Source organism: Pinus tabuliformis, chromosome 6 (assembly GCF_031772625.1).
Source record: "Pinus tabuliformis cultivar Carrire ecotype Pingquan chromosome 6, CPIR1, whole genome shotgun sequence".
NCBI lineage: Eukaryota > Viridiplantae > Streptophyta > Pinopsida > Pinales > Pinaceae > Pinus > Pinus tabuliformis.
Genome location: NC_142292.1, coordinates 1,461,337,155 through 1,461,409,243, shown reverse-complemented (window position 1 = coordinate 1,461,409,243; position 72,089 = coordinate 1,461,337,155).

Below are 72,089 nucleotides of genomic sequence, written 5' to 3'. Positions count from 1 at the left end.
AATCATAAAAGTGATAACCAAAATCATTAACACCATATCCAATAAAGGTACATTTCTTTGATTTTTCCTCAAGCTTTGTTCTATTTACTTTATTAATGTGGACAAAGGCTTCACAACCAAAAGTCTTTAAAAAATAGTAGTTTACCTTTTTACCTGTCCATGCTGCATTTGGAATACCACCATCAAAGTAACTTGAAGGCCCTCTGTTTATTAGATAAACAACAGTATCGACAACATCTGCCCTAAATTGTAAAGGAAATCCTGCATGCAATCTCATGCATTTTGCACGCTCCATGATTGTTCCATTCATCCTTTCTGACACACCATTTTGTGGTGGTGTTCCTCAAACTATATTCTCTCTTCGAAATCCATTTTCTGAACAACACCTATCAAACTCTTTGCTGCAATATTCACCTCCATTGTCTGATCTGAGACACTTCAACCTTTTTCCTGTCTCATTTTCAACCAAAGCTTTCCATTTCTTGAAAGTATCAAGTACATCAGATTTATTTTGAATACAATAAATCCAGGTTTTTCCGGTTGCATCATCAATAAGAGTAACATAATAGCGAGAGCCAATGAGAGATGATACCTGAGCAGGTCCCCATACATCTGTATGCACAAGCTCTAATTTTTCGCTCTTCTTTTGTTTCCCAACTTTGAGAAATCTGACTCTCTTCTGTTTTCCAAAAACACAATTTTTACAGAATTCCAAATCAACATGCTTCAAACCTAGCAACAAATTTCTTGAGTGAAGGATCTTCATTCGCTTCTCACTGATGTGCCCAAGCCTATGATGCCACAATGCCATATTTGCTCCTGTAGAGGTTAAAGCATTAAGAGAATTAGAAATTCCATTGCATAAATACAATGTACCAACCTTTTCTCCTTTTGCTATTACCAGGGCTCCTTTAGTGACCTTCCAGGTTTTATCTATGAAAGTAGTTACACAACCTTCACTTCCCAACTACCCTGTTGAAATTAGATTTTTCTTCAGATCTGGAACATGCCTTACCTCCTTCAATAGAAATTGATTTCCATTTTACTGTTTTATGAAAAATGTACCCATTCCAATGATTTGACAAGGTTTATCATCACCCAATTGAACCTATCCAAAATCTCCTTTAACATAATCATGAAAATGTTTCCAATCAGGTGTGGCATGGAATGGGGCCCCTGAATCTACCACCTAGGCATAAATATTATTTTCTAATGAAATAATCAAAGCATCTTGCAACACATCACTTGTTACATCCGCTTCATGATTATTTTCTTACTGCGCATCTCCTTATTTTCCCTTCCAATACTTGCAGTCTTTCTTAAGGTGTCCTTTCTTCCCGCATTTCTAGCACACTATCCCCGATCTGGACTTGGATCTGCCTTTTCTTGACTTACTACAATATCCAGGGCTATTTCCTCTTTCCATTTTTCTTCCCCTAGCATCTACAGTCAAAGCATTACGTGATGTCTCACCGGAGCTTTTTCGTCCCATTTCCTCGCTAAGGATTTCACTCACAATATCATCAAACTTTAAAGTACTAGATCTAGAGATAGAGTTACGAATGGCCATAACTAAACCATTCCAACATTTTGGTAATGAGCACAGAAATAACAGAGCCCTAACTTCTTCATCAAAAGTTACCCCTACAGAACCTAAATGACTGGTAACTATATTAAATTCATTTAAATGAGGAATTTAGACTTCTGTGATCCATAATATTGTAAGATAATCTTCGGCAAAATCACATAGCGAATCTTTTGTCGACGCGTTTCGAACCAACCAGTGTGGTTCATCGTCAGGACAAGTTGAAGAACCAATCCAGCTTAGCGTGATTAAATAGAGCGTGCAGAGATCCCAACAGCTAAATTCCTAACGGCTAATTTGACCTAGAGACCCTGGTCAAACTACTAAAAAATTCAATTAATATTTCTCGAAAAAGCTAAATTTAGGTAAATAAAGGAATCCATTTGGTAAATTTAAAATTAGGTGTATTATTCTTATTATCCCAAATATCAAGAAACGTACATATTTTAATTAAGATGGTTATTATATCCCATAATATATATTAATTAATCCATATTTAATTATTATTCCAACGTAAAGGTAATCAAACCCTATTATTCTAAGAATTTAGTTATACTAGATAGTTGTGTGATAATTATTTAATGGTCTTGGTAAGTTAGATCTATATCATATTTAATATTTTTTAATTAGATTGGTCCATTAAATCAATAAGTTATATAAATTAATAAAAGTCTAATAAATAATCTAAATCTTCTTGATAATTAATAGATCTAAACAAATTGTTAAACTATTATTATTCTTAGAGTTTAGTTATATTCATTTAAATGATCAACAATAGATCCACCTTTCAACATCTTTACATTAAATAAACGCTTCATCAGAAATACCTTATTTGAGGCCAAGGGTTTTTCAAATAGTCTGGCCAATGTCGACATTAAACCCTCTATTTTCGTTTCCTTTGAAATATTAAAGGCTACCAAAGCCACTATGCATAGCTGTATTGTTCCAAGTGCCTTTCTGTCGAGAATATCCCATTCTATGTCTTTCATACTCATCGTCTTCTTTGCCTTTTCGTTTAGTGGTTGGTATAGATTCTCTGGTACAAATAATCTTCCATCTGCATCTTCCACAACTGGTAGTTTTGGCCATTAAAATTTTCAACCCTAAACCTACTATCTTCCGCCATTACTCCCACTCGAACCGTGAACCCTTTTCTCCTGTGAGTTTATCAGCCAAATAGAACTTTGGCTCTGATACCAGTTGTTAGAAAATTATATATTACAGAGCAACGTAACACATAAAATATATTGCAGAAATACAAACACAAAAAACACATAAAACATGAGAGACACAAATATACGTGGTTCACCAAATTTGGGCTATGTACATGGAGAAATAGCTAGTCCTTCCTTTTATATTATCCAGCAAACTGAAGAGATACAACCTACGGTAGATCTGGTGTAATTCCCTCTTCGATCTCACGCAATCTCTTATCTCTTTCTCACTTAGAATACAAATCTACATAGACGCAATACAATTCCCTCATATATAGTGAGGGGTTGCCTTCTAGGGCAAAATACCCTAAATTAAACATAACTTCTACCGTAAAATCTCCACTTAATGAACAGATCATATTGACTACAAAATTACAACATTTTAGAAGGCAATTTTACATCTATTTTTAGCTTCAGGGGTGCTACCCTCGATCCCCCGCCAGGGGAGGGCTAACAAAGGTCACAGCCATCCCCCGCTGGACCACCCCCTGCAACATAAATATTATGGGCGACGTTGCCAGCACATTATGAACTGGGGTCCAATGTGGTGTTACCTCTGAATAAAGAAGATAATCAGGCTCCACACCCAACACTTTACTGCTTGTTGGAAAATTAACTCTTCTTTATCACTCCATCTCTTTCCTCCATCTCCCTTTTGCATGGTTTACAGATAGCATAGATGAGATTTTCTTATAACTTCATCCATGGTTTTCGGATTGTCAAATTCCAGACGTTCTTTTGTAAATAACAAAAAACTTCTATAAATCTCTATGCCTTTGCTTTTCCTTCCCGTATGTTGGGACAATATCGCAACAAGCATGTGAATTTCATTATGAATTCATCCATAGACAATTGTCCTAGTTGAAGGTCATGAAACTCTTTTGCCTTCTATTCATAAAATCTTTCAGTTAAATACTTTTCCTTAAAGTGCTTTTGAAATTTTTCCCAAGTTACATTTTGTTCATTTACTCCACGTACTGTTTCCACCTCCTCCCACCATAAGGCGGATTTTCCTTACAATTGGTAGATATGTAAGTGAGCTTTTAAATTGTGATCATATTCATATGATTGAAAATACTTATTCATATTAATAACTAAAGCTTCAACAACATCCTCCTGTTCACCATCAAAGAGGGGAGGTTTTATCTTTTGAAATTCTCCTTGTAACTCATTTTTTTCCATTTATGCTTTTTATGATCTGATACATTTTCTGATTCTTCCCCTTGATTTTTTTTGGCACCTTTTGTTTCTAAATGTTCATTTCTAAACTCTTGATCACCATTCATGTTCCCACGTTCATGTCTAGGAATTGGTTGTCATTGATTCTTTCTGTTTGACAAACTTTTCATAATATTCTCCTCTTCTTACATCAGCCTCTCTTTGCTTACTTGCAACCTAGCCATCTCATTCTTCAATTCTTGTATAGTTTCTAGAATGGTAGCGTTGGTGTTGTGCAACTCCTCCCCCAATTGTACCCATACTTTAGGATTGGTTTCTGGAAAATATGTTGTTCCTTTTCCTGTCACCGGTCTTAGTGGTGTAAGTCCAGTCCTCCTCATGATGTCTGCTTTTCTCTCTCTCTATGCACATCACAATTGTTGTTATTCATTTATCATCCAAAGGCCTCAGCTTTGCAACCTGGTTCTCATACCACTTGTCACATACCTCGGCTAAAACATTTCAAAGGAGAAAAAAAAGTGAACAAATTTATTTTATGTTTCTTTAAAAACATTATGTTAAAAATTGGATTAGAGCCTTAATCAGTTTACTGTGGGATTAATCACTAAATACGAGAACTTCTTATTGGATAAATATTTGACTAGATGGCAAATAAATGAACTTTATTAAATCATATAATTAACTTTTAATTATTAATATAGTTCAATGTTTTTACTTGTGTCTAGGGTCAACTGTACATATGACACCTATGGTCTAATTACATGAATTAAACACCCCTTAGAGTTGGCAGGACCATGGTTCTGGATGCTTCTGAGAGCACTACATCTTTTAGCCATGTTCGTGGGAAGGGTCCCTCATCCACGACTCTCTACAATGCGAATTCATCGAACGGTGGATGTTGGAACCCTAATTTCCTATGGTACCTCCACTGAAGAAGAGTCTTGACATTTCTCATTTTCACCTGCAAAAATTACTAGCTCCAAGGTTTTGTTTAGGTGTGGTTAAAACTTTCATATGGAATTGTTGACCTTGTAGTCTCTACCTAATACTACCATGACAATCCTAACAACCCATTCTGTTACAAGACTATCAGAGTCATCGTTGCGCTCAAATCCTAGATGAAGACAACTAAACTCGACTGTCAATCTCAGGTAACATCTTCTCTTATCATGATGGTTTGATTTGTTTTGTTAATTAATTTCTTTTGCTAATGATTTGAGTTATTCTAACTTAGGGTCAAACAAAGGGTTTTAACCCTTCTCTTATATGGATTGTCTGGCTTGAAACTGTGTCCCTCTTCTGTCATTCTAGTCACAAAACAATGCAGAGCTACAACTCCATCTAGATACTAGGTAAAGTGGATAGCTTACATCGTATGAGAGCATGGAGGTTTGAATTTTTAGAAATAGAGTTAATGACTTACTCGATTGGTAATTTTCTTCATTTAAATGTTCTTCAGAATTGAATATTTCCTTAAGCTTGAATTCAAAAGTTAGTTTGTTATATTTATAGAGAATTTCCTCCTTTAATGGGTAAATTTATGTGGTCTTTAAGTTATTTACTCTGGAATTGATATGATTGTTCCATATAGTGAAAATTTGTTTTGATACTTAATTTAATGAATAGTTTTGTTTCATTGTCATGTTATGTTGGACATTATATACTACAGAATTTTGGGGTTATCATATATTGAATATCAACAGGGTTTCCTCACAAAGGGTTACCATGGTGTCTGTGACGTGCACTCTTAGTGGCCAAATTTTGACTAGAGTTTTTTCCCTTCGGTTTTGTAATAGCTAAATCTCTACATTAGTTTTCTTGCCCTGCTATATGCTTGCATGCGATATCGAGTGTTTAGCTTTCGATTGTTAGAGCTAATAGAATTGTTTTTAACATAAGTAGTTCTAATTCTACTGTTTATAGTGATTTCCAGTTTTTCTAAAAAGAGACAGTTTTACCTTCCCTTTTCATTGCATTAAGTATTAATGCCATCTATTAACTGTAACTTGATAGTATTGGGATTTTTAAATTGTTTTTATAAATTATATATAATTAATATTTCCCAGGTACTTAGGCCTTCCATCCATAAGGAATTATACAAGTATGAACAAACTCTGAATTTTGGTTTCTAAAACCAGTTGCACAGTTTTATTCAGAAATTTCCCAGTTAATTCCTTTTGCCACAAAATTCTTTTCTTCCTTACCCTTTGTTTTAATTTCTTCTTGACTGTAAGCACCCAGTCGCTAGAATCTTGTTTTCACAAGGATTATATAAAATTAATCAGAATTTAAATATTTCTATTTTGTTTCTACATAAGTGGTTACAAAATTTTGGTTTAGAATTTCCTAGTTTAGCACTTTCTATTAAACTACTTCCTGTTTTGGAGTTTGGGCTAAATTCATGTACCCCTTTTTACTGTAAACAGAACATTCAACCCAATAAATGTATTTAACTTTTCAGATAGAAGTATGTACTTATCTGAAATCTATGCCAAGTTATTGTCGAATTTTAGTGCAGTTCTTGAATATAATTTTGTCTTTCAATACAGTTCTTGAATATAATTTTCCAAGTGCCTCCCAACCATGAGATCAAAAATTCCAGGCTGAGTCTCCCCCCAAGTTACTCCTCACATGCAGGAAATTTATAACTGTCAACTATGATGAACTGTGGCTATCTAATCTTAACCAGACTTAGCCGAGTGTGGCTTGAATGACCTGTCTGACATTTCAATATGGATTCCATGTCCTCCAATTATTTTCTTTCTTAACCTCATGTACACATACCCTCTTGGTCCTTTTCCTTGAGAATAAATCTCCAAGGAAGTAGTTAGGGGTAGGTAACCGCCTAATCTAACTACTTGACATGTGAGAGATATGTAATTGGCATCATTCAATACATTCGCTTCCTGCATAGCTTAATCAAAATATTTAAACATAAATAAATATATAAAATTATTGCTTTTAGACTTCCTAAGTCAATTAACAGTATCAAGCTTTCTTGACTGCGGTAATTTAATATTTACAATTACTGGGGACATCAAAGCTATGCCGAATCATATACACTATAAGAAGGTCCTAGAAATTGGAATCACTTCCAACAAAATGGAGAAATGGCTCTAGTAAAAAGGTGTGAACTAATTATCTTGTTGTTATTTGGCTTACTATAACTTTTTCCACAAGGACATTAGTATAATACATGAATTTTCATGACCCTTTCTACACCGTTGTTGGTAAAAAAGACTTGAGCACCATATCGAGCTAGTAATTTCACAAGTTTATCTCCGGTGCAAAGGGGAAAGAAAATTTAGGAACCAGAATAACTAAAAAATAATGCATAGCATCGGAAGGAAGAAATATGCCTCAAGAATATGGTGGACAAGTAATACATACCTTTTTCTAACAATCTTCCATACCAACCTCAAAGAAGAGGTCTTTATTAGATTGGAAAGCATTTGGAGTGAGTGCAATAATTGGTGTCTTAACTCCCATTGATCTCAGTTATCTTGTAGCCTGCCATAGAAGCTAGCTTTTTCCAATGTAATAATGAATTCAAATGTGAACCCACATTAATAAGTATTTCTATATGTGAGAATCAAGATTATTAAATAAAAAAATCACAAATAGGCAAAATGAAACAATGCTACATATACAATCTATTAAAAATTATTTATCTCATGTCCATCCATGATAGCCAATCTTGTGTCCATTAACAAAAGTTCATAAGTTCTACCGTATTTGAACAGGTCGACCATTACCTTTCCATTTCCATATTGTTCCCAGTGAAGGTCAAGGTTTTGAAGCACCTTCCAAAATTTTATTTGGTTTGCATAATCAACAGGATTCAAATATTGGATCTCATTAAATTTCCATAAGTTCATATATTTAATGGGAGTATTGGTTCTTGGGACCTTTCGAAAACACATCAGATTTATTCCCTGCTCAAGACCAAGGTCTTAACACTAATTTGGCTTGAAAATATCCCTGATAAAATCATCACCATGAGTATTGACGATGATAAAATGAATCAATTTTACCTTTAGGCTTTATATGTCACGGTAGGCATGCCATTGCAAATGTCATCAAATAAATCACATATGTTCATGATATTATCCCAACATTGAAGTTGGGCTCTTAGGCCACTTTGCATCATCCCTAACTTTCCTCCCTTCACTTTCAGGCTAATCAATCAAAATTATTCATCATTTCCAATTGGGATTTTTGAATGGTGATATTAATTCACACTCCCACAATGTAAGAATAAAGGTTTAAACATGTGAAGGAAATTAGACAATTAACATTACATATAATTGTATTAATTCAAGATGGTTACAAAAATACAAAAAAATGTTACATGCATATTAATACCATATTCTAATCAAATAAACAATCCTATTATGAAACCCATACATTGTTAATTGATTTCAGTGAAATACATCACAAAATTCATATCGAATTTGATTCTCTTCCAATGTGTCAAACTTTCTAGTGGAAAATCTGAAACCATCGCCATGAAACCAAATCACAAGAGATCATATACCAAAAGGACTAGTACTCTACTTCAATATAGCATAATTTTAGCAAGACTTAGACAAATAAAAACACTAACCTGACATGCATTCTAAAGCATTCCACAATTCATCCCTTATAAGTAGTGATTAGCTCCAACGTCAAACAATCTCTACCATTGTCATTAAGGGAATATTATGACCATAGATAAGTAGGGTAACAAATTAAATAATGAGCAGTGTTTAAGAAATACCAACACAAGTTTATGGTTATTGTAGACCAAGTGTAAGGCAACAAAATAGTAGAGAAGTTTTGACATGTAATATTTCTCAATACAAGTGTCAATAGTTCTCAATAAAACACATAAAAATGTCATCGCTTGGGATAACAGAGTAATTCATAATACTTGGCTGAAATATATCATTCAAGATATATTTCTAATATGTTATCTTTGACCATGAGAATAGTGACTTGAAGTATGATTATTGTGCGAAGAAAACACTAACTTGTTTCATGCATCAAAAAAATTCAAAAGAAGAAAGATGCACCAGCATTAAAGAACATGTTCCACATAGATTTTTTATCATGAGAAATCAAACTTATGCTACCTGTACAAAATAATGAAGACATGCCAATATATAATGGTGAAACTAGTTCCCAATCAATATATCAACAATGATCAAAAAGGAAAATATCAGAGTTTAAAGCAGACATATTATGTGTATACTATAAAGGGTTGTGTCTAGTGGTAAACACTATAGTTATCTAAGGAATGAAATTAGATGAAATAAACAACAATAGAATTAGTACATATATAGTGCTTTTAAGAGAGACGATATATGTCAATATCAACACATGTTCACTATGTTACCATCATATATCATTGGCACAAAAGATTACCTAAACAGTGGTATAATATACATCAAATGGTAATGATTGATGGATGCAATTATAGTACACAACATTAAAAGGTTGTGTTTTTTAATAACATCATTTCTATCACCATCTCTTATATGATATGAAGGGTATTTGATGTAAGAACAAAGCAGGAAGATGGGAGAGAGAGTTTTTGTATTGAGAAAACTCTGACTCTTTTTGTACAACTCTAATACATTCTCATAATATTAAGTTTGGGAGGAGATTGATTAATTAAGACTCATGGATCTTTAGCTTAGTATGACTAATACAACATTGACTTCTTCTCATGAGCACACGAATAGAAACTGTTTGAAATGGACCATAGACTAAATCCACTACATTTCACCATCAAATTCCAACAAATTTTAAAATCAATTCAATTCAATCAAATACTATACCTAAAGTCATGAGCTTTTGTGACTTGGTACATCTTTGGATGAATTTCTATACGATTGAAATTATCTAGGATTCAATGCAATAAGCTTTCTTTCAAGATTGTTGAAATAATTTGTTTTAAGTACAGTCAAGGTTTTTCTTGAGCATGAGGAGTTGTTATGTGATCTAATGAAACAATATCTACTACTTCATTGTTAGAGAGAACATCCCATACCTATTGTACAAAATAAGATGGAAAAGATAAACATCAGAAGGTAGTTGAAATAAAATTCAATGGTTGTCAAGGACATGTATATGATGTGAATAGTATAAAGTTTGTATGGAAAAATCCAATGGTTGTAAGGCACACATGTGAATGCCAAAATTTAGTCCACTATCTGTGGCAACAGGGATGCAGTCAAAATCACATAGAAGAGGCGATACCCTCCTTGGAATAGACATTTTTGAGTTAAATACACATTTGCTTGTTGGATTTATGGGTCTTAAAGTTACTAAGAACCATTTTGGTTTGATTGTAATTTGCAATGCAACAAAAGCTTTGTTGGTTTTTTGCATGAATAAGTTCGATTTTGATTAGAGATAGTGGTTATATTTCTGTGTCCATTATTGCATGTGTTTCTTGCTTGGAGTGAAATTGTATTGTGACAAGATTTTGTAGAGGAATATCCCTCTTTAATTAGGCATCTTGGTCAAACCTCGCAACCTAATATAGAATTCCATATTTCATCTAAAATATCTATGTATGATAAATTGGAGATGTGGGCAATCAAAAAGATGATAAATCACCTAAAAATCACCTCCAAAGGGAACGCCATGAAGGGTAATAAGTTTTTCAATAATCCAACCATTTCCATTATCAATCTTTGGCCTTTGTTGGATACTTGTGATCTTGAAACCAACTTAGAAATGTTTCTATTGAACTTGCACAAATTTGTCTTTGCTATACTTTTGGTTTCTAAATTTCCCATGTTGTGGTTCCATAGTTCATACAACCAAATTTTTCCATTATCTCCTTATTTGAGTTACCCACACCATAACTTCATTAGTGACTCAACTTATCATTAGGAATTGAAAAACCAATTTTCTTGGGAGCGTTTTTTAGCAACAAGTAATTATTGAAATTAGTAAGAGCTAATTCCAATAGGTTGTTGAGTTGCATTGTTTATTATATTAGTTTTCTACCATGCTCTAACCAAATTAAGCCATCGACACACAAATTTGTCCAAAACAACATAAATATCATAACAATAACTTGGCATGAATGTAGAACAAGGAAATACCTTAGGAATTGAGATACTTACACTAAAAGGTAATTTTTTTAAATAGACCTTTGTCATGATGACTTCCTTGACACTAAAAAAGTATCTGGAAATTTTGATTTTGAGATCATCTAAATCTGTTGGTTCTCCATCCTCTATTATTTGCAACTTCTACTCAATGATCAACGCCCTATTTCTCCATAGTGCCATGATTGTCCCATTTGAAATAAAAATCATAGTTCCTCAGGGATGAGACAAGAAATATATTTCAATTTTTTCTCAAAATACCAATTAGTTTGTCTCAAATCCATGCACATCCACCCTTTCTTTTTAGTTTTCTTTATTGGAATTCATGTAAATCCATCCTCTTTTATTGATTATATATTACTTATTTCATTTTTACAATTGACAGAGGAAAATATATGGTTGTTAAGATGGGAAAAGAACTCAATATGTCCCTACATGCAACATTGTAGGAAACAAAGGACTCAAATGGAACGTGAGCCTTCCTTTGAGATCTGTGAACTTTGCACCATGTTTACCATCAAGAATTTTGCCTTTGCAAAGGAAGATGGTCAGATATGGACTACCATTGATGTTAGGGAAGGAGGAAACTCCATTATTTCCTCTATATCTTCCCACAACAAAAAAAAATGGTTTTATGTCCAAAGATATTTGCATAGAGATCTAACATCCTCGCAAATAAGAATAGGTTACCCTAGAAAAGATAAATTCACTTGAGACCTCTATGTTTTAGTCTATTGCTTGCAACAAATCATGTAAACATATTTAAGGAAGGCATAGATAATTGAAAAGGCATTTTTCGTTCCAAGTAGCATGAAAAATCATTAAGGATAACTTTGTCAATTAGAAGAAGTGAAAATAGCTTATGGAATGTTGAATATGTTTGAGATGAGTGTCGAGAAATTTGCATACAATTCTTTCTCATTCTCATTGTGCCCAAACAACTAGAGTGATTCGGTGAGCGATACCATTATAAATGGAAAAGATAGATATCAATTTCAGATTTTAATGTGAAATAAGGAATACCTTTTTACTAACTTCCTTTTCCAACTTATTTATGTATTCAGTAACCACATTATGACCCTTTATATTTTTCAAAAAGATCCTAAGGTGCAACTTTGATCGATAAGCTTGTGCCATTATTCCCTGAAGTGTAATCCACAAATCAGTTAGTTCGTGCGAAATCTTTTAACTAAGTGTATTAGAGATTCTAGTAATCACTCATCATTCGCTTCAAAATGTTGGTTAAGTTGTATGGTATATATCACTTGGCATTTTAGTAATTCAATGAGACTGTGCAAAGGCACCTCTGTAGTGAAACCATTTGAAATGACTCACATCAATAATGCCAGAACACCAAAACAAGAATGGGTCACACTGATTAACGTGTGTGAAAATAAAGTTATAACTGTGAGATATGTCTAAGGGAATTTCGCTAAGTAAAGACGAGGCTCATAACATCTAGCCAAACACATTAATCACTTGGAATTTAGGTTTTTTAATATTTATGAATATCAAGCTGCCATCCAAAGGTATATATAAGGAAGTCTTTATGGACAGTCAACCAGACCACATCATTTTTACCATCACCCCAATAACAACCACGAGCCAACTTATATACTTGACCTGTACTCACCACTTTGAATTCACACAATGTATACTTATGGCTAGTTCATTAACAATTCAATCATTCAATGATGGAGTAGAACATAAAACAAAGACCCATAAATTACCCCACAGAAATGGTAACAACCACCTTTCTTTATCTATCATTTCAACATATACCACAATAATTATGCATCTACTGCCACATGAAGCACATATTTTCTCTCTAAACCAAGAGATCCTCTTTTATTCACCATTATTTTCACCACCTTCCCACACACTATCAACAATAGCTAGATAAATACCACCTATCACATTCTCAATAGTTTAAAGAGGGAAATAGAAGCAATGCATGGCTCATACATCACCTCAGACATCAGTCAATAAATGGACACATTAAATATACTACTTGAAATTCTATGGGAAACACAAGGGAAAGGAATCATGGTTAGTAGAGAATAAACATCAAAACACAATAGCCGCTACCCTGCAGTATGTTGTGCTTGACAAATGTTAATTTTTTTCTTTCAACAATTGGAAGAAGAAGCAATAACTAGGGACAAAAGTATTCTTCTAATTGAAATTGTTGGAACAAAGAAGATACTTGCGACAGTCTGATGAGAACACCTTACCCACCAGAGTTAAGCGATCTCCTCAAAAGCTATCTAACCACTAATTATATTCAACCTATAAAACCAAGAACAACTCTCGCACATTGAGAAAACATTTAAATTTTTACATTCATTTACGGCCACTCTAATATCTTCCCCATACTGGGTTATAGAGCACCTCAGCACAAAAAAGGAAAAAAATCAACAAAGAACCCCCACTATGCCAACAACTTCTACAATCACAAGAATAAATATATGGTTTGGCTTCATCCTAGTTCTATTCTCACAAAATTGGGTGTAATTATTTACACCTAGTTTTATATTGGTCATTCTAGTTCTCGTCTCATAAAATTGGGTGTAATTATTTACACTTAGTTCTATATTGGCATATCAAAATTGGGTGTAATTATTTACACCTAGTTCTATCTTGGCATATCTTGCCTTGTTCAGTTGGTTTTCCACTCATTGTGGATGCACATAAGAAGCATAAGGATATGATGGAAATTAAAAAAGTATTAAGGCACAAAAGTTTTATTCTACCCTAGCAATACCTATTCATTTTGGGTAACCACAAAAGTAAATAAAAATTAATGTGTTACTCAACCTACTTCTCTAATGAAATTGTTGGTTGATCAAAGGCATAAGATGAAATTCTTAAGGTTGTGTGCAATATGCTTAAAGGTCGAGCTCAACCTACATAAAGATACTTTCTCAACATTGAACAACAAAACATCTACAAATTTCACTCATGACAAAGTTCAAGAAGAATCTATGCACCAACTCAAGGATCCAATAGATATCAAGAAGCACCACTCTCCCTCACTTTTATGGAAGTCACATGAGGCATCCAACCACAGTAATTTCATAAAACGAAGTTATCATTGCTTTCAATTAGAAGAAAAATTGTGAATCCAGCTAGGAAGAAAATGTTGAATATTCTGTATGCAATTTGTTATAAAATTTACTATATAGTTACAAAGAGCTACCGTTTAAAAATAAGAAAATAAATAACCCTATGCCATGCTATAGTTCAATGAAAAAAACACAAAAACAATGAAACATTCCATGATCACATGCATTTAATCATTGCTCTTGGATAAATTACTATATACATGAGGCACAAGATGAGAATACCAGACCGAGGTTGTACAAGAGGGGCAAAGTCAAAGAAAAAGATTTAACCCACCACTGCTGTGATTTTCATTCTCATTAGAAGAGAACTCTGTAAACCGCAGGTTCTTTAGCATTGCTAATGATCTAAATGAGGCAACAGGAGGTCAAAAATAACATTTATACCATATCAATTAATAAAATAGTTGAATATGTCATGTACCACATGTTGCTGTAATCGTGAAATCTAGTAGAGCATCTTTCTCCATGAGAAATGGCCTTATGGAATCTTTTGTTGTGGGACGTTCTCTTTACATTTTTTTAATTAGAATCAAGATCAGATCGAGGTCATTATTGATATCCAATGTAAGTTAATATTGCTGATGGTAATTACCACTCATGAACCTTTCATTTTTAAGAGATCGAATTAGACAATATGTATACCTGCCAAATTGGACATAACTTTTTTCCAGTATCCGCCAAATTTACCACCCATGTCCTCAAAAGCAGCACAACCCAGATCAAAAGTGTGTTTTTGCAGGCTTTTGTCTATAATCACCACACTCACCCCTGCTTTTTGAACAAACCAGTATGTGAGAATTTCAACTCCTTTGTCAAGTAGACACAACTTATGAGCAAATTTTAATAATGTATTGGAGACTCCCAACGTCTATTAATTGTTTGAACTTTGCAGTAAAAACTATCCCTCCTAGAAAACGACGCATCATTTTACGGTTTTGAGCACGTCGGAACTGACTGCAGTTACGTTTCATTGGAAAACTAATTGTTGCACAAGGATGGGATGTACGCACGAACCTACTACAGGTAAAAAGCTAAAGGTCAACGGTGACGCAGCAGCGATAGCCGAGGGTGACAGGCAGAACACGGCTGCTCAGCGATCGGTGTATGACGTCGAGGCTCTGTATGCGGGGAATTTCTATTTCTGATCTTATTGCAAAATAAATGTAAATAAATGACCCGGATCCGATATAATACCATATAACACATTACGTGGTGATGAGAGAAAAAAACGTGCGATGCGTTATATGGTGTTATATCGGACCCATGTCAGAGACATATAATATTATATAGGACCCATGTCAGAGACATATAATATTATATCAGACCCATGTCAAAGACATTTATTTTGCAATAAAATCAAAAATAGGAATAGCCCTGCTAAACCATTCTACACACAAACGCTCGCCCTGTGTGATTAGTCAGTCCTACCATCACCGAGAGCGCCCATGGTTAGTTCAGTAGACGTGCAACTAACCAACGTCAAAATCGGTACACATTTTCAAGATTATAACAGACAGCTGGATCACTACATCTACGTATTTATAGTATAGTTACCAAATTTAAATACGAATATAATTTGATTCGATACTAAAAAATTTAGACTATGTAAAATTCAAGATTGGAAAAATTCGAGAATATACATTTTATAAAACATACATGATTTTGTTTCAAAATTTTTAAAATTAAAATGAATCTTTCGATACCTTGTTTATTTATTTCCAATATTAATTTTTTCTATCCATGATAAAAAAATAAAACAAAATATATAAAATTTATTGGTATTGTAAATGAAGAAAACATGTAATTCATATTTAAATTAAATATAAATAACAAAATTTCAAACTTGAAATTCAATATAAAAAATGACATATTAGATACTAAAATAAACTTTAACCTATACCAAAAAAATTATATCTGAGTCACTATTTTTAGGATCCAAATTTATTTTAATAATAAATATGGAGATTAATCTTCACGGTAAATCACAAAAATGGACCCCTTCCCTTTTAATTTAAATTCCAAACTAAAAATTATTTAAATATTTTAAAATTTGTAACAATATTTCAAAATTCTTACAAATTTTAAATAAGTAACTTACCCTTCTCTTAACTTTTAATACTAAACAAACTAATTTTTATAACTACACATTATTAAACATGAAATTTCTAATTTCTATAACCATTTTTAATATATAAATTGCTATGCTTCATAATTTTTAATACTAAACAAACTAATTTTTATAACTACACATTATTAAACATGAAATTTCTAATTTCTATAACCATTTTTAATATATAAATTACTATTCTTCATAATTTTTAATATAAATTTTTTAATTTATTAATAAACCAAAACTTGTAAAGCCATTCGCGAATGCCCCGTGGGATTGATGTTTTCCTGTTATTTTACCGTAGCTGCTTACGTCAGACATTGTTCCGGAGCGTCGTGAGTCCGTGACGTTTGCTAATCCTCATGCAGTTGTTTATAACGCGATTTTTTGAAAGTTTTTACGGTCGGTTTTTCCGGTCGAAATCCGACAGGAATTTATTGGAATCGCAAGTTTGATATCTAGTTTTTGCACAATGAAAGCATCCCAGGGGTTTTCCAGGGTGCTCAATCCAAATATGCAGTTAAAAAACCATTTTAACTGCAACAAATCAAGATTTAGCCTCAATTTCTTCTGCAATTTCTTCCGCCGAATTCCGTCACCCGAATCTCCAAAAAATCACATTATAGACAATTCCAATCCTCATTGCTCCTAATCGCAATGGCACTTACAAAAATTTAAGGCAGAGAACCATGCGCGCTCTCACCATAAATGGATTCCATAAACCAAACATTTCGTACCGTATTAAAAATAACGTATTATCACCGGAACCTAACTGTATAAAGAATTTTCGAATTTTTCGGACCAGTGCGGCCAAACTTGGTAAATATGATTTACAGTCAAAGGTTGGAATTTCGAAACTGATTTACCTGTGAAGTTTGTTAGTTTCCATATTTCCTCATTTATTTTCACAATTAAAAAAAATTACAATGGTTTTATAAAAATATTATCTAAATCATCTTTTAGCAACAATTTACACCCATGCTTCGAGATGCTGATGACATAGGTCTTCCACGGGACCTGCTCCCACTTTGGACCAATCTTATTTCCTCTCTCCAGCTGGGAGGAGTCCTGCGCTCTACAAATGATGATCATCTAATCTGGTCCCTCCCCTACTCTTCCTCTCATGCAATTGTAAAAGATATATATTTCGACCTCATTTCGAATTCAATCAAATCGAACAGACAGCGCTTTCCAGTCTTCTGGTGGAAGCTTGGATGTCCCCTCAAAGTGACCTTATTCTCCTGGCTGGTGCTTTTCAACAAAAAATTGTCTTGGGATTCCTTGAGGAGGCGATCATGGCACGGTCCCAGTAGATGTGTTCTCTGCAAAATGGAGGAGGAGACAAACTTCCACCTTTTCTTCAAATGCTCTGTCTCACAACAAATCTGGTATGAACTTGCACAGTTTTTTTCTTTTCAGCATCTTAACTTCATCTCTGTTGATGCAGCGTTTGCCTGGTGGGGACGACAAAACACTCTTCGGCCTATTCTTCCCATCACCTTATGGTCTCTTTGGAAGTGGAGGAACCTAAAATTTTTTGAGGATTCTTCTATCTCTGCCAAATATGTTCTCTCTTCCATCTCTGCTCTTTATCTTCCAATCAGCTGAATGATGCAATGGTTTTTGTCCTTTCTGATTTTGGGATTTGATCATATGAACATACAGCATGATGGTAATCTGTTTTACATGATGTGCTATGTTGCTTATCGGTAGTATTCATGAGTTTCCAATCTCATACAGAACTATCTGAATATCTTGTATATATATCCTCAATATAATATCATGATTTTCTTTCTGAGAACAATTTACACATCAAATTCCATCTTTATTTCCATCTTTATTTACGGGGGTGAAAAAATGCATTATACTTTGGTGGTAGTACTGTTGCTGACGAACAACACGATCGGCCGACGTGTTCCATGAGTACTACTGATATGGATGACTGTCTGTACGACTAAATGGATCAGCACATTTACGTATTTACATTACCGAAAGAATGCATTATTGTTCGGTGGACATGTTGCTGACAAACAGGATCTGGCGACGGGTTCCATGAGTACTACTAATGTGGATGGCTGTATGTACACTACAGTCATATCAGTAAATATGGAGGACGTGTTGCTGACAAACAACAGGATGTGACGTGTTTCATGAGTATCATTGATATGGATGACGGTATGTATAGTTATATTACTAGTTTAATTATTATGTTTTTTTGTTTTGAAAGTGGTTATATTTTGAAAAAATTTGGCAGAGATTTCTGTAAATCTAAGTAAAAATTATTAAACTTTATAATTTCAGGTGCTTTAGAAGTTTATTATGGTGCTGAATCCATTTTCACTAGAAAAATACATTCAAACACTGTATCTACAAGATTTTTTGAATTTTTTTGCGTGGAATCCTGCCACTTTTAATTGTCCAAGCAATTCCTGTCTCCATATACAACGCCATAATTACATTAGTAAAATGTTTATGATCTGCATCATAACATTTAATTTTATTAAGTAAATGTCAAAAAATATGAAGTAAAAGAGATTACAAGAATATCACATCATCTTTTATTTTTTATTTTAAGATATAAATTTAAATTATAAGAAAGATAAATATGTAATATATAATATAGATCCATTTTATGTTAGATCTAAGACTTTTGTGATCCATAATGTAGAAGTAAGTCTCTGGGATTAATCACATTGTTAAGATTTGGTGGACATTTCAAAACCAACTAATGTGGTTCATCTTCAAGACAAGGTGGGAAATCCATCGGTGAGAAGGAATAAATAGTAAAGATGCAACATTGCCTAGAGTTAGCCGTTAAAAATTAGTTATTGGTGAATTAATTAATAGGTAAAGAAAATAATTATTTTAGAATTAGGAGTTATTAAAATATTCTATATTTTGTTCAAAATAGCTGTTAAAAAATAATTAAATATAAAATATTGTATTTGAGTATTATGGATTTATATAAAGTAATTATTTAAAAATAATTTATATCATCTACATAATTATTTAAAAATAATTTATATCATCTTATTGGTTAGAGGTTGACTTAATTATAAATTTAGTAACGATAGAGAAGGATAAAACTCGTTAGGAGGATAGTTACCAAATTAATTCACCATATAATAATTCAACGATTCAATTAATATATCGATTAATCGAGCAAATATTCGGTTCGGTTTACAAGATAAGTAGCTAATCGTCTGCATGAAGAAAGCCGGCTTCGGACTCGTTGATATCCACATGAAATGAGCAGATGTCCTCTAAACCCAAAATAAATGGCGGCGGGGTCGCAAGTGCAGAAACTTCCTAATTCTTCTGTTTTTCAATTTTGTTGTTGCCTTCTATGGTTTCGAAAGTTAAAGCAATAACGAATGAATTGAGCTGTGAAGTCAGCAAATCATGTGTAAACATTATACGATAGGAAATTTTATATAAGTTTTTACTATTTAATTTTTATGTATTAATGGCTAAATGAATTTATTTATCTTTTAAATTTAGGGAATGATTTAACATTAAATTTTTAAGTTTTGAAAATAATATAAATTTTGGAAGAAAGAGTAAAGTGTAGTTTTTTTGGTGAATTGTTATTTCAAAATTTTTTGTATTGGTTAAAATGTATAAAATATATTGAAATTTAAAAAATAATGGAAAAAAATAAACAAAAACTCTTATTGAGATAAAAAAAAACTATATTTTTCTATATTTTAAACTATATTTTTCTAAATATTTATAGTATAATTATTTTCGATTTGGAAATATTTTATTTGAATTTTTATCACCATGTTTAATTTTTCATTGTTTAAATTGCATTATTGAATGCATAAATAAATACAACTCCTTGAAAATATCTCTTAAATTTGCAATTCCAACGCATCTTTAAGAACAAACATGGTAGAATAGTAAAACTACTTAAAATGTGTTAACATAAGAAATTATTTTTTACAATTACTTTTATATATGTACAAACCATATATATATATATATATATATAAATAATTTAGATTCAAACATTTTTATTCATATGAATCTAATTTTAATTATTAATAATATTTTTTTAATACCACATATCAATGTTATATTAATAATTGAATGAATTACCTATCTTAAATAATTGGAAATTTTTTATTCTTAATTATTTCTTCTCTTTCAATGTTAAAATAATTTATTATTATGAAATATATATCTTTTAGTATATAAAAATATTCAATAATATATTGGAAAAGAGAGATACGTATATTTTTACTACATCTTCTTTATAACAGATTATAATATCAACACCAAACCCTATGACAATAGTGATAATATGATCACTTATATTATCAAAAATTTTATTAAAACTTACCACATATGTGTATTCATTCTTTTTCATTATAGTTGACATTGTTTTTTATTTAAATCATATTTTATTTTTCTTTTAAAAAAGAGATGTGTTAACTCAAGGTTGAGCATGGAAGGAATTATGCACCTCCTTCATATTGAGTTGTGGAGTGCCTCTCTCCACGCAATTATATATTGTCACATACCTCTAAAGGCAACTCAACAATTTAATTTAGAGATCAGTAATTAAATGCTAAGAAGTTAAAAAATATATATTTAATGTTTTACATTACATACCATAGGATGCGACCCTGATTTTTCTTTATAGTACATGAATTAATATACATTAAGCTTATTTCTCTTCACTGAAGAACTTATACATTAAAGTTGTCATATTGTCTAAGGTCAGTCTTTTGATTGAGTCATCAAAAATTAGGTCTCATAGTTCAATTAAACATAAGATATGGTTAGGATTATGGCGCGTGTATCAATAATTTGTGTTTAATGTGCCTTTGCATTATTGACGAGCTGGTCCCCAAACACTCTAGATTGTTTATTTGGATCGTCCACTTGGCAATTTCGACCCCGAGATTTGCCACCAAATCGATGACTCATCAGATATGTGATCAATTGATGGTGACAGTTGAATAAAGATGTTAGATAGAAACTAACCTATCGTCCTCTCGCTACCAGGACTCATTTGCATGCCTATCTGGCCGGTTTCTTGCTCGTTGCTACCAGTGAGGGTTTAATGCCCATGAAAATGTCACATTTGACATCTCTACCCTAGAATTCCATGGACCGAGATCCAATAGGCATGGCATAATTTTCCTTAGAGTTATCTGGTAAGTTATTCGTGACCATTTCACCAAAGATTTCTTCGTTTTGCTTCTTTTTATTTTTATCTTATTTTCTTATTTGGTTCCAAACCCTTAGCCAAGGTTGTTACTATTGTAGGTGCATTTTATTCTTGGCCTCGTCTCCAAAGGGTTACACAAATACCCACAACCCTTGTACATGTACATGCTCTCCACATGATCGTTCAAGTTTTCGCCATTGCCATTTCATTTTTGTAAATAGACTGCTCATTTATGGAATTTTGTCCTCAGACTCATGTATCCTAGTGGAGTTTCCTCTAGAGCGAGTTATATCACCAAGTGGGTTTTGTTATCTATCTTGTGTTTGCCTTTTGATTACTTCATCATTTGTATATAGGGTTGACACATTGACTTACCATTGGATGTATTTTCTCCCACTGTGATGCAGGTAAGTCTCTTCAAGGTTCTATACATGTTTATCCTTGCGAGGCTTTGGATATCTAGATAGTGACCGACACCTTTCTCATTTGCGCCAGGTGTGGTTTATTTCATGGTTCCTAATTTAAGGAGAGAACCTGAACTGGCATTAGGATAGCATTATGTTATCTGTTATTTATTTTCGAAAGTTCCAATATGAATTAAAGGGGAAAGAGAATTTTGTCAGGCCTTGGTTGTTGACTCATTTATGTATGCTAGAAGGGTCACTTGTTAGGGTGTGAACCCATGAGCAGTTGTTTTTCCTATTATAATAGGTCCTCTTTGTTAGGTGATCCAAAAATACAATTTATCATAGGCTATAAAATTAAAATAAAATAATTATTAATTTAAGATGTTAAATTAATAATTATTATTATAGAATGTTTAATCATTTAGAATTAGTATATTGTTGTAACTAGATATGACTCTCCAAATGTGTCGTATCTTAGGCTCTATTTTAGGAGATTTGTTAGCTAGTTGGTTTGAATAACACTTATTGTAAATGGACACTTGTTATTTAATAAGTGATCCATCATTAGAGGTAGTTAGGACATGGAGCTTATAAATAGCTCATTGCAAGAGTGTTTGGATGTTCGGGTGTAAACTCTTGCAAAATCAATTATGTAATTATTTTTTCTGATTAATAACATTACGTGTCTGAAGACACTTCTGCCATTATTGTGGTATCAGAGCTCTAGTAATGCTGTAGTTGATTTAAGAAGGAGATTCCAGCACTACAAGTTTTTGGAAAACTCCGTTGAAGTGATCAGCAAAAAATTGGTATGAAATTTGCAATTTTTTTTTATTGATTTTAGATCTACAAATTCTAAAATCATTTTTTAAAGTAGCATATGCAAATTTGTGTGACTTTTTCAAATTGTTTGAGTGAATAAAAACAACAAAAAGGGATAGCATTGTATATTTTAATTGTTTTTAAAGTCCTTTCAAAACATTCAAATCGATTCTGCAAATCAATCCTGCATTTTCATGAGAGTGGTTTACATCGATTCTGCCATTCCAATTAGTTTCTAATCTTTCTATATCATAATATTTGGCCACTGTTTCCAAATCTCCGAGTTCATTTTGGCATTCTGGCATTGATTTATGCTCAAATCCCCTGCGTTGAGCATTCTGGCATCAATTTATGCTCAAATCCTCTGTGTTGAGCATTCTGGCATCGATTTATACATGGTTTATAAGTGGTCTAGCATCGATTCAACGTTTTGTGGTCTGGCATTTGAACCAACGTCCTCCAGCAATAAGAATCAGCGTTCAAACATTGATTCAAACATTTTACATTCCAAACAACGTTTTAAAATATCAAAACCAACATTAAATGTGTTTGACAGAAGTGGATTCTGCAAAAACCAGCATTAAATGTGTTTGACAGAAATTTTCTGAAGTGGATTCTGGCATCGATTCTGCAAAACCAGCGTTAAATGTGTTTGACAACATTTGAAAGTAGCTTTAAAATCAGTGTTTGACAATGACGTTCATTCCAACGTGTTGGAACAACATTTAATATGCTTCAATCCAGTGTTTTTTCATGTGGCGGACCAGCGTTCAATTGAGTTTAAGAACATCGTTTTCTAAAATATAGATTCAACAATGCCAGTGCTGAAACCAACGTTGCAATCTGCAATTGAAATCGCTGAAACCAGGTTTTTGCAATATATCATTGAAGCAAATTGTTCACATTATAATTATCTTTTTTTTAATTGTGATTTGTAAATGAAATCATATTTGGAGAGATAAGGAAGTTCTTTGTTGCAGAGAGGAATTTGGAGAAATAAGTAGAATTTTTTTTTGTAATATTTTCTAATTGGAATAATAAGGGTATTTTTTTTTTTAGTAATAAGGAGTTTTTTATTTTGTAAATTTATTTATGGAGTGACAGTGTGACTCAAAGTAATTTTACTTTGAGGGGGGGTAACTTTCTTTTACCAGTTTTTGCAAGAGCCTCATTGTAAAAGTCAAATTTTGAAATTTACCTTGTAATTTTTGAGAAATTGACTAGAGCCAAGTGCAAAGCTCAGTGATTTTTCTCCTGCTTCAAACGACTATACGAGGATCAAGGCCAAGCCCCAATAGATTGTGTTTTTGCATGGTGTGTTTGTTAAATATCTTGTCATTTATGTTCTGATTCTTGGTGCAAAGCTTCAACGCTACAATGTCTAAGTTGATTAATTTGTTTTCTGATTCCGACAAACTTGAAGGCACAAAATCTTATAAAACAAGGCACTGTCTCATCGAAAGCACTCTCATTTACAATGAATTATGGTAGGGTATGTGTGATGGAGATATTAAGCCGAATAAACCCACAGACATAACTGCTCTAGCAAAATGGGAAGCTAAGAATGCCAAAGCCTTAGCTCTTATTAAATATTCTATGAATGATGAAATGTATGTCCATATAGAAAATGCTACAGATGCATGGTTTTCTTTGAAAAATTTTAAAGACCTCTTTGATACTCAGCTTCAATCAAAGAAAGTTGATCTATAATTAAAATTGTTACAACAAAAATTGACTGAAGGAGGTGATGTTCTTGAATATATCTCAAGACTTAAGAATATTAGGCAGGAAATCATTAATGCTGGTTTTCCAGCAATAGATGATAGTTTTATGGTAACAATTGTAATTGCTAGACTTCCTTCTTCCTACATGCATTTTTTGGAGACTTTACAATTAACTAGGAAATTAGAGAAACTAAAGTTTGATGAGCTCTGTGAAATGTTGACCCAACATGATAAAACTTTTGGGAAGAAGAAGAAAGTTGGTGAAGATGTTTTTCTCACAGAATCCGGCACTAGTAAAACATTAGTAGACAGTTCTCGAGGCAGAGGTAGAGGCAATCAGAATCAAGTAGCACAAAGTCGAGGTCAAAGCCAAAGCATAGGAAACAACTTTAACAGAGGCAACAATTCAGGAAGGAATAATTTTCAAGGTAGAGGAAACAACCAAGGAAGAGGCAATTTTCAAGGACAAGGAAATAATAATCAAGGTAGAGGACAATCTCAACATAGAAGTCAAAGCAGAGGCAGAGGATAATCTTCAGGAAGAGGAAGAGACTTAAGTCAAATTCTGTGTCGAAGATGTAATAAAGTTGGCCATTATGCTGAAGATTGTCGAACATCTCTTAATAAAATTCCCAAGTTTCAGCAGCACTCAGTGCAATTTGAAAATGATCAAGATGGTGATAACTCAGAATATGTTTTTACTTCCTCGCCAGCATCACAACTTTCATCCCATCTTAGAAGTGACTATGAAGATGCCTGGATCTTGGATTTAGGGGTAACTCAAAACATGACTTGTCGACGTGATTTTTTTTTTGAATTTTCAAGATTGCCAACTTAATTCCATTTTTCTTGCTGATGATACAAAACATACTCCTTATGAAAAAGGAGCAGTTAAAGTTTTTCTCCCAGGCATTGGAGAAAAAATGATTTCCAATGTATAGTATGTACCAAGTTTTAAGAAAAATATTGCTCTCTTTAGTCACGATTCAACAAGAAAGACATCAGGTGATTATGGAAGATGGTTTAGTCAAGATTAATTCAATCAAACAGAGTTTGAAAACTATCATGACAAGGTACGAAGATGGAAAACTGTTAAGGATGAAAGAAACAGTTATTCCAAGGCATTCTGATTTTGCACGGGCAGTGAGTACAGGTATTTCACCTGTAAGACTATGGCATGTAAGATATGGACATTTAAATTTTGAGAGTCTTTCTCAATTACAGAAACAAGGAATCGTTAAAGAACTTCCCACTTTCAAAAAGGAAAATGCAAAATGTGAAGCTTGCATTTATGGAAAACAAAGTCGAGAAAGTTTTCCAACAAGTTCATGGCGTGCAAACAGGCGGCTACAACTAGTTCACAGTGATGTTTATGGTCCACTACAAAATTCATTTGGTGGTTGCAAAATTACTATTTGTTGATGATTTCAGTAGAATGACTTGGGTTTACTTTTTGAAGAACAAGTCAGAAGCATTTGAGAAGTTTAAAATTTTTCGCCAACTTGTTGAAAATGAAGTCAAAGAAAAGATAGGTGCTCTCAGGACGGATAATGGGGGAGAATTCACTTCAAATGAATTCAAAACTTATTGTAGTGAAAATGGCATAAGATGACATCTTACTAATGTTTACACTCCACAACAAAATGGAGTAGTCGAAAGAATGAATCGCACCTTGTTAGGAATGGTAGGATCCATGTTAACTTTCAAGAGGTTAAGTCCAACATATTGGCCAGAAGCAATACATACAGTTGTCTACTTAAGAAACAGATCTCCAACTGCTTCTTTAGATGGAATCACATCTTATGAAGCTTGGTTTGGTTTCAAACCTCGAGTTAAACATCTTAGAGTTTTTGGATCAGTAAGTTATGCCTTAGTTCCGAAAGAAAAATGAACTAAGCTTGACTCAAGAAGTTTAAAATGCACAATGATTGGCTATTCTGATGAGAAGAAAGGGTATCATCTTTTGACAAATGGAAAAGTCATTGTGAGCAGGGATGTCATTTTTGATGAAACTAAGAGTAAGAGTGCTAAAGAAATTGAAAATCTTGTTCACAAGTTAGAAACTAAGGGAAGTAAAAGAAATGGAAAAATGCAAAGTCAACCAACTTCACCAAATTGGTATGAACTTGATTTTCCTTCCTCTAAAGATGAGTCATCTAGTATATCTACACCAACAACATCATCTGGGTCTTCTAGTAGTGCATCCACATCACCAAGCAGCAGCAGTTCTTCTGACAACAATTCTCCACATTCTTCACCTGAACGAAGAACATCAGTTTATATTAATCCTCTTTAGAATGATGGAGATTTTATAGAAGCGCAAACAAGTGAGCACCTACTATCGAAATGGGCAGTTCAACTTCTGAAGGATGTAAAGCTTGATGAGCAAAATAAAACATGCACCAGAAGGGCACATAGAAGTGAAGGCAATTTTGCCTTGATAGCAAATGATTTTACTGAACCTTCCACATACAAAAAAGCAGTAAAACATAAAGAATGGCAACATGCTATGGTTGAAGAATATCAAGCAGTAATTGATAACAACACTTGGAAACTTGTTGATTGTCCATCAAATGTTAAACCCATAGGATGAAAATGGGTTTTTAGAATGAAGTATAATCAAAAGGGAGAACTTGAAAAGTATAAAGCACGACTTGTCGCAAAAGGTTTTGCGCAGCAGGAAGGCATTGATTATGAGGAAACTTTTGCTCCTACAGCTAAATGGAACACAATCTGATTAACACTTGCATTGACCACTTAGAAAGGATGAAAAGTTCATCAAATGGATTTGAAAAGTGCTTTTCTCAATGGGGATTTACAAGAGGAAGTGTATATGACCCAATCGCCAGGTTTTGAAATTGAAGGACAAGAACATAAATTCTACAAATTGATCAAGGCTTTATATGGATTAAAACAAGCTCCCCGAGCTTGGTATGCAAAGGTGGATGAATACCTTAAGAAAGTTGGTTTTCAACAAAGTGAAACTGATGATACTTTGTATATGCGACAACAGGGAAAATATCTGGTAATTCTTGTTATGTATGTAGATGATTTGATCATTACTCGTAGCCATGATGATCATATTGCATAGGTGAAAAAGGAGTTACATGCAGGTTTTAAGATGACAGCTTTGGGATTACTTCACTACTATCTTGGAGTTGAAGTCTTCCAACGTCCACATCATATTTTCATTTCTCAGAGTAAGTATGCAATAGAGGTTCTTCAATGATTTGGCATGCAGGATTGCGAGCCCATTCTCACCCCCACGTAGCAAAACTTGAAACTTTTAAAATTTGAAGGGGGGGAAGAGGTGGACAATACAACTTACAGACAGTCAATTGGCAGCTTGATTTATTTGACAAATACTCGTCCTGATCTATCTTATGCAGTCAGTATTCTTTCAAGTTTTATGCAGGAACCACGAGACAACTACTGGAATGCAACTAAAAGAGTTCTTCGATATATCCAAGGAACAAAAGATTTTGGTCTTCTTTACACAAAGACTAAAATTTTTGTATTTGGTGGATATTCCGATGCCGACTTTGTTGGGAGTATTGATGATCGAGAATCAACATCAGGTTATTTAATGAACATGGGGTCAGCAGCAGTATCTTGGAGTTGTAAGAAAAAAGCTACAGTGGCCACTTCTTTAGTAGAAGTAGAGTGCATTTCAGCATGGGAAGCAGCATGTGAAATTGTTTGGTTGCACCAAATTTTGCAGGACTTGGGCATTTCTCAGGCAGAAGCTACATCATTATTTATTGATAGCCAGTCAGCCATCAAACTTGCCAAGAACCCAGTTTTTCATTCAAAGACAAAGCATGTGGACACCAAGTATCATCATATCGGATCTCTCATTGCCAAAGATGTCCTCAAGCCAGTTTATTATCCTTCCAAATATCAGGTCTCCGACATTTTCACGAAACGGCTTGGTAGAATAAAATTTACTAACTTTAGGGATGAATTTGGTATCTGTTGTAATGTATCTTTGGATCACAGGGGGGAATGTTAAGTGATCAAAAAATACAATTTACCATAGGTTATAAAATTAAAATAAAATAATTATTAATTTAAGATATTAAATTAATAATTATTATTCTAGAATGTTTAATCATTTAGAATTAGTATATTGTTGTAACTAGATATGACTCTCCAAATGTGTCGTATCTTAGGCTCTATTTTAGCAGATTTGTTATCTAGTTGGTTTGAAGAGCATTTATTGTAAATGGAAACTTGTTATTTAATAAGTGATCCATAATTAGAGGTAGTTATGACATGGAGCTTATAAATAGCTCATCGCAAGAGTGTCTGGATGTTCGGGTGTAAACTCTTGCAAAATCAATTATGTAATTATTTTTTCTGATTAATAAAATTACGTGTTTGAGGACACTTCTGCCATTACTCTTATGATACTTAAAATTTTCATTCTGTCAAAAGAGGCTTTGTGTATCACCGCAAAAAACTAGCATAAGTATATTGGAACTCTTGTGTTATCTTCGAAAGAGTTGTAATAGTTATTCATATTATAAGTCATGGCTTCATCTTTTGTTCTTGTGTCATGTATTTTATGTAAACATCTTGGTACTCACATGTCTACTTATTTTTCTTTGAATTAGTTTAAACTTGTTGGAATGTGAATTCGATTTGACATGTATAATATCTTATCGATTTTAATAATTTCTTTGTCACAATATATCTGATTCTCAATTAGCTTGTTAAAAGGTCTGCTCGGCTTGTAGTTTTACTATTTATGAACAATCTTTGTCTCTTAAGAGTTGCACACACAAGGTTACATCCTTTCTTTTAATCATGACTTGAACTCCACAATTTTTTGTTTCTTATGCTTTGGAACTTATAGCAGTTTATGTCCTCAACTCTTAGTGACTTAGAGACTATTTTTAGATTTCCAACTCCTGGGCTTGACCTGGTTCCTAACCCAATCCCCTTCCAGTAGTCTATTAATTTTTTTTTAGAAATAGGTTAAACAACGCAACATTGTTGTACTGACAATGTGTTCCCATCTTATTTTCTGTTTCTATATTGACTCTTTGGTTTCACCATCAAGGGATGGTACATTTTACCAATTTGTTTCTTTTCTAGCAACTAGTCTAGTAGAAGCAACCCATCTCCTATCAGGGCAACCTCTCAATTTATGAATCTCAATGTACCTTATCCGTTATGATTCCACTGTGTTGGATGTTCATAACAAGTTCACTTTCTTTCTTAAATTTCTACTCTGATGGTCACAAATAAAAATATTCTACACATGAAAAAAAATATATATATATCTATTGTTTAACAACATCACATAAACATTTCTAATATTTAACAAACATAACATAAATATTTGTACGTTTTAATAACTGGTTAACTTGCTAGTTTCCACAAAGCCCTTTTATTCACCGTGATATGAACATTTTGTTTTAAACAATACCATATTATCATTCTATAATATAAATAACAAATATAAAATCATTTGTTTGACACTTATATGAATCTCTACTTTTCCCGACAGGCCACGAACCACTGGGAAAGGAACGCTTCACCCAACCTTAAGATCAATCTTTAATACTGCATCTCCCCCCAGCGCTTGTTTCACACCTAGAGTAGTTTCCAAGACAATAAATGGTATAGTAATGTTCTTCCGAGAGGTTGTCTAGTCACAACCAGACTTAGCCACATTTAAAAGTCAGAGCATCCAAGCTGCAGACAGAGTCCACCGGCCAATTAGCTCTAAAGTCTATTACTGCTTACGTATTTTTGACTTTCTCTCTGCTTTTCTCCTTTTCTCTCCACTCTCCTCTCGCCTCAGGTTCCCAATACCCTCTCGCCCTTTTTTTGGAACTTTTTTATTTCCATTGGAGGAGCTTGGGAAGGTAACTATCTCACCCATAACTTTCCAACTACCTAGGTGTGAGATTTATCTAGCATTTCTTCCCAATCATGGTCCACACACAAAAATTATGCAAATAAAACAAAATAAAAATATATGTAACCATATATACCTACTTATAGTTTAGCCTTGTCATCCCATAATTAAAATGATATTCATTTAACTGTATCAAATTAGTATTTGTGAGGTTACCATGGGATATTACATCTTCCCCCCTTGAGTGAACCATCGTCTTGGTGTTTCCAAATCTTTAAAATAGGTCGGGTTAAGATTCTTTCATGAATTTTTGATAAATCACTTCTGCAACATTACCTCTTTTTGATCTAGGATACGTATGGGTTCGAACAAAAACTCTCCATCTGGTTTGACATATACCCACAACCATTAAATCATTGTTATTCTTTGTTGCTAACGTTTTTATAACACACGCACACACACACACACACATGCATATATATACATATATATATATATATATATATATATATATATATATATATATATATATATATATATATATATATATATATATATATATATATATATATGCATTTATAAATTATTTATCTGTATATCTTTCTAATCATTGATATGTATAGGATCATAAATAATTTTTTCTACAATGAAGCATGAAATACATTATGAACCGATATGTGGCTAGGGAAGGCTAGCTGGTAAGCCACATGCCTAATTCAGGATAAGATGTGGAAAGGACCTAATAATGGGGGGCAAGCTTGACACAACCTCCCAATGAAAAGTACTCTTCTTAGGTTTTACCCTTACATACACGTGGTCTCATACTTGAAATTCTTGAGAGCTTCACTTTTTATCATCATACGTTTTCTGTCTATCTTGGGCATCTTTCAAATTCACCCTTATTTTTTTCACTTCTTCTTCCATTTCCTTCAACATATCAGGTCCTAGAATTAATTTGTCCTCTAGCCCAATCGAATAATAGGTGTTTTACACCTACGTCCATACAACACTTCAAATGGACTCATTTTTAGGGAGGTATGGTAGCTATTATTGTAGGAAAACTCCACCAAGTGGATATAATCTTCCCACTTAGTCAATTGTTGCATCATGTACATTCTTAACATGTCTTTGAGTACTTGATTCACCCGCTCAGTCTACCCATCTGTTTGAGGTGATACATAGTACTAAAGTGTATTTGATTACCTAGTCCTTGAAACAAAGCTTTCCAAAATGTAGATGTAAACTTGGAATGTCTATTAGAGAATACCACTTTTGGTATTTTGTGCAACCTGAAAATCTCTTTCATAAATATATTAGCATTTGAATTGTTTTATAAGTATATTTCTCTAGAATAAAATGTGCATACTTACTCAATTTTTCCACTACTGACATTATTGAATCATTCTGTTTCTTGGTCCTAGGTTGGCCAGTAATGAAATCAAACATGATAATCTCCCATTTGAATTTATGAATAGGTAATAGGTGAAGTAATTGGACTGGATGTTGGTGTTGATTCTTCACCTATTGATGTTCAAAACATTTAGCCATACATTCAGTCGCTTCTTTCTTCATGCCTAGCTAGAGATATTTCTTTCTAAAAGCAGTGATCAATTTATGATAGCTCAGATGGATAATTGTTTACGAGAGCAAAGCCATTGATACCATACAAACTGATTTGGTTCCAAATATACAGTTGCCATATGTACCTTTTGTGCGTTTTGCACATTATTGAGATCGAAGAATTGCTCCATCTGTAATAACCATGTAGCGGGATCCTTGCCATCAAACTTCCTCATATTGATTTTTGGAATATGGTGATTCTTCGATCCAACATTAGCGTCTATGGTATCATGATTAACATTTCTTTTGTTCTCATCATGAGTTTCCTTTACTACCTGTTCACCATTAGTGACCCTTTCTTGTAGCAACTTCTTCAATTCTTCCATATCTGTCTTCAAATCTATCTTCAAATCTGCCATGTCTCTCTTCAAATCTGTCTTCGAATCATCCATCTTAGCTTCCATTCCCTTTATCTTAGATTCCACGCCACTTATCTTAGCTTCTGTTAGCTTTTGTGAGCGTGACATTTGTTGCACTTGTTCTTGTAATTTTGATATATCATGTAGCATTTCTTCTTCTTCTTCATGAGTCATGCTAGAGCTTTCAAGTTCCTTACTAGGTGTTTGCATTTTCTTTCCTCGGGGCATCACTTACCGATAATAATGCTTTACTATGCCCTTTGAGTTCCGTTAAACCAAGCTTACACAAAAATTTAAAAAAAAACTACACATCTTTTTTCACTTTATAGAAGTCTGATATTGAATCTGATGTATCTCTGTAATTTCGGATGATCTAGTTCTGAAATTGCTAGCTGTAGTAGCCTTTTGCGTCCTCTTTCCAATTCCACAAGTCTGAGCCAAATTGGATTCTCCAAGGAAGAGTTATGTGAAATCTTCCACAGTGACTTGCTTTTAGACTGGTTCAGTAGAGCGAACTTGTACGACGTGCCACAAGTCACGGTTTTAACCTTTGAATCTGAAACACACATACAAGAAACTACAGTCCGTCCTCTTTCTGTGCCTTTTTACGAAATTTCAATCCGATCCTCAGAGAGAAAGTTAAGACGCTTTTCCCCAGGTCACCTGTTTTGAATGTAATTCAGGAGTCTGCAAAAAGACCAACTTCCTCAGATCATATCTCTGAAAATATCATGCGAAAATATCTGAAATTCAGACCCAAGGTTCAGCGAAAATTCTTCTCAAATGGGTATTTTTTTCAACTTCTGAAACATCACAGAAAAAAATGTTATAGCGAAAATGCCACGATGACCTGTTTGGAGCAGCGAAACCCTAGAATCCAAAGCTCTGATACCAAATGTTATGAAACCAGCTCAAGAAAAGATAGAAAAGATAGATCAACGCCTTATACTTCAGCCTCTTCGAGGGGGAAACCTCCTTTACATTACATAAATGAACAATTCTTGGATGATACAAATGACAGAACCTCCTTTCTATATATAGGAGTCTAAGGAGTCACAATATAATCCAGCCGACCTAACAATAATAATATAAAGCCACAAAAATAACAAAAGAGGGATTCTATGGGGCACAGAAATAACAATATGGGGGTAATAGGGGCACAACAATATAAATAAGGGGTATAACTACAATAGTAATGGGGTAATAACTAGTATTATAGGGACCCAACAGGTTGCATAAGGAATTTTATGACATTCATTTAAGATTAACTGTTTGATACGTATTATATTGGGCACATACATTCTACTTTGATAAATCAATGAGTTTTCTGAATTTACCTCATATCCAAGTTGTCGTTCACTACTATTTGGATCTTTTTCTTGTTGCCACAAGAGCTGATATTCATGATACTTTTTAGCAGTTTGTTTAATTTTTTCTTCTAAAACAATTTCCACTTCACTAAAAAAAATATCATAAATACAATTCACTTTTTTTCTCAAGGCATTGGCCACACAATTCTCCCTACCTTTCAAATATTTAATCTCAAATTCAAACTCACTTAGAAAAGCAACTAAATGTGCATGTCGGGTAGTATTCTTAAAATAATTACTTAAACTGTTTTGATCTGTCATCAACATGAATATTTTTCCAAGAAAATAATGTTTCCACATTTTTAAGGCGTGGATTACAGTTGTTAATTTTAAATAATAAGGAAAATATTTTTGTTCATGTTCTTTTAGTTTCCAATAATCATAGGCTATAAATTTTCCCTCCTTCATTAATACTCCCCTTATGCCCTCCTTAGATGCATATGTACAAATGGAAAATTCCTTATCTAGGTCAGTGATTCTTAAAATAGGGGCGGTGGTAAGTTAGTGTTTTAATTTGTCAAAGTTTTTTTGACACTCAATTGTCCACTTGAAATTTATTCCCTTATTTTGCAGAGAGGTAATGGGATAGGCCACTTTCAAAAATCCTTTGATAAACTGCCTATAATATCCACTCAAACCCATAAATGTCCTTATGTTAGCCACATTCTTAGGCACATGCCATTCCATTATAGTTTTTATCCTCTTTGGGTCTACAACTATCCCATCTTTAGTAATAACATCCCTTATGTATTGAATTTGTTCTTTGAAAAAATCACGTTCGCTGTATTTTGGATATAGTTGATGCTCTCTCAAGGTCTGCAAAATAATTTGTAGATTCCTTTTGTGATCTTCCATATTTCTTGAGTGGACAAGTATATCATCTATAAAGATCAATACAAATTTGTATAGGTGTTGGTGGAATATGCTTTTCATGAGACACATGAACAACGTTGGATCATTGGTTAATCTAAAGTGGAAAACCACAAATTCATAATGCTCATAGCGAGTTCTAAAGGTTGTCTTATATACATCCTTCTCCTTTATTCTTATTTGATGATAACCTGATCATAGGTCAATCTTAGAAAATATAGTCGCCCCCTTTACTTGATTGAATAAATCGTCAATGTGGGGTGGGGGTATTTATTTTTTACCATTAACTTGGTTAATTTTCTATAGTCAATACACAATCTTAAGGTTCCATTCTTTGTCGTGATGAGACAGGCTTGAAAGAATGTATTTCTTCTCCAGTAATACTTGCAGTTGCATTTTAAGTTCAGTTAGTTCTGGAACACTCATGTGATACAATGATCTAGATACGAGAGAAGTTATGGGAACAATTTCAATGGTAAAATCTATGTCTCTTTTAGGAGGTAGTACAACAAAGTCCTCCAGAAAAACATCAACAATGTCTTGTAGAATGGGTAGATTCCCTAAGGTGGCAGTATTCTCTTTAGAATTTGTATACCCCACTTGCACTACATAAAATTGGCACCCATTTCTAATACATTTCGCTAGTTGTGATGTTGTAATTTGTTTTAGCTACAAAATTGTTTTCACCCCCTACACCTCTTGTCTCATACCTTCCTCATTCAAATAACTAATTTTTTTATCCTTAAAATTTATAAGAGACCAATGTTTTTCCAACCAATCCATGTAGATTAAAATGTTGTATGATCCTAGGGGTATAAAATTTAAATTTGTAGTTATTAGTTGGTTTGCCAACAGTATTGCACAACTATTTATTTTAGTTGTCACCATTATTTTAGCTCCCATGGCTAGTTGTACCAACCATGGGTTTTAAATTTGACTGATTGCAAATGACACTTTTCCACTATCTTGGGGTTGATATAACTTAGGCTAGCCCCTAGATCAATTAAAATAGACACAACATGGTTAAATATTTTACCTTCAAACTCTATCATGGTTGGTTGATATTTTTCCTGATGGTCTTCCAATGCCACATTAATTATAGGCGGAATTCTTGCTACATCCCCCACTATAGATGCTTCTTGAATTTGGGCCACCAGTTTTGTTCCTTTTTAGTAGGGGAAATTTTTGACATAATGCAATCCCCTGCATCCCTAACATTGCAATCGCGGTCTAGCTGTTGCTTCGATTTCAGATTTATTAGACCTCTTAGTGGACTTTAATACATTTTGTGGCTTGGATTTTTTCTGGATCTTTCTTGAATTTTTGTTTCGTGGATTTTTATAGGAAACTTTAAAACTTGAGGATTTAAACCCTTTATAATTTTGCACTTATTTATTCCCTTTCTTTTCCATCCACTTTTTACTGTTGTCTCATTTTTGTTTCATATGTTGATAGCATATCAGAGGCTTTCTAATAACTTCATCCATGGTTTTGGGTTTGTCAATTTCTAATCATTCCTTCATGAATGCAGGAAAGTTGTCGATAACCTATTGGACACTCATCTTTTCTTCAGATATACATAGAACATATCTCAGTAGTGAGGATAATTTCATTATCAATTCATCTATAGTAAATTGCCCCAATCTAAGATCATGAAATTCCTTTACCTTTTCATCATAAAATCATTTAGTTAGATATTTAATTTTAAAATGTCTTTGAAAATTTTCCTAGGTTACTTATTGTTCGTCAATTTTCTGTATTGTCTTCACCTCTCCCCACTATAAGGTGGATTTGCCTTGTAGTTTGTAAATTTCCAACCGAGCCTTCAAGTTGTTGTTGTATTCTTAAATATGGAAATAATTGTTGGCTTCAATGGCTTCTTCTTTCTCACCATCAAACGTTGGAGGTTTAATTTTCTTTTGAGTCCTTTATGTCTAAAAACATTATTAGATTCCTGCTCATTATTTCTTAATCTCCTTCAAACTCTAAATTATCATCTCTTTGTCTATGTGTCCTAGCCCTGTTTCGATGGGCTTGCAATAAGGTGTCTGTGGTTTTGTCTATCAGAATATTTCTTCATACTCCTCTCCCATTCTTGCATTAGTCTTTCATTATCATCTCTCAACCCTTCCATCTCACTTTTTAATTGTTGAACTATTTTGAACAGTGCAACATTGATTTTTCAAGATTCCTTTCCTAGTTGGAACAACATCTTTGGGTTAGATTCTACAATTAGCACTGGGCCAGCTCCAACTGTTGGCCTTACTAGTTGTGTATGCCCAACTCTCCTCATGTTCTTCCTCTTCCACTGTCTATTAACACAAATAAATTTTGTTATTCCCTTATCACCCAAAGAGGCCACAATGTTGGAACTTGGCTCTAATACCACTCATCATGTACCTCTAAATGAAACTCAACAATTTAATTTAGATATCATTAATTAAATATCAATAAGTGAAAATAATTATTTATTTTATGTTTGAGATTACATACCATAGGATGGGATCCTAGTTTTTTTCTTAGAATACATGAATTAATATATATTAAACTTATTTATCTTCATTGAAGAACTTATACATTAACGTATCATACTATCTGAAGGTCAAAATTTTAATTGATTAATCAACCATTATGTCTCATACTTCAACTAAACATAATATATGGTTACGATTATGGTGCGCGTATCAATAATTTGTGTTTAATGTGCCATGGTATTGCTATCGAGTCGGTCCTCGAACACTCTAGATTGTTTATCCGGACCGTCCAGTTGGAAATTTCCACCTCGATATTTGCCACTAGATTAATGACTTGTTGGATCTATGATCAATTGATGGTGACAATCGGCCAAAGAAGTTAGAAAGCAATTAACATACCCTCCTCTTGCTTCCAACACTCATTTGCATGCCTAACTGGCTGGTTTCTTACTCATTGCTACTAGTGAGGGTTTCATGCCCAGCAAAATGTCATATTCGATAGCTCTACCCTGGTATTCCACGGACTGAGATCCCGAGGGCATGGAATAATTTTCCTCATAGTTATCTCGTAGGTTATTTGTGGCCATTTCACTAAGGGTTCATTTTTCTTATTTCTTTTTTTCTGTTATTTTTCTATTTGGTTCCAAACACTCAACCAAGGTTGTTATTCTTGCAGGTGCATTTTATTCTCGGCCTCGTCTCCAAAGGGTTACACGAATACCTAGAACCCTTCTATAGGTATCCCCTCTCCACATGGTCATTCAGGTTTTTTCCCTTGCCATTTCATTTTTCTAAGTAAATTGTTCATTTATGGAAATTTTGTCCCTAGACTCATGTATCTTAGTGGGGTTTCCTCCTGAGCGAGTTATATTCACCAGATGGGTTTTGTTATTTATCCTGTGTTTGTCTTTTGATTACTTCATCTTTTGTATGTAGGGTTGGAACTTTAACTTACCGTTGGATGTATTTTCTCCCATTATATTGCAGTTAAGTCTCTTCAAGGTTCTATAGTTATCCATCCTTGCTCGAATTTGGATATCTAGATAGTGACCAATGCCCTTCTCATTTGTGCTAGGTGTGGTTTACTTTTTGGTTCCTAATTTAAGGAGAGAAATTTACGGCCTCAATTTTTTTTTTTAAGAAAAATATAAGACAAGGTTAGGATAATATTTTGTTATCTATAGACTTGGTTATGTGTGTTAGAAGGTTGACTTATTAGGGTGTTATCCCATGAGTAGTTGTCTTTCCTATTATAATAGGCATTGGCTTGATAGGCTTGGACACAGGTTTGGAGTTAACTGCGCTAACGAGAAAAACCTATACTATCGGCCCTTTTGGAAACAAACCATGTAGCGCAGGTTGTAGTCTCACCCAAGGCAGTATTGGGGGATGCTAGAACTAGGTTTCTGCATCCAGAGGGCTATGTGATGTGTTTCTACAAAACTTGGGGCTTTATCTTGACATTCATGAACATTGACCCTTGAAACTCAGAACTTACACTTCCACAATATTTTTCCTACCAAAATTTGTACAAGAAACTGCACAGCTCTCTCTGATATGGAGCTAATGATATAGCCTCGTGACTTCTTCACCAACTAGAAGTTGCACTTCATCTGATCCGTGATATTATTTTCCTGTGACTTCCCCACAAAAGCGTCTATGGGGTTCGCGCCCTGATAATTTAGTGCGGTCATTGTGTGGACCAGCATATCATCAATTCGAATGGGCCCTCCCAGCCAGAGGCACCCATCATAAACCAGCACCAACAATTCACGCACACAGATGATCTTAATTATGTTGCAGCTAAATTTTTGGATATATAAAATTTTGAGCAACCCTGTGCACTCAATTCCGGCCACCCACTTCATTGGTTCAAGCATTGTGACTCCTGCTTCCTCGTAGTAGAATGATTTCAAGAATTTGTTGCATTCTAAATGTAGAAACTTTGCATGATCACCCAAATCCCAGTCCTCCATCCTCAGAAATGGTACCAAGGCCAACAAGTCACCCTCAATAGGTACTTCCTCCCACAGAAATGGTGTGGATACCTTATGCTTCAATGAGTCTGGGTCCTTAGTCGCTTTGCCAGTTGATTTCCTAAGGGGTATATATGGCGGTAGTTGAGTAATTGGCACTGTTTCCTGTGCATGTATATCTTCCACCCCCCTATTAAGCTCTTATTCATTTGGATCCAGGGGTTTCGTGGGCTACCTTTTCTTATCCATACGACCCTTCTCTATAATCTTAGTTGGGTTTTTGCGTGATGATTTCTGAAGTGGGGCTTGTTGTGGTTTAATTTGCTTCTTCTCTCCTGTCGCAAACGCAGTAGGTTTTGGTCTCAACGACCTAGGCATTGTGGTAAGCATTGGTGGTATTGCATCCATTGTGTCAATTCTCTACCAAAAGAGTTTCTTCTACCACTCATACAATCTACCTCAAACCCAAGCCCCTTCTGCGAAAACTCCCTCTCAATCTCTTGCTAATCACATTGAGACATGTAGTAATCGTCTCTCCCTAAACTTAGGCACAAAATCACAAGGCAATCTCTCTTAAATGAGTGTTTTCGAATGTGGAGTAGGATGATGTATTTATAGCCCTTTTTGAATTCAAATCCATTGATTCCCCCTAGATCTCCCTTATTAATTCTTCTTTGGCGGTAGATTTCCAAAGATATTCTCCTCAAATACTTTCCCCCCACTCCCTTTAACAAAAAGATACCCATACAATCATCTAAGGTGCTTTCAATGGTCACTTTCTGGCCAAGCTACGTGAGACACACCTTGCTTGCACAACTCCTTCCTCGCAACCCCCATTTACACCTACCTCCTAGCCGTCATGCAACCCCATCTCTTTGCCAAACTTTCCTCCTTAAAGCGTAGTTTATACTCTCACACTTCCTTGCAACTTACTAAAGTACTAAGGTTGTCTTGCATCCTTATAGTAATTGCGTAGGGGTGGGATCACCCCTATATAACTTCAATTGACTTCCACTGATTCGTCCTGGAAATAGCTCCCCATTCAAATTCAGGAGCTAAACTACACCCCAATCTGTAATATCCTTGATGATATATGGTCCTAGCCAATGCATCTGAAACTTTGAAGGGAACCTAGTCAACTTGCTATCATACATCAACACTAAATCACCATTTTTAAAGGTACGCTGCTTAATGTGGCAATCATACCACGCTTTTTCGCGAGCCTTCTGCACTTAGTGATGAAAGCCGACCAAGAATCAATCTTCTTCTAACTCAAGGATCTATGCAAGGTGTTCATCTATTATATCCTAATCTTCCATCTCTATGACCATAAAAATCCTCAAAATAGGCATTATGTATTTCATTGGCATGACCACTTCTTTGCCATAAACTGGTCGAAATGGTGTCTGTCCAGTCAACTTTTTACATGTAGTTCTATATGCCCAAAGAACAATCAGTATGCACACATCCCAATCATTCCTATTCACATTGCAGATCTTCATCAAGGCATTCTCGAGGATCTTATTGAAGGCTTCAACTATTCCATTGACCTGCGGATGGTACAACGTGATTTTCTAATGATACATTTGGAATTCTTCCATCAAAGTAGAAATTGTTTCATTCAGGAAATACGAACACCTGTCGTTCATCAAACTCTTAGGACAACAAAACCTAGACAAAATGTACTCAAATATAAACTTCGCAACTGTAGCTACGCTGCAATTCTTCACGGGTTGCGCCTCAACCCTATTGGTCAAGTATTCTATCACCATGATGATGTATCATGCTCCTGTCTTCCTTCCTGGTGGTTGAATAGGTCCCACAAAATATATTTCCCATTTATCAAATGCATGTAATGAGACTTGTGGGTTTAGAGGCAATTCATCCCTTCGCAACTACTTCCCGATCCTCTGACAGACATCGCATGCCCTACAACAATCCTTGGAATCTTTGTGCACAGTTGGCCACCACAACCCAACTCGTAGGATCCTCTCCATAGTCACCCTTCCAGCATTATGTCCTCCAACAACTCCTCCTTGTGCTTTAACAAGGATACTTTGTCTTTCATAATCGATACATACCTGCACAGAACTTCATATGATCCCATTTTATACAAGTGCATGACCATTACAAAGAAATCCACAGCTTTGACTGCCAATTCTTTCCTTTGTTGCGTCGTATATCCTTCAGGAGCTACACCCATAGACCAGAATTCGATTATATCTGCAAAATGTTCGTCTGTGATGAATAGAGAAAAGATCCACGCATCAGGGAATCCTTCATCAAGACTCATAGGTTATTCACCATTTTCAAATCATGAAAGGTGATCGGGTCCACCATTTAATCTTCCAGGCTTCACAATTACTTCAAAGTCGTACCCTTGAAATAGTAATAGGCACCTGCAAATTTTCCCTCCCAACAAAGGCTTGTTGACCAGGTATTTCAAAGTTGAATGGTTTGTATACATTTTGAAGTGCGTACCCAAAAGATAATGCCTAAAATTTTGGAGTGCATATACCATCACCAACCCTTTGCGCTCTATGGTTGAATAATTCTTCTCTGTGTTAGGCAGCTTTCTGCTCGCAAATGCAATCAAATGGTCGATATTACCTGTGACTGATTGGGTTAAAACTGCTCGTAATGCTATGCAGAACACATCCACATGTACATGAAATTATTTCTTCGAATTGGGGAATAATAGAATAGGTTTCGTAACCATATTTTCCTTCAAAACATCTAAGCTTTTCTAGAATCATCATCCCAGCAAAATGTCACATATTTATTCAATAGTTTGTCCATGGGCGTAGTGATCTAAGCGTATTCCTGAATAAACTTTCTATAGTATCCCATGTGGCACAATGTTGTGCGCAACTGTTTTACATTCCTCGGGGGCTCCAAATTGATAATCACTACAATTTTGGTAGGGTCCACCATCAACCATTGCTTACAAACAATGTGGCCCAAAGGTATTCCATATGGTATGCAAAATATAGACTTCTTCAGATTTAGGGAGATATGATACTTCCTACAAGTATCCAACATTATGCGAAGACTTCAAACATGATTCTTAACTAACTTGAACACCATCCAATCATCAAAGTAGACCTCCAAAAACTTGTGAATAAATTCCTTAAAGGATGAAACTACCACCCTAGAAAAGACCGTTGGGGCATTCTTAATTCGAAAGGGAATAACTGTGTAATGAAAAGAGCCCCATTCTATGGCGAAGGTAGTCTTACTTCAACCATTTGGCTCGATCTTGATCTGCAGATATCCTAAAAATCCATCTGTAAAAGAGTAGGCTTCTTGAACACCAAAATTCTCCAATATTTCATCTGTGCATGACGTAGGAAATGGATCATGTACACAAGCATCATTCAACTTCCTGCAATCTACAAAGATCCTTATTTCGCCCTTTGTCTTCTTCTCCTGAACAACCATAGAACTAACCCAGTCTGGTTCGTCTACAGGCTTAACAATTCCTATTGCAGACATCTTATCTAGCTCATGAATACTGTATTCATGTCAAATTCCCAATCAATTCCAAGCAACACCATGTAGGGATTAATATCATCCACTATTTCGAGTACCTCAAAATTAGCTATAGCCCGTGCCCCTTCAATGTCTACAGTTACTCCATCTAAGCGTCCCATAGGAATAATATTTTGTTGGTTCACCATTCACAGCTGAATTGGGGACCATTGTAGTGCCGACTTTCCCATTCTCTCCCAGGCCTATTTAGGCAAAAAATTCGCATAAGATCCAAAATCTAGGATCACCTAGTCCATTTCAAATTCTCCAATTTGTGCAGTCAATCTCATCTCCCAACCAGTCATTTTCTTACTTTTGTCCACTTTGTTCACTGTGCGTTGTTTAGGCAATGAATTATCCTTTCCATTGCAGTTATCTATTAACTCTTGTAGTCCCTCCACTGCTTTCTAGTCCCTTAAAAAATTCATGCAGATCTATAAGAAGGAAGTCAGTACTTAAGGATCTATTTCCTGTGCAGTAATGACCTATTTAGGCTTCTCCATTCGTGCAATCTAATTCTTTGATGTGGAAGCTCCTAAATCCACAAAGCTCTTCTTCACATCCAGAAATGTTTCGTTTTCATTATTCAAATCAAATTTAGTGTCCTTGTCAACAACCCTATGCACCCATGTATTCTCTTCTAGTTGTTTCCCTATGGCTTTATCTTCCCTGGTAGCTATATCGTTTTGTGTAACTATATTAACATTGGGGCCATCCTCATGTGGTTCTGACCTCATCATCTAGATGTTTGGAGTGGGTTGCTGGTTCTCCCTCCCTTGCATATTTGTGATGAGTATAGGGCAATCCTCTATCACATGGTAAAACTATAAGCAATACTGACAAGAGGGGTGTGTCGGGTTTCGGAAATCTCGCGCATAGTGGTCTGGTTCCCCATAATTTTAACAAATAACCTATCTATGACCTCTTCCATCTCCTTCCCCTAGTCCTCTTCCTCATCCCTGGAATCCTTTGCTCGCTGCAGTTGCACCTTGATCCTGCTGTGGACGAGTCTCAAGCTGTACTATATATTTTGATGTTTGGTCCATCATTAACTCATAGCTTTGGCAATTGCACTCATGTTGCCCTACATACAGAAATTGCAGAATAGTTATTGGGGAGTCTGTACAAACTTATGCAAAAAATGACAATTGTCGGTTGAGTGTTTTCCTGTTGTTTGGTAGATAACGCACGATGGCACTACACCGTTACCTGATCCAACAGAATTTTCTGGCTTTAGCAGAATAGGACCTCCCACAATTAGATAGTTTTTTTATACTAGGCAATGATCGTTGTCATGACTATTTCCTTTTCACTTTAAGCACCACACTTTAGAACAGGTCTCATTTTGGACCTCTTTCCCCTTTTTGAGATCCTCCAACTTCATATGCAGGCTAGCCAACTACGACTGAATAGCGAAGGTGGAGGTGGAGGTGGAGGCGTAGGTGTGTGGTGTGGAGGTGATGACAAAGGTGGAGTGGATGGATGTGGTATTCCCGCAGTGCCTTGCTCTACTAACTTTGACGCACCTTTGGGCTGCTTAGGACTATTACTTTCTTCTTCACTATCAGATGCTCCCAATAGAGGAATGTAATCAGCAATTGTATCTAGATCTTTTTTGAACTATTTCCCACTTTCGGTAGCTCCTGTCAAGTCTCTCATGAAACATTAAATTAGTGGCATAACACGTTTCTCATACAATAGTATTTTAATATAGGTTTTCAGAGAATTCAGATACTTACCTGTTGGTACTTTAAAAAATCACCATTTAACTTTGTTGTAACTGGCAGATGTATCAATCATGAACTCAATAATAAATATGACCAAAATACTATCGATTCAATAACCAACAACCTTCGCAACCTTGTTTTCTGATCCTTACAAGTGCTTCATTAACTCTGGAGTCCACAAAATAGGGTTATACAACTTCAAGGTAGGTTAACCATCTCCTAATTTAGACAACAACTCATATAATTCACATGGAAAAGAGTAGAAGAAAACTTTGTGTTCCTCTATATAAAAATATATCTACAACCACTCTTCTTTTGACATGCACAAATTTCTGTTTTCTTGAGCTGCAAACTCGTGCATCTTTTGATCTATCCACTTTTCAATCTCCTTTTTAGTCGGTATCCACTAATGCCACATCACACATTCCTCAAATAGATCCTAGTCTAGACAACATAACAATTTGTTGGCTTAAGGGGCTTGGACCCAGTTTTGGTGTTAGCTGTGCTAACTAATAAAACCCTACACTATCGGCCCTTTTTGCAAAAACCCACATAGTGCAGGTTGCAGTCTCACCCGAGGCAGTGTTGGGAAATGCTAGAACCGAGTTTATGCATCGAGAGGACTATGTGATGGGTTTATTAAAAAATTAGAGCTTTATCTTGACCTTCGCAAACCCTAACCCTTGAAACCCGAAGCTTATAGTAAATGACAATAAATAGAATTATGTTCTTCGAGGATTGTGCTAAACATGCATAAGATCATATAAATAAACATATCTATGTCTTCGCGAGTCTATTAAGTACTTTTCCTGATTAAATGCATTCAACAAATAAAAATATGATAAATTCATAGATAAACCAATAATATGCAGATAGATATATAGTTCTTCAAAATAAGCCTTTATTATGCTTCAGATATTCAATTACAACTCTTCCCAACCCCGTGCACACAACTACAGTGGCCCAGACACTCAGTTGCAGACTTATGAAGGTCTCTGCACACACAGCTGCAGGAGCCTTCCCCTTCGCGCCAGTAAAGAATAGGTAAAATCAAACTCAACTCATGTACTTCTATTAATTAGCTATCTTATGGCTCTTCTATGAACTCCTTTTATATTCTTATTCATTACAATACCATGGTCCGCGCACCATGGGCAGGTCACAAAACAACTTGAATCTAACAAAATAAGGAGCTTTGACCTTCCTAAAGCCCTTTTGACTCTTATCGACCTGTGCTATTCATTCTCCGCTCCTCAAAATGTTGAGACTTTACAATACATTTAACAAAATTTAACAAAATTTGACCCATGGGACCCCCTGCCAACAATAGGTCTTGTTATGATACTTAAAATTTCGGTTATGTCAAAAGAGGCTCTGCGTATCATTGTAGGAAACTAGCATAAGTATATTGGAACTGTTGTGTTATTTTTAAAAGAGTTGTAATAGCTATTCAGATTATAAGTCACGACTTCAACTTTTGTGATCGTGTCATGTATTTTTTGTAAACATGTCAGTACTCACATGTGTGTTTATTTTTCTTTAAAATAGTTTAGAGTTGTTGGAATGTGAATTTGGTTCAACATGTATAATATATCATCGATTTTAATACTTTCTTTATCGCAGTATATTTGATTCTTATTGAGCCTAGTAAAAGGTATGCTTGGCTTATAAGTTTACTATTTACAAACAATATTTGTCTCTTAAGAGTTGCATACACAGAGTTACCGTACTCTTTTTTAATTAGGACTTTAACTCTCATGTTCTTTGTTTCTTACGATTCTCAACTTACAAAACTTTATATCCTTGTCTCTGGGAAGCTTAGGGACTATTTCTGGGTTATCATCTCCATGGCTTGACTTTGATCCTAACCCAATCACCTTCCAACAGTCTATTAAGTTTTTTTTAAGAAATGGGTTACACAACTCAAGACTGAATGGGTTAGGCCCCTATACTACTAGTGTAACCCTTTATTGTTATTAGTACAACCCCCTTATTATATTGATGTGCCCATGTAGTGCCCATATTGTTACTATTGTGCCCCACAGAAGCCCACTATTGTCATTATTGTGTCCTTACATTATTATTGTTATGTCAGCTCTGATTATATTATGACCCCTTAGACTCCTATATATAGAAAAGAGGTCTTTTCATGTGTATCATCAAAGAATCATTCATTAGTGTAATGTAAAGGAGGTTGACCCCTCGAAGAGGCTAAATTCTAAGGTGTTGATCTATCTTTTATATCTTTTTGTGATCTGGTTTCATAACATTTGGTATCAGAGCTTTGGATTCTAGGGTTTAACTACTCCAAATAGGTCATCGTGGCTTTTTCGCTATAGCTTTTTTCTGTGATGTTTTAGAAGCTAAATAAAAAAATCCATTTGAGATGAGATCTCACTAAAGCTCAGAACCGAATTTCAGAGCTTTTCACACCATATTTGCAGAGATACGATATGAGGAAGTTGGCCTTTTTGCGGACTCCTGAATTACATTCCAAACAGATGACCTGGGGAAATCATCATAAATTTCTCTTTGAGCATCAGATTGAAATTTTGTAAGAAGGTACAGAAAGAGGACGAACTGTAGTTTCTTGTATATATTTTTGAGAGCCAAAGGTTGAAATAGTGACACGTGGAACTTCATACAAATTCGCTCTTATGGAAAGGTCTATAATCAGGTCATCTTGGGAGATTGTGCATAACTCTTCCTTGGAGAATCCAATTTGGATAAGACTGGTGGAATTGGAAAGAGGACACAGAGGGATAGTATAGGTCATAATTTCAAAACCGGAAGAAATGAAATTATAGAGTTATAGTCATCTCAATATCGAGCTCCTAAAATCAAGAAAAGGCAATATGAGGAAGTTTGATGGCAAGGATTCGGTAAATTGGATACGTTAGGTGGAGCAATATTTTGATCTACATGGTGTACCACTGTTATAAAAGGTATGTATTACATCTTTATGTTTAGAACCAGATCAATTTTTATGGTATAAAGGGCTTTGTTCTTGTAAAAAACTTGTTACGTGGTCAATTTTCACGGAGGAAATGATAGCACATTATGAGGATACAAAGAGAAACACCTTCTTTAGAGAAACACCACAACAATTGGAAAGAGTAAAAGGGCTTTGTTACATAGTGGAAAGTAAAATAATGGCAACAAGGAAGTCTACCCCTCACAACTATAAATATGGAAGTGGTGTTTCTCCTAGCCTTCCACAACCTACAAGGGTTACACCACAACAATTGGAAGAAAAAAGAGAAAAAGCGCTTTGTTACAATTGTGATAGAAAATGCACTAAAGGTCATAAGTGTGCTGAGAAGAAACTATTTTACATAGAGTATGAAGACGAGGAAGAAAATGATCAAGAAACATCAAAAGAAGAGGATATACACCAGGACCCAACCCCGGAGAAAGAAGAAATGAATTTGACCATATTTTGTAAAGCATTAGCAATAATTACCACTCCTAAAACTCTCAAGATAGAAGGACATATCAAGAAGAAAAAGGTTCAAGAAGTGAACGATCACATCAAGAAAGAAGAAACGAATCCAAACATATCATGTAATGCATTGGCCGGAGTTACCACTCCACAAACTATCAAGATAGAAGGACATATCCAGAAGGAAAATGTTAAAGAAGTGAAAGATCACTTTGAGAAACAAGCAATGAATCCGACCATATCTTGTAAAACATTGGAAGAAATTACCACTCCTCAAACTCTCAAGATAGAAGGATATATCAAGAAGAAAAAGGTTTAAGCAGTGGAAGATCACATCAACCATCAACAACAAGTTCTCCAACTTTTAAAGGATAACGCCACTTTGGTGCAAAATCGAATGAAACAATAGATAGGCCAACATCGTAGTGAAAAAATTTATGGTGTAGGTGATTGGGTATTTTTACTGCTACATCTCAAGCAAGCTATTTATAAGAAGGAAATGTTGGCAATACTACACACACTTAAGAAATGGCGACCTTACCGAATGGGAAGACACTTCAAGGTAAAAATGGATCATGATAGTCTTAAATACTTTTTAGAAAAAAATTTATCTTTAGAAGAATAGAAAAAATGGGTCACAAATATGTTGGGTTATGACTTGGACATCATCTATAGAAAAGGGAAGAAATGTTTTGTTGCAGACGCACTCTCAAGAAAGGATGAGGCTATGGAAGCATTGTTTTGTGCCATTTCTATTATCCAATCAGATTGGATAACCGAGACAAGGGATGAATGGAATAAGGATAAAGAAGTGTGGCCACTCATTCAAAAATTACAGAATATCCCAATTCAAACAATATTGCCAGAACTTGAAGAGGAAGTAAAAATCATATTGGAACCTGGAGCAGTCACAGAAACAAGAACCAGACAGCTACGAAATCGATCAATTTTAGAGTATCTCATCAAGTGGAAGAACTTACCCGCTGAAGATTCCACATGTGAGGACAAGAATTTTATACAGAAGCATCAAGAACTACTCAAGCGTTGAGGACAACACTTTTTGAAGGAGAGGGGCTTGTTAGGCCCCTGTGCTACTAGTGTAACCCCTGATTGTTATTAGTACAACCTCCTTATTATATTTATGTACCCATGTAGTGCCCATATTTTTACTATTGTGCCCCATAGAAGCCCACTATTGTTATTATTGTGCCCTTACATTATTATTGTTATGTTGGCTCTGATTATATTATGACCCCTTAGACTCCTATATATAGAAAGGAGGTATTTTCATGTGTATCATCAAAGAATCATTCATTTGTGTAATGTAAAGGAGGTTGCCCCCTCGAACAGGCCGGATTCTAAGGTGTTGATCTATCTTTTCTATCTTTTTGTGAGCTGGCTTCATAACAGAGTTGTTGGAATGTGAATTTGGTTCAACATGTATAATATATCATCGATTTTAATACTTTCTTTATCGCAGTATATTTGATTCTTGTTGAGCCTATTAAAAGGTATGCTTGGCTTATAATTTTAATATTTACGAACAATCTTTGTCGCTTAAGAGTTGCATACACAGAGTTATCGTACTCTCTTTTAATTAGGACTTTAACTCTCATGTTCTTTGTTTCTTACGCTTTTCAACTTACAAAATTTTATATCCTCATCTTTGGGTAGCTTAGGGACTATTTCTGGGTTATCATCTCCATGGCTTGACCTTGATCCTAACCCAATCCCCTTCCAACAGTATATTCAGTTTTTTTTAAGAAATGGGTTACACAACTCAAGCCTGGTATAGAACAACTTATTCCCATCTCATTGTCTATTTCTCTATTGACTCTTTGGTTTGTTCCTCCAGGAATGGGGTTATTTACGAAGCTGCCACTTTTCTAGCAACCGAGATGGGAGAACTAAACCATACATTGTCAGGTCACCCTCTTAGTTTATGAATATCAAGGTACCCTACCCATTCTAATTCCACTGTGTTGGATGTTCAGAGCTAGTTCACTTTATTTCTGAAATTTCTACCCTAATGGTCAGAAATCAAAATATTCTAGTGTTAAATAAACATAAATATATCTCTTGTTTAACAGGAGAACATAATATTTTACTTTTTAAAAAATATAACAAAAATATTTCTACTGTTCAAAAACAAGTTAACTTTCTAGTTTCCACAAAACCCTTTTATTCAATGTGACAGGAACATTTTCTTTTAATCAATATCATATTACGATTATGTAATATAAACAAAAAATATGATATCAATGTTTGACACTTATCTAAATCTCCACTTATCCCGACAGACCACGAACCACTAGGAAAGCAACGATCCACCCAAACTTGAGATCACTCTCTAATACTGTACACCCCCCCCGAGCTTGATTCACACCTAGAGTAGTTTCAAGGTGAATAGACAGTACATGAATGTTCTTCCCATAGGATATCTGATCAAAACTAGACTTAGAAACAATAAAAGTCTGAGCATCCAAGCTCCAGACATAGTCCATTGGCCAACCAGCTCTGGAGTCTATTACTTCTCAAGTATTTTTTACATTCTCTCTACTTTCCTCCTATTTCCACACTCTCCTCTTGCCTCAGGTTTCCAATACTCTCTCTCTCCTTCTTTTGGAGGTTTTTATTTCTTGTGAAGGAGCTTGGGTAGGTAACTACATTATCCATAACTATCCAAATACCTGGGTGTGAGATTTCTCTAGCATTGCTTCCCAATCATGGTCCACGCACTAACATTATACAAATGTAATACAAATCCAAATATATGTAACAACATATGTCTACTTAGTTTAGCCTTCTCAGCCCACAATTAAAACAATATTCTTTTAACTACAATAAATTAGTATTTACGAGGCTGCCAAGAAATCTATATATATATATATATATATATATATATATATATATATATATATATATATATATATATATATAATGGTAGTTTCATAATTGTATTATGTAAATGTGAAGAGGCAAATATGGATTCAAAGATGGAAAGTAATTAATATTTGAACCTTGTTTAATTAATGTAAAGCAGATGAAAAGAATATGCAAAAATCTTTCATTTTATGACGAGGTTTTAAAAAATATTAATTTTCCAACATTAATTAAAAAATGCTATAAAAATAATGAATTAACAAATTTTTATCATATATATATATATATATATATATATATATATATATATATATATATATATATATATATATATATATACTCATCATGAGTTAAAAAGATAATTGTTTTCTTTTTATTCCTATTTTTGTTATGTATGGTTTGTTTTTTTATGATTCATATTTTTTTGGGTATGTTTTGTTTTTTAAATTGTTTTTTTTCTTCTATTTACTATCCATATATAAATATTTATAATTTGAAATAAACTAATAATTAAATATCAACCACTATATCTTAAAATGAAATGTAATTTTTTATAAATTTGAAATTAAAATTTTGATTCACTTAGATAAATATTTGTAATTTAGATATTTAAAATTTAAAATTAACTAATAATTAAATATTAAAACTATATCTTAAAATGAAATGTATTTTTATAAATTTGAAATTAAAATTATGATTGCACCAAAGGGATCAAAACCCCAAGGGCATCAAGGAGAATGGAAGCCCTGACCTCCCAATTGTAGGGTGATTTAACATAGGGACCTCAACCAATTAAATTAAGCTTCAAAGCTAAAATTAAAATTATTTATATAATAATAATATGAAGAATTTTTTTTCTTATTTTTTTTTTTATAAAATATTGTTATTTTAAATTATTCGCTTTTATTTTTAAATGTCCTTTTTTCCTTTAATTATCAATAATATTAAAAAAAGATTTTATAGTAATTTTTTGAATGTTATTTTTTGTTTTTTTTTTAATATAGATGTTATCATTTTCTAATAATATTGATAACAATAATGTGTCCTTGCATTTATTAAGAAGGTAGGAAGGGGTGATGGAGTCATTCCATAATCATCTAATGTATTCAATAAGGGAGGATAAGGGAGATGTGGTTACCACCCCTCATAACCTCACAACACAATGGATACATGGTAAATAATGAAGGCACATCCAGTGAGGTGCATGATGGGTATTTAGTCTCAACCATCCATTAGCATGTGTTAATACCTACTTTGGATCATCCTCATTTCAAGATTATTCTAAATTGGTTTCCGCTTTGGTGTATAATGGTGCTCTCCCTCTTTATGACCCCAAATTCCTCCACCTTTCGCTTTATGGACACCCTATCTCTGCTCCCAAAAATTCTCACTCGAATTGGTTTCCTTCCCTTTTAGTCTACAGGTTGTTAGGTTTTGTTGGTAGTGATTTTTCTATCAGTCTCCCATAGCTTGGTTTTCTCTCTTCCATATCTCTAGTCTTTCTCTAATCCTAAACATTTCTACCTATTAAACATATAATTCCTTTCTTTGTCCCTTTCTTTTATTTTGATCCTTATCATGACCCACCATTGCCTCTTCCATATCTCTAAGCCTCAATACTTACTAAACATCTAATCCCTTCCTTTGTCCCTTTCCTTTCTTTAGATCCTTATCATGATTCATCATAGGGATCAAAGCAAGTTTCACATTATGGGACTCATGACTCAGCATAGGGGTTAAAGCAACTTTGACATTATGGGACATGATTCTACAAGAGGCTTGAGAGAGTATTCGAGGTCCTAGTTATCAATGGGGCTTTACCATGAAAAAAACACATTGGAACATTAGCTATGGGGAGTAAAGAAGAAATTACGCATGAAATAGAGCATTTCCTATATTCTGAAGTAATGGTTTCTATTGCAGATTGGGTGCTTGATACTTAGCATACATGTAGTTGTTTGGAAAAAAATAGTTACATACTATTAATCTCTATTGACAACTACAATCTTCATTTGGGAATGTGTCATTTGACAAAAATAATCGAAAAAAATAATGTCATAGGGGAGGTATGTCTAATGTTGTGTAGGGACTAGTACTTCTAATAGTACTAGTCCCCAAAAGCCACCAGAAATTGAGAGATGTGCAAGTACCTTTTAAACAAAAATATATAACATTAAGTGCAAATAGATTTTAATTTATGTCCAAAATTTCTGAAAATATAGATTGGGCCTACAACTATCCCTAAATAGTATTTTAAATACCAAGAATATAAAAAATCGTGTACAAACTATAAAACAAATAAAACTATAAATCCTTCCAAAATGGTCTATTCCAGAAGTACAAAGTGCCCATCACTTCAACCTCACTGAACTCAAATGAAACTATGTATCCCAAATCCGCATTCATACCTGCACATTAAAATAGTTGATTTATATCAACCATAATTGTTGTGTTATTCAACAATTCAACCCACTATGTTCAATAAATGACACCCAGCCCAGTTAATTCAATCAATTACACCCAACCAATTAAATTCCCCATTAAAACAGATCATATCAAAGCACATGGATCCACCATAATAAATTCTCACCCATTGGATTGCATCCAAATTAATGCAGATCACACATTTAAAATTAATTGACTGCAATCCATGTCAATCCTTGCTACCAATCAAATTCAAATGAAAAAAAATATAAAAGAAGTTCAACCCTTGCTGAAGTTGCATTTGTAACATTCAAACTATTCATCAAAACATACCATCACATAACATTTCGTAGTACATTCAAGCTATTTATTTCAGTTTTTGTACAATTTATTTCCCATCTAGACTATATCATAATTTATTTAAATGATGGAACTTAAACAATTTTTCCAATATTTTTATTATGTAAACTAGAGACTATAGTGTAACAAATGTTTTATGCATTTCAACATTATAATCAACGCTTTTCTTTTTCTTCAAAACATAAAAGGATATCTTAATAATACCAAGAACCAACTCAACCACTGCAACAACTATGTCGATTATTGCACCTTAGCTTATACTATTTGTATTTGAATTTTCTAAAAATAACCACACAAACTTGTTATTTTTATTTTAAATGTTATCAGATCATTTTGATTGACTACAGATAAAAGCCAAGAGTATGCAATTTAGGTATCATTTTCATACGAGGAGGGGTATGAAACTCCAATGAGAATATAGTCCCTTAATTATTTAAGATGATTATAGATTTGATTACTGAGGTTGGAACTAAGGTTCCAAATATGTGTGTATTCAAAGCACATTAGATCATATTTAGAAAGTACTGAACCGATGTATAGAGATAATTAGCATTGTCAAAAATCAAGGCAACACAAGTACATTATGGCCATGGAGAGGTTCAACTAAAAACTTTGTTGCATCCTATGGAATCTCTACTTATTTCTTATATCGTAAAATAAGGGGGCTCAAAACTACAATTGGCCCTAATAATGTAGTTTCCATTAATGGGTACAATAATTGACCAAAGAAAATGTGATGTTATCCTTTGTATAGGGTGTCCAAAATTTTCTTCTTGTATAAAGCTTGAAAAAGACACCTCAAAAAAGACGTTTTTTACAAAACATGAGAAGAAATAAAGTTAATAAAGGGCATTCCTACTTATTGTTTTCTTCAACACCTAAACTAATAGAAATTCTAATTTTGGAGGTGGTTAATTGAGTGCTCCTAGACAAATTTGAAACCTGTCGATGCAAAACAAAAAACATACCCTCTTGATTTTTCAATCTGTCTCTTTTGCTACATCAAAGTTTCCATTACACTTGCAAACCCATTCCTATGATTTTCCTCCTGACCATGATAAAATGTCCTATTATTTGAAAAAAAAACCTCATCCTAATTCAATTAATTCCAATCTCTAAATAAAACTACCAAGAGTCCGCCAATTCAAGTCATCCTCTAGATTATCCTTAGTGAACCACACTTACAATGCCAATTTGAAACTAGAGAACACAAGGGAACAATTGGAAAATTGATAGAGCTAGTCACCTTTTAACCTAGCTGTAATACATCTGACCTGCAAATATATGATAAAGAAAATATACCCATAAATAACAAGAGATAAATAGATAAACTCTAGATCTTTATTAATATCAAAACCCTTAAGGTAGAGAAACACCATACAATCACTCCTTAAGGACGAAGAACACTCCACAACCCATATGTTTATCCATACAATATTCCTTGACATCTCTCCATGGGGAGTCTCTAGCCTCTATATAGGCCTCATATATACAATACATGAGCCATTACCATGATTCCCTCAACACCATATATCTAATACAATGGGCTTATTACATTATTGCTAACTACTTGTGGTCCTTTACATGATGTGGGTTAACCACTTTATTTATTAACTATAGCCCATTCCATTATTACATTATTCCCTTAGGTACCTCCCTCTGTACGCCATACTATCCCCCCTAGGAATACTACATTCCACCCCCCTTAAACTTGTTTCATCCCCGAAACATAAGAAGAACACAAATAATAAGATCTAATCAGAAGAGTAGTCCACTGGTACCATGCATGTGCATCTTGCCATCCAAGAGAAAGATGAACCCTCGATCTAACTGGTGCCTCACTTGCTTGAGATGGACGTTGATCCTGACGGTTCCTCTGTGTTGATGTGTTGTCATTGCATCTGCGTATCTCTCTATCCATTATGTTGGGGTTGTTGTCCTTGTTACAAGTTTGCTTCCATCTTATTGGTTGTTTTCTTGCTCGGTGATGTGGGTGGTGATATGTTGAAGCTTTAACTGATGGAATATTTTTAATGAATTCCTCTATTATTTGTGCCTGAGTGGTGTTTGGTGATTTTTCTGGTACCTGGTTTGATGTTTTTGTTTGGCTTTCAACCATCGTAGGCTCATGATCTAATGTGTCAGTCTTGTTGAAGCTTTGTGCTTCTGCCTCCATAGTCTCTGCCCAGGTCTTAATGGAAATATCCTGCAATATAATTTTCTTCTTTTTATACTAGATCTTCATGAATTTCTTCTGCACATTAATATTGACACTACCCACAGATTCCATCCAAGGATATCCCGAAACAACATCCATATTATCCATATCTAAAGTATAAAAATCACACTGCAACACATACTTATCCATAGAAAGTTTCAGATCTTTATAAATTTGAACATCCTCATTATCAACCTATGACTTTCCAATATGTTTTAATGAAACTTGTAATTTATTTGCCACATTAACATTGACAAAATTTTACTTGCAACTATGATTTATAGACACAATGATCTTCTCCTTCTGAATACATCCATGAACCTGTAATAAGGAGATACTAGCAGAAAATAACCCCTTACATCTCTCATTATCCTATTTTCTAGCATGAGACAATTTGTCTATAAGGACTTTTTCAAACTCTTCATCAGGAAGGTTTAAATGCTTCTGGTAACCAAGTATTCAGAGAAAATATAAAAATATAGAAATATACTCAGAAATAACAAGATCTAAATAGATAAACTCCAGATCTTTATTAATATCAAAACCCTTAAGGTAGGGAAACACAATAAAATCACTCCTTAAGGATGGAAAAAACTCCACAAGCAATATGCTCATCCATACAATATTCCTTGACATCTCTCCATGGGGAGTCTCTAGCCTCTATATAGGCCTCATACATACAATATCATGGGTCATTACCATGGTTCCCTCAATACCATATATCTAATACAATGGGATTATTACATTATTTCTAACCACTTGTGGTCCTTTGCATGATGTGGTTTAGCCACTTTATTTATTAACTATGGCCCATCCGAGTATTAGATTATTCCCTTGGGTACCTCCCTCTGTATACCATACTATCCCCCCTAGGTATAATACACTAGAAAAGTTGTGAAAAACTCAAAAAATTCATTGAACATGGATTGGGGAGAGATGCTACCAGGATTACCACCTCTGACGATACAAATAAATTAATTGAGCGTGTTTATAGCTTGGGGTTACAATAAAAATAAATTGGTAGAGTTGTTCTGCATAAAGGTTGAATTGTGCAATGGCATAGAGGTTGTAATTCCTTTTGAATTATAGCCTTACATATTAAATTCAATGGGCCACTTGGGTTGGTCATATCATGGCATCTGTAACGTTGGATTGGGAATTAACAAAATTTATTAAGCAACCAGGGAGAAGGATCCCTTGATATAAAACAAATTCCTCTACATGATTATTATTTGCCTTATCTTGTCCCCATTCAAAACAAACATTTTCAAAATGATCCTCCTACACCTACCATTGACCTATTTTTCCTTTTGAGGCCCCATCTAAAAACATAAAAATTTTCTATGAGGGAGTTGTTAACCTTGGAACTTCTCCTCTACCACCTCTAGGTGAATTTTCTAATTCTAACACTATTTAGGTTTTAAGTTGATGATTCTAGGACAAGAGGCATGTAGAAAATTGTAGGCCCAACAAGGTTCCAGTTTTAGGAATCACATCATTTTAATGCCGAACCCAACATAGATTTATGTTTTTTTTTTAAGCATGAAACACAACCATTCCCACAATAGGAGAAGTGCTAACCATTATAAATAAATTGATCGAGTTTTGTTTTTGTAAAGTCAGTGTTCATGGACATGAGACTCAACATTTTTAAAGGTAATTAGAAGATTGATAAAACCTTTACTAGGGAAAACCTTGAGCTTCCTTCATGCTTAGAACTTCTATTGAGATTTTAAATTCCTTCAGCAAGGAAATCCTACAGCTTCCTTCATGCCTGGAGACTTTTATCTATAGGAATAACAATATTGGAAAACTAAGAACCATTCCCATAGTACGAGAACCACTAACCATTAAGAAGAAATTGATTGATTGATTTTTGTGTTGGTAAAGTTAGCATTCATGGACATGAGGCTGAACAATTTAAGTCATAAAACAATTTATAAAAAAAAAGAGACCAGATAAGCATCTTAACCAGAAAATGAACTAGATGTCACTTTCTTTATTTGAAGTTCCTCCAACATCTTCATCATTTATTTATAACATGTAAAAGACTTTATCCAGACATTTATTCATATAATTGAATATATATAACCAATTGTAGGCCAATTTCAACACACTGGCTGGAATTTTCCAACTGAAAATACATGCATGGTATTTTAAGTGGAAAAACAAGTTACGAAAAAAAAAACTACTGATATAATTGAATACATATAACAAATTCCTTTTGTAGATTCTATTTTTCAAGGATACTGTCGAAAAGGCATATGTATGAAAAATTGTTAAGTTGTTTCTTTATTGTGAATTGTTAATTGCCTTTAGGAATGTAGAATTACTACTAGTATGTAGGTCAATTATTGTTAACTAAATGCATGCAATAAATATGCATATATTTTCATTTATGGCAAGAGTTACTTATGTTTACCGTACAAGGATAAGGGGCAGGTGAGTGACCAGGGGTCCCTAGTTGCGATGCCCTTCATCAAATGAGGAAGGGACAGGTAATGTGAATGTCAAAAATGCTCCTAGCAATGTTGTTGAGGATGGCCATATGCCATAGGTTGATCGCCATCAACCATAGCTCAAGGGGAAAGTTCAACTAATAATATAAGCGCTATAAGAGGTTTGGAAAAATAAGACATGTTAGCTACAATTAATGACATAGATTTTAATGGATATTCAATTAAGAAATCTACAAAAAAACATGGTATTCCTCCCTCATCAATACATTATTGGCTAAATGGGCTCACTCATACTAAACATAGAGGGCCTCTTATGTGAAAATTCCACAACTGAAATCCTATTGCAACAACCATAATTTATTCTTCTAATTGTTAATTAATTTTAAGAATCTATTTGATGTAGAAAATATGAATAAATCACACTACATCCTTCATAAATAAAATACTATAGAAATAATATCATTGGAAACTAAGAAAATACTAGCACACACACAAAATAAAAATGACATTGTTATTTTTACACAAATATCTCCGGAAAAACTGAACTTGGGAAAATCGGTGCAGCAGATAATGGTTTTATTATTATGCAACGGTGAGAAAATCCGAGTACAATAATTTGGATGTTGAATCCATGGGGGATTCACTTAATGAACCTATGACATATCACATACGTCCGTGGCATACTAAATATAACCCATAATTTGACTAAATATTAGAAAATACCTCTAAAATGGAATTATTTAACCCCCTGCCAATACAAACCTAATACACCATCCCAATTTAAAAACCCCTAATTTCACTAGATATTGTAGGTATCCATTTTTTCATTAACATTTTTTTATACCCGTTTATATTTTTTCATTAATTTTGAGCTCCATTTTTTCATATCTACAAATATAAAAACCCTTTACCACCTATATATCCCCAAATATATTGTGTCATTTTTTACTCAATATATATACCCGAATATGAACTCACGTGGTATGGTATTTCTCCCCTAGTGAAGACCCTGTGGCCGAATCTAGTAATTCTAGAGAGGAAAATACTAGAAAATTTCTAATGAGGAATTTTCCTCACCCCACAGGAAAATTCGAGCTCTCACTGCAACTCCAAGTGAGCCATCTAAACTAACTTTGCACTGGCCTGTGCCACCATAGAATAGTATCTTCCATGCTTAGCCTGAATCAGCTACTCCTTTAGCTGTCCTTTCTACCACTAGCTGAGAAATTGTTTCTTCATACTTCTATGATCCTTTCCCGACCTCTGGAACTGAAACTCGATTTCTCTAAAGCTAAATAGAACTTTCCTCTAGAGGCTTCTCTGCAACCCCTACGTATTCCACACTATGGTACGTATGCCTCTTCAAAAATGCACTCACTAATTCTGGAAATCTTCCTCCAGCCTCACTATCCCTGCCCATTGCTCTCTACGTCGATTATTGCCTCTCCGACAACCGATCCTATTCTATGTAAATTGATTTGCCAAGGAAATCAAACTTCTGGTGTATTCTTCAAGTGTCCATCAACTTATTCTTATAATCCTCTATTCGAACACCAAAAACCAAGATTAAAACTTAATCAAAGGATATGATCGTACTCAAAGTTGTCTTATGTGAGTTTCTAGAGAATTATCACCTTGAATTAATTAATTCTGATTAATTAACCAGTTTTCCTAAGTTTAGACTTAGGAAATAGAATAAAAAAATAGTTAATAATCTAATTTAGTCATCTCTAGGTGGAATTTCCAGAAATAATTTCTTAGCTTAGGAGATCCCATGTATTCTACTCTCTCTACCAAATTTTGTGTCTAGAACACATCCGATGCTATAGAAACTAAAACTCCCTCTTAGCAAGGATTGTGTTCTCTCTAGTGATGCACGTCCTACCACAACACCCTATCTTTGTATCACCTCCTATCACGTTGTTGATGTATGGTCATAATTCCCACCAAGCACTATGAAACTCTGATGTTTTATCTATGTTGCTGCTCACACTACCATACTGCTTCCAACTCAACATCTGTACTACAACTCCCTCTCATTTGTTATTGTTGCAACTGTAACTAATACCACCGATAAACATCCAAAATATTGAATCAACTGTGTTCAATATGATGCATATGTCTCTCGAGTCTCTAAATGCTACTATTATATGCTCTATCACTGAATAATATGTGTTTTTTCTGACCCTACTACTCAAGCAGCCTGCTCTGCTGCTAGCATTGCACCGCACTCCTCAACGTCTCACTGCTACTAGTATGCAATTGTCACTCTGGAATCTGACTACATCTCTAACACTGATCCATCCTTCGAATGAATATTGTGGACCCTCGTAGCAAGGTAATGATCCATGAGGTTGACTCGTCAAGGACCCTACCTAATCCATGTATCTCTTTAAGGCTACAACTTCCAGTCACCCCATCTTACTCCCAGAGGTATGGCTTCCATCATCGTGAAGTCTTCCCCCAACCTAGAAGAAAACTTGCCAATATCAGGTGGTGCTTCTTGTTGATCCTACTTCTCTAACATGTCTTTACTTCTAAGAGGACACTACAAGTTTTAGTTACTGAGCTCACCACATATGAAGCACTTGACCTTTGACAGGACCTTTTTCTTCCTTATTTGTTCCCCTTGCCCCTGAATGGGACCCTTTGATGCGAGGGCCACATTATCCTCGTCCTTCACCACCTTAAATCCTCTATTACTGCTGCCACTAATGTAGTTGTTTAATAGAGCTCACATCAACTCTTCTTACTGCAAGCTAGCCCACATCCTATCCCATCCCGATAGAATGTCCCTGCCTAATATACTTTGGACAAAGACTTTCAAATCCTCCAAGACATTGTTTAGTGTAAACCTTACTAGCTCTAAAGGTCAAGGTGTTGCCCCAACAACTACAAGATCATCTTAGGCCTCCCGAATCCTAGTGAGAAAGGGATATATTCCTTCCCCCTTATGCATCCTGATGCTTCTCATCTTTTCTTCTAGGAACATATTTCGTTGCTCGGAAGTACCTTGGTATAGTGTGGAGAGAGCATACCGCATCTCTTTTTTCATTCCCTTAGTCATTATATGTGAGACTATATGGTCCCTAACTCCATCTAGTACCAACCACTTTGCCTTCACCATTTCGTTTCTATATTATTTAGCTGACTCGCATCCCGTGGAACTTCCACCACATTATCTATGTAGGATTTCAAGCCATATTCATCTAGAAGGAAGGACATCCTAGCCTTCCAAATGACTTATTTGGAAGATCCATCCAACCTATCCAGATATCTAAGCCCCATTGTGGCCATCTCTGATAAAGTAAAAAACTCCCTATTTCCCTTTTCTTGGCTACTACTCTGCTATATGCACTCCCTTATGGAGTGAGAAAATATTCACTCGACTACTACCAATCTACATGGAAAAATTGAACTTTTGAGACTCGAAATTCTCTGAGAGAAATTTTCACTCTACTGTGTGTGTTTTTCTCTTCCATTCGATGCTAATTTTTCAACTGCAAAACCCTTTGTGTCCAACCAAAAATATGCTCAGCGAAAATATGAGTTGTTGTTTCTCCCTTTGATTTATGGAATCACAATCTCAGGCAATTTTACTTTTCTACAACCCTACAATTGAAAAATGAATTCCTGCCCGAGCAATTTGGCTTGCCTATCCAATCACTACGCTACCTCTATGAATTTTGGCATGTTGCTCTCTCTAAGGAGCGAAATTCTCTCCTCCACTTCTGAGCTTCCTATTTGATCACTCATGCTCTGATACCATTTCAAAATTCCACACCTAAAATCATCTTGCAACAACTAGAAATTATTCTTCTAATTGTTAATTAATTTTAATAATTTATTTGCTACAACAAATACCGAATAAATCACATTGCAATCTTCACAATTAAAATACTACATAAATAATATCACTGCAAACTGAGAAAATAATAGCACACAAAAGATAAAAATGACAACATTATTTTTGGACAAATGTCCCCGGAAAAACCCCACTTTGGAAAACCGGTGCAACAACTAAGGGTTTTATTACTACGCAACAGTAAGAAAATATGAGTACAATAATTTGGATACTGAATCCATTAATCCTACAAAGAAAAATACTAGCAAAATTCTAGTAAGGAATTTCCCTCAGCCCACAGGAAATTCTAGGCTCTAATTGAAGCTCCAAGTGAGCCATCCAAATTTCCTCTGCGTTGACCTTTGTCACCCTAGCACAGTAGTTTCCATGCTTAGTTGGAATCAACTTCCCTTCTTGTCGTCCTATCTGTCACTGGCTGAGAAATTTTTTCTTCGGCCTTCTGGGATCCTTTCCCGGCCTCTGGAACTGAAACATGACTTCTCTCTAGTGAAATTGAACTTCACTCTAGAGGCTTCTACGTGGCTCCTACCTCAATCTTGTTGTGTTACTTTTCCCTCTCTACAAATGCACACGCTGGATCTGGAAATCTTCCTCCAACCTCGCTTTCCCTGCCCCTCACTCTCTGCTTCAATTTCTGGATCTCTGACAATTGTTGTTGCTCTTTGGAAATCAATCTTCAAAGGAAATCAAACTTTTAGTGTATTCTCCAAGTGTACATCGACTTATTCTTATAATCCTCTGCTAGAGAACCAACAACTAAGATTAAAACTTAATTAAGGGCTAGTATAGCATCATAGTCAATCTGTGTGAGTCTATAGAGAATTATCACATTGAATTAATTCATTTTGATTAATTAACTAGTTTTCCTAAGTTTGTACTTACAAAATATGAAAGAAATGGTTAATAATCCAATTAAGTCATCTTTAGGTGGAATTTCCATAAACGATTTCTAGTTTTTGGAGATCTCATGTATTCTATACTCTCCACTAAATTTTGTGTCTAGAACACATCCGATGCTACAGAAACTAACATCTTACTGCTATGACTGAAGAGGAGGTGGTTGAGGTTGTTAAGTGGTGTAAGGAGATGCCCAATTGGGATATGGGCTAGAGTTGATACAACTCAAATCCACAGTTGCTCAAATCTACCAGGAACAAATCCATTCAAATATGGGTTTCCTGGTAAATCATGGTGTTTTTGATTTAAAAGAGGCATCCAGACCTTGTATTGTGTATAGATGAGGGCCTTGATAGATAGATAGCTTTAAATTTACACCCTGAAATTATGTCTAAGCTCTATTACACTCTCTAGTGCTTAAAATAGTATTCTTATGCTGCAGACCATATATGGAATTGTGACGAAATAGGTTTACAACATGAAGGAATTGTGGCATGTGAGTAATTTCTAAGAGAGGGACCCAAAATGTGCCAAATATTTTTCCTAGGAGAGGGGAGTGGATAACTATTCTATGTTGTGTCAATGCAATTGGCGCTTCAATCACATGCTTTTATCTATTCAAAGGTAAAAATCAACTCAAAAATTATATATAAAATTGTGAATGAGGTGCATGTATGGATTCACATCCCCATGCATGGATGCTAAGGAAATTTTTTTAAATTTACTTTGTCACGTTGTTGCATCTATTCCCTGTGGCATCACACTTGAGAACAAACACCTTTTGATTTTAGATGATCATCGAAGCCACATTGTTGTGTAAACAATTGAGGAGGAAAACAATTTGGGCATCGACCTATTAACATTTCCTGCTCATACCACTCACAGATTGAAACCCCTTGATTTTAGTGTGTTTGACCCTTTAAGACCTACTTAAGGTTAGAGTGAGATGTGTGGATGGCAAAGAATACAAGGGTTGAGGTGAAAAGGTTTGAGCTAGCAGATCTTGGAAGTAAAGCCTTTACAATGGCTATCACACCATCAAATATCGAGGTTGGGTTTAGGATGATAGGAATATGTCCACTGAACTATGATTCTCTTATGCATGATACTGGTTGTAGCAAGGAATTTCATGTAAATGGCCAAGAAGAAGTGAATGTCCAAGCCAATTTTTAAATGCAAGAAGAAGGTGGATTAACAAGAAGATACAATTGCAACTAATAATATAATTTCCCTCTCTCAAGGAAACTTATATGGTGATGATGATGAATAGGTAAGTCAAACACAATACAATCATGAACAAATTGGCAGTAACATGGAGGTTGTTTTACCAATTAAACGACATGGAACTTTATATGCTGATATTCTTAATGAACATTTTTATCATGCATCTGACAAGGAAAATGTGGTAATCCCACCATCAATCATTACATTGTTGATATTGCACTACGAAGCAACAATGACTAATTGACATTTCCAAGCCAAGTAACCCCACCATCATGCAGTGCAGAATCCATGATGAATATAAACAAACATGGTATCACAAGAACCAATGACAAAAGCGTGAACATGATTAAATTTTTCAATTTTTTGGACAATAAATCGATGGAAGAATATAGTGCACATAATGAGGAATCACATGAAAAGAAGAATATAGTTCAATTAGTTGTTCTAGATATTAAAAGGTCAGTGTCAACATATGACATGAAGGATGAAGGGAATGAGAAGTTACTTGGTTAGTTCCTAAAGCTATTAGTATAGATAGTGTCAATGAAAAAAAAAACATCGAACACTAGGTAGTCTTTGTTTGGGCCTAAGTTCACAATTACTCACCTCAGAAGACTATATAGCCTTATTAATTGAGTCTGAAAAAAATAACCTTGACATTCAAGAATTAAAATAGAAAAAGAAGGATTTATCCAAGGAAAAGAAAGAGGATTGTTGCAGCACAACTTTGAGCAGAGGAAAGGCTTGAAAGAGAGAAAGTAAGGCAAGAGAAGTACCATAAAAAAAAAAGCAAGGCACAAAAAGGAAGCAAGAAAGTCTCAACAAAAGCTTCAAAGAGAATGCAAGATGAGATTTGACAATGATGCAAGCACAATTAATGAAACTAGGATCATGTCAACCACACTGGACCAAATTGCAGATAATACAACATTATTCCAAGACCTCATAAGCATTCAAGTGCCTCAATTGTATCTAGATATTTTCTGAACTATTTGCCACTTTGTGTAGCTCCCGTCGAGTCTCTCATAAACATTAAATTAGTGGCATAACTAGTTTCTTGTATAATATAATTTTAATATAGGTTTTAAGAGACTTCAGATACTTACCTCTTGGTACTTTAAAAAATTGGCATTTAATTTCGCTATAACTGGCAGACATATCAATCATGAACTCAATAATAAATCTGACCAAAATACTATTGATCCAATAAGAAACAACCTTCGCAACCTTTTTTTTTTTATCCTTATATGCGCTTCATTAACTCTGGAGTGCACAAAATAGGGTTATCCAACTTCCAAGTAGGTTGACCATCTCCCAATTTAGACAACCACTTGTATAATTCTCATGAAAAAGAGCAGAAAAAATTTCACGTTCCTCTATATAAAAATATCTTTGCAAGCACTCTTCTTTTGACATGCACATATTTTTGTTTTCTTGAGCTGCAAACTCATGCATCTTTCGATCTATCCACTTTTTAATCTCATTTTTAGTCGGTATCCACTAATGCCACATCACACATTCCTTAGATAGATCTGAGTCCTGACAACATAACCATTTGTTGGCTTGAGGGTCTTGGACCCAAGTTCAGAGTTAGCTGTGCTAACCAATAAAATCCCAGACTACCGACCCTTTCAACAAAAACCCACATAGCGCATGTTGCAGTCTTAGCCGAGGTAGTATTGGAGCATGATAGAACCATGTTTATGCATCTAGAGGGCTATGTGAGGGGTTTATTAAAAAATTATGGCTGTATCTTGACCTTTGCAAACCCTAACCCCTTAAACCCGAAGCTTATAGTAAATGCCAGTAAATAGAATTATGTTCTTTGAGGATTGTGCTAAACATGCATAAGATCATATAAATAAACATATCTATGTCTTCACGAGTCTATTAAGTACTTTTCCTGATTAATTGCATTCAACAAATCAAAAATACAATAAATTCAAAGATAAAACAATAATATGCAGATACACGTATAGTTATTCAAAATAAGCCTTTATTATGCTTCAAATCTTCAATTACAATCTTCCCAACCTTGCGCACACAATTACAGGGGCCCACACACTTAGCTGCAGACATACGAAGGTCTCTGCGCACACAGCTGCAAGAGCCTTCCCCTTCACCCTAGTACAGAATAGGTAAAATCAGACTCAACTCATGTACTTCTATTAATTAGCTATCTTATGACTCTTCTATGACCTCCTTTTATATTCTTCTTCATTAAATTACCATTGTGTGCGAAACATGGGCGGGTCTCAAAACAACTTGAATATAACAAAATGAGAAGCTTTGACCTTCCTAAAGCCCTTTTGACTCTTATCGACCAACAGTACTCATGCTCTACTCCTAAAAATGTTGAGACTTTGCAACACATTTAACAAAATTTGACCCAAGGGAACCCCTGCCAACAATAGGTCTTGTTATGATACTTAAAATTTTGATTCTGTAAAAAGAGGCTCCGCGTGTCACTGTAGGCAACTATCATAAGTATATTGGAAATCTTGTGCTATTTTTAAAAGAGATGTAATAGCTATTCAGATTATAAGTCATGGCTTCAACTTTTGTGCTTGTGTCATGTATTTTTTGTAAACATCTCGGTACTCACATGCATGTTTCTTCTTCCTTAAAATAGTTTAGACTTGTTGGAATGTGAATTTGGTTCAACATGAATAATATATCATCGATTTTAATACTTTCTTTATTGCAGTATATTTTATTCTTGTTGATCCTGTTAAAATGTATGCTTAGCTTATAATTTTACTATTTATGAACAATCTTTGTCCCTTAAGAGTTGCATAAACAGAGTTACTGTTCTCTCTTTTAATTAGAACTTTAACTCTCATGCTCTTTGTTTCTTATGCTTTGTAACTTACAAAAGTTTATATCCTTGACTCTCGGCAGCTTAGGGAATATTTCTAGGTTATCATATCCATGGCTTGACCTTGATCCTAACCCAATCCCCTTCCAACAGACTATTCAATTTTTTTTAAGAAATTGGTTACACAACTCAAGATTGGTATGGAACAACTTGTTCCCATCTCATTTTCTATTTCTCTATTAACTCTTTGGTTTGTTCCTCTAGGAATGGATTTATTTACAAAGCTGTCACTTTTCCAGCAACCGAGATGGGAGAGCTAACCCATATTTTGTTGGGTCACCCTGTTAGTTTATGAATATCAAGGTACCCTACCCATTCTGACTCCATCGTGTTGAATGTTCAGAGCTAGTTCACTTTATTTTTGAAATTTCTATTCTAACGGTCAAAAATCAAAATATTCTAGTGTTAAAAAAACATAAATATATATATTGTTTAACAAGAGAACATAATATTTTTACTTTTTAACAAATAGAACAGAAATATTTCTACTGTTTAACAACCGATTAACTTCCTAGTTTCCACAAAACCCTTTTATTCAATGTGATATGAACATTTAATTTTAATGAATACCATATTACCATTATGTAATGTAAACAACAAATACAAGATCAATGTTTGACACTTATCTGAATCTCTACTTGTCCCAATAGACCACGAACCACTAGGAAAGCAACGGTCCACCCAACCTTGAGATCACTCTCTAATACTGCACCCCCTCGAGCTTGATTCACGCCCAGAATAATTTCCAGGTGAATAGACAACATGAATGTTCTTCGAATAGGATATCTGATCAAAATCAGACTTAGAAACAATTAAAAGTTTGAGCATCCAAGCTGCACACATACTCCACTGGCCAACCAGCTCTGGAGTCAATTACTTATCAAGTATTTTTGACTTTCTCTCTACTTTTCTCCTTCTGTCCCTGCTCACTTCTTGTTTCAGGTTCCCAATACTCTCTTCCTCCTTCTTTTGGAAGTTTTTATTTCTTGTGGAGGAGCTTGGGTAGGCAACTATATTACCCATAACTATCCAAATACCTGTGTGTGAGATTTCTCTAGCATTACTTCCCAATCATGGTCCACGCACAAACATTATGCAAATAAAATAAAATCAAAATATATATAACCATATATGTCTACTTATAGTTTAGCCTTCTCAGACCACAATTAAAACAATATTCTTTTAACTACAATAAATCAGTATTTACGAGGCCACCAAGGAATATATATATATATATATATATATATATATATATATATATATATATATATATATATATATATATATATATATATATATATATATATATATATATAATATGGTAGTTTCATAATTGTATTATGTAAATGTGAAAAGGTAAATATGGATTCAAAGATGGAAAGTGATTAATATTTGAACTTTGTTTAATTAATGTAAAGGAGATAAAGAGAATATGCCAAAGTCTTTCATTTTATGATGAGGTTTTAAAAAATATTATTTTTCCAACATTAATTAAAAAATGCTATAAAAATAATGAATGAACAATTTTTTATCATAATAATAATATTTATATAAAATTATATATATATATATATATATATATATATATATATATATATATATATATATATATATATATATAGATATATATATAATGAGGTAAAGAGATAAAAAGATAATTCGTTTTTTTTTTTATTCCTATTATTCTTGGGTATGGTTTGATTTTTATGATTCATATTTTTTTGGGTATGTTTTGTTTTTTAAATTGCTTTTTTCCTTCTATTTACTATCCATATATAAATATTTATAATTTAAAATAAACTAATAATTAAATATTAACTACTATATCTTAAAATGAAATGTATTTTTTATAAATTTGAAATTAAAATTTTGATTCACTTAGATAAATATTTGTATTTTAGATATTTAAAATTTAAAAATAATTAAATATTAAATATTAAAACTATATCTTAATATGAAATGTATTTTTATAAATTTGAAATTAAAATTATGATTGCACCAAAGGGATCAAGTCTTGTCCATCAAATTAACCAAAGCTTAAACCGAAGGGCATCAAGGAGAATGGAAAGTGTGACCTCCCAATCACAAGGTGATTTAACATTGGGACCTCAACCAATTAAATTAAGCTTCAAACCTAAAATTAAAACTATTTATATAATAATAATATGAAGAAATTTTTTTCTTATTTTTTTTTATAAAATATTGTTATTTTAAATAATTCGCTTTTATTTGTGAATGTCTTTTTTTCCTATAATTATTCATAATATTAAAAAACTATTTTATACTAATTAATTAATTTTTTTTTTAAATATAGATATTATCATTTTTCTAATAATATTGATAACAATAATGTGTTCTTGCATTGATTAAGAAGGTAGGAAGGGGTGATTGAGTGATTTCATAATCGCCTAATGTTTTCAATAAGGGAGAATCAGGGAAATGTTGCTACCACCCCTCATAACCTCATAACACAATGGATACATGGTAAATAATGAAGGCACATCTAGTGAAGTGCATGATGGGTATTTACTCTCAACCATTCATTAGAATGTGTTAATACCTACTTTGGATCGTCGCTCATTTTAGGATTATTCTAACTTGGTTTCCACTTTGGTGTATAATGGTGCTCCCCCTCTTTATGACCCAAAATTCCTCCACCTTTCACTTTATGGAAACCCTATCTCTGCTCCCAAAAATTCTCACTGAAATTGGTTTCCTTCTTTTCTAGTGTACTAGTTGCTAGGTTGTGTTTGTAGTGATTTTTCTATCGGTCTCCCATACCTTTGTTTTTCCACTTCCATATCTCTAGTATTTCTCTAATCCTCAACATTTCTACCTATTAAACGTATAATCCATTCCTTTGTCCCTTTCTTTTATTTTGATCCTTATCATGACCCACCATTGCATCTTCCATATCTCTAAGCCTCAACACTTACTAAACCTCTAATCCCTTCCTTTGTGCCTTTCCTTCCTTTAGATCCTTATCATGATTCATCATAGGGATCAAAGCAATTTTGATATTATGGAACTCACGAATTAGCATAGGGGTTAAAGTAGGTTTGACATTATGGCACACAATTCTACAAGAGGCTCGAGAGAGCGTTCGAGGTCCTAGTTACCAATGGGGCTTTACCATGAAAAAACACCTTAGAACATTACCTATGGGGAGTTAAGAAGAAATTATGTATGAAATAGATTGTTTCCTATATTCTGAAGTCATGGTTGCTATTGCAGATTGGGTGCTTGATACTTAGCATACATGTAGTTGTTTGGAAAAAAAAATAGTTACATACTATTAATCTCTCTTGAAAACTACAATCTTTATTTGGGAACATGTCACTTGAAAGAAATAATTGAAAAAAATAATGTCATAGGGGAGATATGTCTAATGTTGTGTAGGGACTAGTACTTCTAATAGTACTAGTCCCCAAAATGCACCAGAAATTGAGAGATATGCAAGTACCTTATATATATATATATATATATATATATATATATATATATATATATATATATATATATAGATATAGATATAGATATAGATATAGATATAGATATAGATATCTATATCTATATCTATATCTATATCTATATCTATATATATATATATATATATATAACATTAAGTGAACTAGTAGGTTTGACATTATGGCACACAATTCTACAAGAGGCTCGAGAGAGCGTTCGAGGTCCTAGTTACCAATGGGGCTTTACCATGAAAAAACACCTTAGAACATTACCTATGGGGAGTTAAGAAGAAATTATGTATGAAATAGATTGTTTCCTATATTCTGAAGTCATGGTTGCTATTGCAGATTGGGTGCTTGATACTTAGCATACATGTAGTTGTTTGGAAAAAAAAATAGTTACATACTATTAATCTCTCTTGAAAACTACAATCTTTATTTGGGAACATGTCACTTGAAAGAAATAATTGAAAAAAATAATGTCATAGGGGAGATATGTCTAATGTTGTGTAGGGACTAGTACTTCTAATAGTACTAGTCCCCAAAATGCACCAGAAATTGAGAGATATGCAAGTACCTTATATATATATATATATATATATAGATATAGATATAGATATAGATATAGATATAGATATAGATATAGATATAGATATCTATATCTATATCTATATCTATATCTATATCTATATCTATATATATATATATATATATATATATATATATATATATATATATATAACATTAAGTGAAAATAGATTTTAATTTATGTCCAAAATTTCTGAAAATATAGATTCAGCCTACAATTGTCCATAAATAGTATTTTGAATACCAAGAGCATAAAACATCGTGTCCAAACTATAAAAAAAATAAAACTATAAATCCTTCCAAAATTGTTTATTCTATAAGTACAAAGTACCCATCACTTCAACCCATTGAACTCAAATGAAACTGTGTATCCCAAATGCGCATTCATACCTGCACATATAAATAGTTGATTTATGTCCACCATAATTGTTGTGTTATTCAACAATTCAACCCACTATGTTCAATAAATGACGCCAAACCCATTAAATTCAATCAATTACACCCAACCCACTAAATTTCCCAATAAAATGAATCATATCAAAGCACATGGATCCACCATAATAAATTCTCACCCATTGGATCGCATCCAAATTAATGCAGATCACACATTCAAAATTAATTGACTGTAATCCATGTCAACTCTTGCTACCAATCAAATTCAAATACAAAAAAATATAAAAGAAGTTCAACCCTTGCTAAAGTTGCATTTGTAACATTCAAACTATTCACCAACACATACCATCACATAACATTTCATAGTATATTCAAGTTATTTATTTCAGTTTTTGCAGAATTTATTTCCCATCTAGACTATATCATAATTTATTTAAATGATCGAACTAAAACAAAATTTCCAATATTTTTATTATGTAAACTGGAGACTATAGTGTAACGAATGTTTTATGCATTTCAACATTCTAATCAACGCTTTTCTTCTTCTTCAAAACATAAAAGGACATCTTAATAATACCAAGAACCAACTCAACCACTGCAACAACTACATCGATTATGGCACCTTAGCTTATACTATGTTAGGATATTCCGACACATAGGAAATAGTTAAGTACAACTTGGTCTAGTATAGAGTTAGGTAAAGTGTGTTTCTTTACCGTTGTACATTTTGTAACTTACAATCCA